Source organism: Lactuca virosa, chromosome 2 (genome assembly GCF_052849685.1).
Source record: "Lactuca virosa cultivar CGN04683 chromosome 2, Lactuca_virosa_CGN04683_v6, whole genome shotgun sequence".
Classification (NCBI taxonomy): domain Eukaryota; kingdom Viridiplantae; phylum Streptophyta; class Magnoliopsida; order Asterales; family Asteraceae; genus Lactuca; species Lactuca virosa.
In genome coordinates, this window is record NC_136427.1 from 114,661,768 (window position 1) to 114,733,856 (window position 72,089).

General features: G+C 36.9%; 2 protein-coding genes across 3 annotated transcripts; one reads left to right on the plus strand and one right to left on the minus strand.

Annotated features, from left to right (window-relative positions):
- The first annotated feature begins 25,069 nt into the window (after nt 1-25,069).
- On the plus strand, nt 25,070-27,859 carry LOC145157688 (uncharacterized). Its single transcript, XM_079076692.1, has 3 exons — nt 25,070-25,472; nt 25,672-26,078; nt 27,800-27,859. The coding sequence occupies exons 1-3, from the start codon at nt 25,070-25,072 to the stop codon at nt 27,857-27,859; spliced, it is 870 nt and encodes a 289-aa protein (XP_078932818.1).
- Nucleotides 27,860-49,398: 21,539 nt separating this feature from the next.
- UBP8 (ubiquitin-specific protease 8) lies at nt 49,399-56,221 on the minus strand. 2 transcript variants are annotated; one of them, XM_079078338.1, is made up of 13 exons: nt 55,910-56,221; nt 55,546-55,833; nt 54,819-54,942; nt 54,156-54,215; nt 53,985-54,080; nt 53,452-53,739; nt 53,005-53,145; nt 52,728-52,898; nt 52,324-52,581; nt 52,110-52,258; nt 50,618-51,097; nt 50,142-50,415; nt 49,399-49,861 (listed from the first exon to the last, which is right to left on the minus strand). In XM_079078338.1, the coding sequence occupies exons 1-13, from the start codon at nt 56,011-56,013 to the stop codon at nt 49,841-49,843; spliced, it is 2,454 nt and encodes an 817-aa protein (XP_078934464.1). In that variant the 5' UTR covers nt 56,014-56,221; the 3' UTR covers nt 49,399-49,840. The 2 variants fall into 2 exon arrangements, with proteins under 2 accessions (XP_078934464.1, XP_078934463.1); XM_079078337.1 differs by having other exon boundaries at nt 49,399-49,896; nt 55,910-56,219.
- Between the last annotated feature and the right edge of the window lie 15,868 nt (nt 56,222-72,089).

Here is a 72,089-nt window from a genome sequence, read left to right on the forward strand (position 1 = left end):
ACTAGCTTAGTGAGTCATTAGGCCCCGCGCGAAACAGATCTGTCAGTTATCAGGCCCCGCCTGGCATCCCCCCCCCCCCGGTATACATACAAACATATAAACACATGCAAAAATCACAAAGATAAATAAAATACGATATAATTATCATGCCCTGCCCAGTATAAATATAAACACATAACACATGCAAGAGTCACGCAGATAATTAGCATCCTAAACATAATAAACCATGGGCCGGCATTTGTGCCTTCGACCCGATAAACACAGTGAGAAAACTCACCTGAATCACAAAGCTGACCCCAACTAACTGCTCTCCTACAAAAACACGGGTGCTCGACACCTCCTATCAATCCACACAAGGTAAACCCTAAGTCTACCTTCTAAAATAGACTTTTGAACAAAAGTCAAACTAAACCAAAAGTCAACAGTAAAATTCAAAGTCAACGGTCAACATACCAACAGTTGACCTTTACGTCGTGACCAGTCCTTGGTCACGTCGTGAGAATGCACTCACACAGATTCCAGCTCGAACTCACACCAACTCAGAAACTCGGGCGAATCGACTCAAAAGCATTCCTCGTGACATCAGCCTTCCTTGGTCACATCGTGAGCATAATCTGATGCCATATCCTAATGTTTTGAGTCCTTAATCTGTTAAGTCTTCAACCCCAACTCTTTCAGAAGCTAAAGGGGACTCCAAAGGTCAATAAAAATGATTACTTGATGGACATGGATTCCCCGTGCATGTCCTAAACCCGCCTTAGATCAAAATGACAAGAAATGGCCCCAAACTCTTGCAAGATTCATAAATCACAACTAAACTTCAGATCCATAAGATATGATGCTCAAGGGACCTATAGAGGCCATAAAGTTGCCAACTTTATGGATCTCCTCCATGCAAACTTCCACAATCATGAAGGAAAAGGGACAAGGACCTAGATCTAGTAACTTAAACTCATAAAGGTTGAATCTTGGACACTTAGAAAGGTCCCGAATGTGCACAAGATGATGATGATGAAGCCTCCTTGCTGGATCAACACTCTAGAACATCTTCTTCTTCTAGCCACTAAAACACCAAAATGGGTCCAAAACCACCAAGAGGGATTAGGGTTAGGTTTTTCTGAGTTGGAGGGAGGTGGAGGCTGAGAAATGAACCCTAAAACCAAGTTAAGGGGGCTTAATTACATGGGAAACTCTAAAAGTTTGTGGGCTTGCGCTGCAGCGCTCCTCACATCGTCGGCTCCTATTTCTTACATCGTGAGCTTAGCATATATACAACTTCTTCATTTAATCACTCCTCACGTCATGACCCTTCTATGGTTCACGTCGTGAGCCTTGTTTTTACCCAAAACATGTCTTTGACTCCTTGAAACCCATATTCGACTCTTCTAAGAAAACGTGTGTTACATATTAGTAGCCTAGGATGTGATTATTATGGCAAGCTAGTGGAAATTTTAGTAGTTGAGTACCCTGGTTACCCAAGGAAAACCATAGTTTTGTTTAAATGTCATTGGTACGATCCAACACCTAACATAGGAGTTAAGGTTCATAAACAATATAACTTCGTCGCAATAAACGTCAAAAGAAAATACAACAAGTTCGAGTCGTTTGTTTTAGCCATGTAAGCTACTCAGGTGTGTTTTAGCCATGTAAACAACTCGGACCTTTTCTTATATATATATATATATATATATATATATATATATATATATATATATATATATATATATATATATATATATATATATATATATATATATATATATATATATATATATATATATATATATATATATATGGGTGTATTTTAAACTTTTAAAATACTAGGGTTCTAAAATTTAGAATTTCCAAAATTAAACTATTAAATTTAAATTTTAAATTTCAAAACCGAGGGTGTATTTTTAAAACTTTTCAAAAATACTAGGTTAAAATTTTTTAATAGATAAATTAACAAATTAATTTTATCTTTATCTAAAATTTAACCCAATCATGAATTCATGATAAGGATACAAGATTAATGATTAAATTTTCCAATTTTAAACCATTAAAACGAATTTAAGGTAATTATCATAATCAATCCATGAAAGATATGTCAAAACCGAAAATATGGGATCTGACAGCCCAACTCGTCGAGTCTGGGCAATGCACTCGTCGAGTTGTGGCCAACTCGTCGAGTTCCAGTATGAACTCGTCGAGTTCTATGAACATAATGACGATTTTGTTTCCTTCTCCTTTGAACAATTCACAATTGCATCATATTCAACTGAAAAACATCCTAGTCTCTGATACCACTGACGGGTTTTGAGCATAACTACAAATCATATGTGTTCATGCAACCCTAATTCTTTGGATCTAGGTTTTCACTAGTTGAACATGAAAACTTGAATACAAAAGAGAAACCCTAGAAAGCTAATATAAATTTCAAAATTAACCTAATTAGGGTTTAGATGCATACCTTTATTGTGATGTAGTAATAACAATGAAACCTTGAAGATCTTGAACTCTTGAGAGCAAGTGCCTCAAATGTGACACTTCTAATGGCTTACAAACACTCTTTGCAAAAGGATGAGAGGAGAGAGGAGGGAATTGCACTAGAATTTTGGCTCTACTAGGGTTAGGAAGCATGGGGCCGAAATCCTAAGGGGTTGGGTCTTTATATAGTTGTTAGTTGCTTAGTCCCAAAGCTAGGGTTTGCTGGAGGAAACCCTAATTTCCAGCTTAAGGCCTAAGCAGCCCGTTGGACCCCCATTCTCAAGGCCATGGACGAAAACTTATAAGGCCACCCTATAATTTTTGTCCACTCCTTCCATGGAGTCCGTTATCCCAATTTCACAACTATCAATAAATTATAAAACAACCCCTGCACTTTCAATCAGTTCCTTTAATCCCAAAATTAATTCCAAATTAATTTATGATTAAATATTAATTAATATTATGATTTCTAATTAATATATTATTCTTATAATATATTAATAAATCATTTTATGCATCAATTTATTATTCCAAATAATAAATTAACCTCTCTCTTTAAAAGTCATCATGTCAAGTTGCTAGAGTGAAGGCAACCCAAAAGGTTTGTGCTATTTTCAATTCAAGTATATACCAATTATATTTATGGGCTTAGACACCTAATCCAAAAATAAAAAGACCATTTTACCCCTCACATAGTTTGGTCCAAGACTAAGGCCCAAACTCCCAATCATAAAGGCCCACAAACCAATAACCATTCAAAGCCCACTTATGGCCTAATTTTACAAATTGGGCCCAAACCCTTACATGGGCTTACCCTAAAGCCCATTAACTTTTCCCTAATCCAAACACTTGTTCACAGATGGCCCAACAAATCCCCAAGCAATCCAAGTCCAAAAGATAGCCCAACAGACCGAGTACGCGGTGCGTACTCAGCACGTACTCGCTTGGAGGCTTGTACGCTAAGCGTACCTGCTTGTACGCCTAGTGTACTCACCCTATTCAGCCCAAAACTTGATTTTTCACTTAATCCATTAAGACAAAGCTCCCAAACATAGATCTGATTTCCTTGAGCTGGAACACCACGTAAAGTTGCCAACTTTACATTCATACATGGCTAAAAGAAGCTCTTAAGCTTAAAAGGGACTTAATGGTTGACTTAATGCATGCATGACACCAAAATAAACATAAAGCTTGCACCTTTATGCTCAAGGATACAAAAACAAACTCAGATCTGAAAGAACAACCCCTTAAACGACCTAACTCATTCATAAACCCAAAAAGGAGACTAAAATCATAATAAGCTAGCCATGAAGAGATCTAATCATACACAATCCAAGATGCAAACTTGATACCTCAGAAAGCTTTCCCACAAGATTATGCTTTTGGATACAAAGCCTTTTCACCAAGCAAAGCAACCTCAAGCTTCTCTACTTCCTCCTCCAAGGTAGAATAAGCACCAAAGTCTTCTTAATAGCTCAAGAACACCACCAAGAGGCTAAAGGGGTCGATTTAGGGTTTTAAGGGTATGGAGGTTGGCTTAGAATGAACAAAAGAGGCTAACATAAATCTTATATAGGGTACATCACGAAAAATTAGGGTTTCTTACTCACCCTCGTATGCCCAGCGTACGAGGTCTCGCACCCCGATCCAATCATTGCAGTATGCTAAGCGTACACCCCATTACGCACAGTGTAACACCCTTCGCATTAGTTCGCCCCGTGTACTACCTTGGTACGCCCCGCGTACTAGGGTTCCTTCTCAAACCCTAAAATACTCTGAAGGCCATAACTTCTTCATTACAAATCCGATTCCGACGATCCTTATATCCATGAAAAGGTAACGAGAAGATCTACACTTTTATCAACTCATATTTACCATAAAGTTCCCCGAACGAAAATCCAATTTATATAAATGCCTGTTGCCATATTACCAAAATACCCATTGGCTCTAAAACCAAATCTGAATGCCCGAATTTTCCACATTTCATCACCCACACCCAAATAGGTAACGATTCGGAATAGAGTGTTATAGTAAACAAGTATTAGTTCCGACTATGTAGAGGACAATTGGAACGACGGTCGGTTAATGATAAGTAATAACAATATTATATAATACTATAGTACAAAGAATATTTTTCATTAGATGTCATGTTTTTAATAATACTATACAAATTTATAATTAAAATTTTTGGAATAATACTATCTACATATTTGTAACTACTAAAATTTTTTTATTCAAAATTAGAATTGAAAAATTGTTAATAAAGTAGAGATTTATTAAAAAAAACATTTTTAAACTTGTTTACGCTTATACCTTATGAATATAGTTGAGGTAGTGGTGGGGTGGGGGTTGGGAGCATAGCGGTTGTGTATGGTACAGGGGTGGGGACCATAGCTATGAATTTAAACTCCTTAGCAAATTTTCTATGAAATTTAATTTCGTAGAGAAATTCCTAACAACGTAGGTAGGCCTTTTTCCATAGCAAACATGCAACGGAAATAAAATTTCGTAGCATAATTTCGTAGGTAAATAGCTATGAATGCTACTTTTATAGCAAATTAACTATGGAATTTCATTCCGTGAGAAAATTTTGTTGCAGATTAGCCACGATATTTAATTTTGTAGCAGAATTACAACGGAACTTATTTTCATAAAAAAAATTTGTTGCCAATTTGTTATGAATGTTTTTTTCTATAGAACCATCGGTAGCAATATACCAACAGCTTTCGATTTGGTAACAATTTTAATAGAAATTCCCATGTTTGCTACGGAAAACTCATTCTGTAGAAAATATGGTGATAAATTAGCTATGGAACAACATTCTATAACACGATCTGTTGCAAAATACCAACAGAAAGACGTTCCATAGTGTTGAAACATAAAAGTGACCCTCTTAAACTTGAAGAGATCCGAAGCTATCAACTAGATCCGCAGTCAAGCTCCACACCACAATCAAGAACTGTATCCGCAGTCGAAGTCATCAAGCTTAGCTTTAGTTTTATCTGTTTTATGTCTTTACATTCTTTTGTCCAGTGTGCCTTGCATGGCCACCTTAGACAGATTTAAGTTTGTAATCTTCGAGACTCTATAAATAGAGTTCTCTTATTCTGAATGAACACACATCTCTCTATTATCTCTATCTTGAATATTGTATTCTATTTACTCTCTCGCTCTCCCATCTCAAAAGATCTTCAGATTCTAATATTAAGATCGTTATCTCTTTGGAGCAAGTCATCTAGACTTAATCACTAAGTTTGATCTCATTTACTAACCTGGATTGTTTGCAATCCTTGTTAAGAATCATCTTATAGTGTCTTCTTGATATAATACTTGTTGTCATTTATATTTCCTTATATTTCTGCACCTAATTATCTAACTATCTAACTTTAACTTATTATTATTGTTGATCTTTATGATCCAATGAGTTAAACTTCATTCCTCATTGTTACTTAAGTTTTTCTCTCAACAATTGGTATCAGAGCCAAAGTGGTTGCTTTTTAAACAAGAACTCTGATTTTAAAAGGCCTTCTATACCACTGGAGCTCATTTCTTAAAAAAAACAAAAAAAAAACAAATCTTCTCAAAAACAAGGAAATATGGCACAAGCATTTATCTCTAAATGTTTCTAACAGTGTTTGAGGTTCGAATAGAGCTCCAATACTGGTGGCAAACGAATATCATCACTGGTCTCAAAGAATGGAGAGGTATCTACAAAGACTTGGAAGAGATGTATGGAGATCTGTAGAAGAAGGACCTCATGTCCCTGTTCTTACTCCAGTTCAGAATGATGGCACACAAACTAGACTGGGAGGAGGTCAACCAGCCATGAATCGTCCCACCAAAGATGATCTTGATAAGATGGAAAACGATGATGTTTCCTTTTATGAGATATCCTGTGGAGTTGCACCTAACAACTTTGACATCATCATAAATTGCAAATCAACTAAAGAAATCTGGGATGTTCTCAAAAACCTATATGAAGGCACAGAACAAGCTCAAGATAAGAAGCTTACAACTGCACTCAACGAATTCAACAACTTCAAAGCTCATGCTAATGAAAGTCTGGAAGACTCCTTCAAGAGGTTCAACTTAATTGTCACAAAGTTATCTAATGTGGGCACCATCCGAAGTAACCATGAGACCAATCTTCAGTTTCTCAATGGATTAGGTAGACACTGGACCACAGCTAAGATGATCGTCCAAGGAGATAGAAAAATTCATTCTCTATCTCTCTACAAGCTCTATGGTGAACTGCAAGCACAAGAATCAATCGTACTCAAAGACTGTGTTGACTTCGGGGGACCACTCGCTCTTGTAGCACAAGCACCTCACACTCAATCTTATTCACCCTCGTATGACAATCCTCCGCAGTCATACGAAGCCGACTCAGAATACGATGATGAAGAGGAATTTCAAAACGTCATTGCTCTAGTTAGCCAACAATTCAACAGGCTACCACCCTCATCTTTTCGCAAAAATCAGCAGCTTACTAAACCTCCATTCAACCGCAACTTCAATTCTCAGAACACTCTCTCACGATATCCCAAAAATCCTCACCCAGCACCGCAATCTCAAAACACTCAACCCAAAGAGGCACCGCAACCAATTAATACAACTGACTCCGGTACCTCAGCAGAAGAAAATTTTGATGTTGTAATTTGTCACAAGTGCAACAAGGAAAACCAATTTTCTAGAGATTGTAAAGCAAACATAGTGAAAGACAGAGCATTCTACCTCAGAATGGCTCAATAAATGGAAGAAAAAGAGAAAGCAAGGGTATACGTAGCCCAAGTCAAGAGAGACTATCAAGTGTGGTCATCTGGAGATGAGGATGAAGATATCAACAACATCAAGGGTAAAGGCAAAATCTGTATGATGGCTACTGCGGACGAGGATAAAAAAACCAATCTGGAAAAGAATTACTGCTACATGGCAAAGGATGGAACTCTAAGCATCGTTGAGCAGGTAAAACTTATGATCCAAACTCTTAACTATAGTATGGATGATTGTCAACCTTTTCTCGATAATCTTAATGACACATGTATTGTCGTCCTTTCAGACTATAACAAAGCCTTAGATGAGAAGAACATTGTGTCCTAGGAAATGTTTCATGTGAGAGGACGATTAGAAGACAAAAGACTCAAAGTTTCTATGCTTGAAAAGGACTTAGAATTAGAAAAGGATGCGAGAATGTTATGTGAAACGCAATTAGGCATAGCATTAAATCAGAGAGATTTAGCCCAAACCGAAATTGTATGTTTAAATCTTTTAATAGAAAAATTGTTCCATGAAAGTGAAGCTATTGAAAATCTCGTGAACAATGGAACCATAGACAACACCTATAACTAGGGTTGGTCCAATGGGTATCCTACCGCAAGGGATTCCTCACCCCGGTTTATCAAAGACCGAAATTATGTCCCTCCTGACCTAGAGTTCCAATTTCCAGTCAATGACAAAACCTTTCCCGAGGACATTAAAACTCATTTTGGTCGACTTCATAGTTTGAGTAATAATTGTGTTATTGAGGAAAATCTTCCTAAATTTTCGGGTCACTCAGGTGATCACAGTCCTGTTTTTGGCACAACTTATCCCAACTCTCCGACCTCATCAGTTGTTGATGAAGAAATTCTTATGGACAAACCCGAAGTTCTTATGAACTTCTCGGCTCTACCTTCGGACCACGGTGTATCTCATTGCAGTCCTGAACCACGGTCTGACCATCTACCTCTTATCAAATGTCCCACAAAGAAATTAACTCAGACCTACTATGTGGTAGTCCAATCTTCCCTACCGCAGACCGCAGTTAAAAGTTCAGTGACAATTCAGCCAATTCATCATGATTTGCCCATAGAAAATTTCGAGTATGGTCAATGCTCCCAGAATCTTGAACCTTCTAGTTCAGATGAATCCAGTCCTCATGTTCAAAAGCAATCTAATGGATCTAAGAAACTGCAGTTGAATCTCAATGATTGCGGTTCTCCAAAAACTCAGGCAAAAATGGCTTTCAAAGAGGAATTTCAATCTCGTGGTAAAAAGCGGGAAATTTTTTCAAAAAACAAGAGTCACATCAAAGTTTCAAAACCCAAGAGTCCAGAAAAACTTGTTTTCTCAATTTACTTTTCCAAAACTCTGCAGTCAAGAAAACCAACAAAAAGGGATGTACAGTTCCTAAAACCTTTTCAAACTATTCTGACACAATCCAAAAGAAAGTAAAGTCTTTTCGAAGCAATGGTTTTCAGATTTATTCCTCAGATGATCCAAAATGGAAGGGGATTTTACCAACTCCAACACTTTTAAAGTCACCTCAAACTTTTAAGAAATCACATCCTAGGAAATCTACACGTGCTCACACACTCTCAAATCGTACTTTTTCAAATTCCAAGAGCACCGCTGTCAAATCTCACACTTCTCGTACTAGTCACAAAACTATTCCCACACCCTTCAGACCGCTGACCAAGCAGAATGTCAGGGTAAATGACAAAAAATTTTCATGTAAATGTCATTGTCAAAAGGGATCATCTCTAGTCAAATCTCGCACTTTTCAAAAACCTCGTAACTTTTCTAAATCTCACAACACTTCAAAAGTTCACAAACACCAAGGTTTAGGTCTCAAGATTGACATAAAACCTGTCCATGCAACCTCGGTTCTTGCATCTTTGAAAAACCCACCAGTCGCCTCGGGCTCCAAACTTGTTTGGGTGCCCACACTAACCGTGTAATTTTCAGGCAATGTGCAAGGAGGATCAAGAAGAGGAGTGGTTAATAGATAGTGCCTGCTCCTTGCACATGACTGGAAGGTTAGAGTACCTTCGATATTTCAGGCCTATTTGCAATGGTGGAAACGTCACATTCGGCAACAATGCGAATGGAATAATCTGAGGTTACGGTGTACTTACTACAGGAAACTTCTCTATTCAAAGGGTTGCTTATGTAGAAAGCCTTAAACGCAATCTCATCAGTGTAGGCCAACTATGTAAAGCAGGCCACAGGGTTGAATTTGACAACGAATACTTCTACGTAATGACAAGCGATAGAAGCACCTGTTTGATCAAATCCAAGTCCGAAGGGACCATGTATCCATTGGACATTTCTCTGATCATTGGGAAACCGCAGCTATGCTTCCTATCCAAAGCAGTATCTGAAGTCAGTTGGCTATGGCACCGTAAGCTAGCCCATCTTAACTTCAGGTATATCAACAATTTGGTTACCGGAGAACTCGTCCGAGGTCTTCCCATTCTCAAATTCAACAATGAAACTCTCTGCTCAGCCTGTGAATGTGGCAAACAATCAAAAGCAAGTCATCATGTGGTAATTGATTCTTCAATTTCTGAACCACTGGAACTCTTACATATTGATTTCTGTGGTCCATCTACTGTAGCCAGTCTCCACCACAAAAAATACATACTGGTTATAGTTGATGACGTCACTCGTTTCACTTGGGTCTTCTTCCCGAGACTCAAATCCGAAACTCCGCAGATGCTAATCAATTTTATCAAATAAATTGAAGTTCAAATCAAATTACCAGTGCGCCGCATCCGAAGTGATAATGGAACCGAGTTCACTAATCATCTTCTAAACAGTTTCTTGGTTTCAAAAGGCATCAGTCACAATTTATCAGCTCCCTACACACCACAGCATAATGGAATAGTAGAGCGAAGAAACCAAACTCTGGTAGAAGCAGCCAGATCTATGCTCAACTTCGCACACCTTCCTCTCTACTTCTGGGCCGAAGCAGTGGCCACATCATGCTTTGTTCAAAACCGAAGCATTTTCTGCAAGCGTCTCAACAAAACTCCATATGAGGCCTTAACAACCGCAAGCCAAATGTCAGATTCTTTCACATCTTTGGGTGTAGATGTTTTGTGATCAACAACAAGGATCATCTAAACAAATTTGCACCAAAGTCGAATGAAGGCATTTTCCTTGGCTACTCAACAAACAAAGTAGCCTATAGGGTTCTCATCAGACGCACGAGACTAATAGTGGAAAGCTTCGACGTCAAATTCGATGACTATTACGTCCGCAACACTGCTCCTTCAGATGAAACCAAAACAATCCTGGAAAGTGATATCCCAGCCTCCTGGGGTCCTCTAAACATAGTTGAAGTAAACTATGATGATGTTTTCGACCCCGTAGAGACTGCTCAACTCTCCGAAGTTCTTGTGTCTCCGGAAGCTCAACAGCAGCATGCCGAAGTTTCTGGACCGACTTTATCCGATGATGTGTCACTCAATACTTCCACCTCGCCGGTTGAGGGTGTAAGCTCCACTCCGGATCAAGTGACAACCATCGAGGTTCCAGTACCTGAGGAAACAGCTCCGGTCCCTATCTACAGAATTACTCTTCCATCAAATGTCTCCTCAGATTCAGACGACGAAGATATAGAAAACATTGACACAGAAACCGATCCAAGGGTTATCACTCTCTCAACAATCCAGGGGGAACCTTCTCAGGTTCAAGGGGAACTCCCATCCACAATCTAGGGGGAACCTCTCTCACTTACTCAAGAAAACTCTATTCCCACTTTCCCAAACAAAGACAATTCAGCAGGCTGCTCACAAATCCAGGGGGAACTGTCGTCTTCTGCCGCAGAGTCTTCAGATATTGAAGACGTTCCATCCACCGCAGCTGCTGATCATCTTCAACCGCGTCTACATGTATGGACAAAGGACCACCCACCAGGACAAATCATCGGCAACACGTCCGCAGGTATTCAAACTCGGTCCTCAAAAGATTTTATCTGATCATTGTCACTATGCAGCATTTATGTCTTCGGTCGAGCCCAGAACCATCAAAGAAGCATTAATGGAGGTCGACTGGATAACTGCAATGCAAGAGGAACTAGAAGAGTTTAAAAGAAACAAAGTGTGGCAACTCGTTCCTAAGCCAAAAGGTCACACTGTTGTTGCTACCAGATGGGTATACAAGAATAAATTGGATGAATCCGGTGCGGTCGTCCGAAACAAAGCGAGAGTAGTCGCTAAGGGGTATAGTCAACTTGAAGGTGTTGATTATGATGAAACATACGCCCCAGTAGCCAGGATGGAGGCCATACGCATCTTCTTAGCGTATGCTGCTCACAAGAATATCAATGTACATCAAATGGATGTAAAGAGTGCCTTCCTAAATGGTGAATTGAAAGAGGAGGTTTATCTCCAGCAACCTCCGGGCTTCGAATGTCTTGAATTCCCAGATCACTGTTACAAGCTTGAAAAAGCAGTTTATGGTCTAAAGCAAGCACTTGTCTCGTCCGGGTACAAAAGAGGAATGATTGATCCTACTTTATTTAGAAAGGCAAACGGTAATCACCTTACGCTTGTACAAATATATGTGGATGATATCATCTTCGGATCAACTGATCAGGGGATGGTGGATGAATTAGAAAAGCTCATGACCAACAAGTTCCAAATGAGCATGAATAGAGAGATTAATTTCTTTCTAGGACTTCAAGTGAAACAAGTCCCTCAAGGGATATTCATCCATCAAGAGAAATATACGTCTAAACTACTGAAGAAATAATCAATGGACAACTGTTCCTCTGTCAAGGTCCCTATGGCCTTCGGATATAAGATTTCTACTGATCCTTCCGGAGAATCAGTAGATCACAAAACTTATAGGGGAATAATTGGCTCTCTGATTTACCTCACTGCAAGCCGACCATACATTGTCTTTGCAACAGGTGTATGCGCAAGATACCAAGCCGATCCGAAAGTATCTCACATGACTGCAGCCAAGCAGATTCTCAGATACTTAAAGGGCAGCAAGACTCTAGGCCTCTGGTATCCCGCAGGGAATAACTTCAGTCTACAAGCTTTCACCGATCCGGATCATGCTGGATGTAGATTGGACAGAAAAAGCACATCCAGTGGCTGTCAATTTCTTGGTGGAAAACTCGTGAGCTGGTCATCAAGGAAACAAAATTGTGTCTCACTGTCTACCGCGGAAGCTGAATATGTGGTCGCAGCCAACTGTTGTTCACAAGTTTTGTGGATGAAAACACAACTTATGGACTACGGATACAAGATGCTACGGATACCGATTTACTGTGACTCAGAGAGTGCGATAGCAATTTCCCACAATCCAACTCATCACTCTAAGACGAAGCATATTGAATTACGGTATCATTTCATCAAAGACCACATTCTGAAAGGTAACATTGAACTGATTTTTGTTAATACTAATGAAGAGATTGCTGATGTATTCACAAAAGCACTTGACTATACAAAGCTCAATAGTTTCTTACAAATGTTAGGAATGATGAATCTGGACCCACAGTTCTTTTTGAATTGATAGGTACCGCAGACCATCTCTGGTCTCCAATGCGGTCCTAACAAAATATATCTATCATACATGGTTTCAGTATACTTTGTGTACCGCAACCATATATCTTACCTATATTTCTACGGTCCTTATGGTTTGTTATTTCTGATCTTGTTCAAAGTGTTTATCACAGTTCATTCTATTGCAATCAGAGAACCATCCACCGCAATGAAAAACCTCTCGGCATTGATGCATTGATGTATCAATCCGCAATGACTGACCTATCCGCAGTCACATTGAATGAACTCTCAACTACCTCATAAATTCCAAAGGACAGTGTGTGCTATTTAATGATCCATCATTAAATTAGAAAAACATTCTTTGTATAGCACATCACCGTTTCAGTTCTCCTTTTTCAAATGATCCTTTTGTCAGACCTATTTTGGGTTTGAAATCAAATAAAACAGTTTCCCAATAAAAGAAATCTTTTTCATTAAACTATCTTATCCACCTTGCCCCAAGCTGTCAAATCCGTTCCAATTCCACCTTTATTCAACGGACTTAAGCCCCTCACCACACGATCCTCAAACGTGTGATAATGAGCCTGACATTTCATTAAATGCTACATTTTTGGAAAATCAAAAACATTTAATCTTTTCTGTTTTTCAATCGTTTTTGTGGCTGACAATTAACCTTTTCGTTAAAAATAAAAACTCAAGGGTTTTTATCTTTAACCGCCACATATAGGGTAAAACCAATAAACTTTTGAAATTCGCCCCTATAAAACCATTTTTCTCTCATCCAAGAAAGTTTTACGCTTTCTAAACCCTCTTAGACGATCTTCATCTTCTTCACCCTCTTGCACTCAAGTTTTCTGCAAGTTCTACAAAATCTTTTTCAAAATGGTGAAGTCTGGCATCTCAAAGAAGTAATCCAAAGCTTCTGGTTCTGTTCAACCCACTAGTTCTGATTCCGCCACAAGGAACCAATCGCCATCCATTGCCTCAAGCAACTTTAGGGCAATCTTTGAAGATCATTCCTCCTACAATGAGTCTATTTGACTCATGATCAAGTTCATCACCAATCACCCACTGTTTGGACCCTTTGATTCCTTCACTGATGTGGTTCCAATTTCAACACTCTTCAAATGTGTGTTCTCGGCGTACCGTCCCCTCAACAATCTGCAAGAAGTTCATCTGAACTTAATGGATGATTCCTTGGTCATCTTGACCAAAGACAAGTTTCTGAATGCAATAAATCTACTGGTTCATCCCTCTACCAAGTTCATCTCTCCCAGTGTGACGAACATCATCTCCTCACTCTACCAAACGGGTTACCAGAAGAATATAAAGGGGATTGGGGAGGTCAAGAAAAACCAACTCTCTATGGTCTGGCAGTTCGTCTGTCACTATGTGATCCGTAGTCTTTCTGGAAGAACCGGAGGCACTGATAACATGGGCCTCAAACTGCTGGAGCTCGTCTGGAGTATCTTCACAGGCCACAACGTCAACTACGATCAGATCTTATGGTATGACTTCCTTCAGTACATGCCTAAGGAGAATCCAAGGGCACATCCCACCGAGCTCACTTTTGCAAGGTTTTGGTCCTTATGCATCTCAGACCTTCACCGCGATGCGAAGATCATCATGGGCAGTGACATCAATTTCTTCGTCACTCGTGATCTCAAAAGGTACCCTCCTTCCAAAGATCAATTTGTTTTTGGACCTCTAAGACATTAACCCATTCATATCTTGACTACTGTTAGCCTTGAGACAAAAATAGTCACTGATCACATTGAGGCTACGGAAGGTATTGACCCATACCTTTCTACCCCGCCTCTACCCAACCAGAATATACTTGCCTCTATCGCACCCCATGATCCTGAACATACTACAGCTCCATCTTCCACTACTCTCTCTAACCTTCCTTTAGCCCAAAGACTCAAGAAGCTTTCTTCAAGAAAAAACTCTCGAGGGAAGTCCAAGCGAAACACTCCATCCAAAGAAGTCGAACCATCCAAGAAACGTAAACTCAGACATGTTGTCTCTTCAGATGAAGACTCTGATCCAGTTCAGACCCCCGCAGTCAATGTTGAAGATGAGTATGATGATGACTCGGTCCCCATCCTTGTTCTCAAGAAACGCAAAACCAACCAAAGCTCTAGCCAAATGCGTGACCGGACTAATACTGAAGTCTCTCAAAAGACTCCAGTAATCCTTGGGGTCCCCGCATGCCCATTTGCTTCAACCCTTCCTATCCACTCAGACACAGTAAGTGTGTCTGCTTCATCTAAACGTGGAGACTCTCCCCCAGCTAAATCCCAAGAGGATTTAATTGTTTCTTCTCGCCCTAAGGTCTCTAGGGCTTCCAAACTTCATTTCTTTCAGGAACAGGAGTTGTGCTCCATACTTGACCTTGTACTCAAAACACTTGATACACCTTCCCAACCGCAGGACAATTCTTCAGTCCTTGCCAGAACTGAGCCGAGGCCAAACTTGACTACGGGTCAAGGAGACCGAGGAAGCTCAGGAAATCCTACTCTGCTTACCTCACGTACAGGTGGTTTAGGCACGGTGAGCACAAATGTGCAAGGATCCGTGAACCCGAGGGACACCTCGGTGCGAAATCAAGGTTTTGACGGTTATGAATCTGATGATACCTTTTCTCGGGATCGTCTCACTACCGAGTATGGTATCAAGAAATATGAATCTTTTCGCAGGGCTTTTCAGGCTCGAAAAGATAGGCAAACGCAGCAGCTTCAGCAAAAAGAAAATGAAATTCAAATGGTGGCTAAGTACTGGGCAGATGCAATCAACAACGCCAACACTGTATCCAACATTCTCAAAGTTCAAGAATGGATGACTGCAATGGCTGAGACCATCCGCAAAGCTCAGTCCATTCCAGATGGTGCAGGTTCATCCAGCCCCCCTCTAATAAATGATGCTCATGACTCTCAATATGACGGAACCGCAATCGAAGTCAGTTTCGGGCCTACATTTGGTTTTGATGACATTGATATGAATGAAGTCAACCAACCGGAACAATCAGATGATGTGATGATGATCTTTGACGAAGCAGAAGAATCAAGTGGATCCCAGCATTCTACTTCAAAACCCAAGGAAAAGAAGAAGAATAAGAAAATGGTTGTTTCCAGGAAAGAATTTCTAAATCTGCAAAACAAGATCGATCACATCTTAGCCACAGTAAAATCCAGCCAACCGCAACCTGAAGATATGCCTGGACCGCAATCCCTGATCGACAGAATAGAACGTCTAGAAGCAAGAGAATGACTTGCTACTGAGAGAATCTATCCCAAGGTTGAAATGGGTATCCGAGCCCTGGATACAAGTCGGAAGGCAGATCATCAACAATTTATCACTACTGTTGAGCGACTCATCACAGAAGTGACCGCAATCAAAACTGAGCTTCAATCTGTTATTGTGGGTCATGATGCTCATTCAAAGAAGCTTGTTGAGGAAACTCACAATGCTTATGAGTCCGCTATTTCTGTCTTTCAATCAACCATCAACAACCTCAGACGCTCCTTATCCTCCAACTTCCATGGCCAGGAGATTCTTTGATTTACAAAGGAGATTCACAAATAGTTTTTCGACAACGCAATCCCCACCAATCAACAACTCAGTGAGGCTATCAAATCTCAGTTTACTGAAGTTTGTGCCAAAATTGATGGTCTTAAGCAATGGCTTGAGGAGGACCCCGGTGTTCCTTCCTCAAGAGGGGGAAGTGAAGACCATGGCTCAGACCACATTTCACCTCAACAATCACATCCGCATCAACATTTACAAACTCCCATCCACTTCGGTCAACATCCAATTCTTTCAACACTTATCACTCAACATAAGGTTCCTACCCCGCAACCTTCCCCGCAATCATCTCCACAAAAGAAAACTCATGTGCCCTCTCCTCAGAAAAGACCAATTCAATCTCCTCATCAGTCTCCAGTGCAAGATGCTCAACATCTTTCTTCACAGCATCCGGAGACTCCCCCTCATCTCAGAAACTTAGTCCCAGGTATGTCATCCGAAAACTCCTACGACTCTCCCAAAACCAAACAAAAGAAAGCTGACTGGAGAGCAGCTAAATTTGCAGAATTAATTTGGAGAGATCACGGATTCGACATCACTCTGGATGAATCCCTTGTCAATTCCTGGGTTAATCCCATTTGAAGATTACTCGATGATGACTATAAGCCCTATCTCACCTTTGCGGAACCTCCAGCAGACGGTTATTGGGATATTCCCATCACTCCCAACGCAAAGTTCTTTACCGTTTTTGAGTCTTTTGACCGCAACCTCCCAGATGATCAAAGGTTGCCACTAGAATTTGAAAGACTTAACAGATTCCATGCCAAGCATGGATCTGCAATCGAGAAAATATGGTCAAATGATAGACCCACTGCAGTCAAGAACTACAAGCCCATAAAATTCATGAAAGCAGAATTCATTCAATATACCCTCACCAAAAGAAATTCATACTACATCCGAACCCAAGCTGATTTCCCTTGCATGAACCCGGAGGAAATCTTCCTGATTGCAAAGGTATTTCAGAACAAGTCTAAGAAGCACCCAAAGATGAAGACTGTATATGAAAGGGCTTGTACCTTTCTAAAAGATATTGTGTGTGACTTTGCAAGAATTGACGCGGACATTCACCCAGTACTTGCTCAGAAGTTCAACCTCCCTCCTATTGAACCAGCTCCGGTCCTGACTGGAGGATTTCAAGAAAGATGCCTTGGAGCAACTAACTTCCCAGATCTTGGAGTAATTTTCAAACGTCTAAATGATGATACAAAATACTTCATTCCAATGACTGCCATGAACCGCATGACCCGGAAGCAATTAGAGATCACTCAAACTACAGTCAACAGATCAAAACACACAACTGATGAAGTAAATTTTGAAATCTCAAGGAGAATTACATGGCACAAGGAAGTCAGGAAGTTCTGGTGGATTCTCATCAAATTTCTGAAGCTCGAAAAATGAAAAGAAAGTTGAAGAGGTCACTTAGGGGGAAATTGTTGAAACATAAAAGTGACCCTCTTAAACTTGAAGAGATCTGAAGCTATCAACTAGATCCGCAGTCAAGCTCCACATCACAATCAAGAACTGCATCCACAGTCGAAGTTATCAAGCTTAGCTTTAGTTTTATCTGTTTTATGTCTTTACATTCTTTTGTCCAGTGTGCCTTGCATGGCTACCTTAGACAAATTTAACTTTGTAATCTCGAGACTCTATAAATAGAGTTCTCTTATTATGAATGAATACACATCTCTCTATTATCTCTATCTTGAATATTGTATTCTATTTACTCTCTCACTCTCCCATCTCAAAAGATCTTCAGATTCTAATATTAAGATCGTTATCTCTTCGGAGCAAGTCAGCTAGACTTAATCACTAAGTTTGATCTCATTTACTAACCTGGATTGTTTGCAATCCTTGTTAAGAATCAGCTTATAGTGTCTTCTTGATATAATACTCGTTGTCATTTATATTTCCTTATATTTCCGCACCTAATTATCTAACTATCTAACTTTAACTTATTATTATTGTTGAGCTTTATGATCCACTGAGTTAAACTTCATTCCGCATTGTTACTTGTTCTAACGTTTTTTCAAGTGTGTTACTCAAGTTTTTCTCTCAACATATAGCAACCTAATGTAGCTATTATGGCTTTTTCTTATAGTGCTTCCATACTCTTATTTATGACAAAAGATTGTCTTTTGTTCTTAAAGGCTTAATAGCTTTATTTACAAGAGGACTAGCATCCATGTCAAGTTGAGCTATTGTTGGTGTTTCTACTTAGGTAGAGTTCTACATCTACATTCTTCATCAACTTCCAACCTCCCGAGAGGATTCAAAGTCTTCAAATATTGTAGTTCTTTTTCCTCCTATGGTGGTTTTAATATTTCGATGTTTTGCAAAATGATCATTGGTGAGTTAAATGGTTTTAAGTTTATTCCTTTTAAAATCCTTCTGTTTCTAAAATCGTAGTTTATTATAGACTATTTTTGAATAAAATCCAACATTTCTTCCATTTGTTGCATGTCCTTCAGGCTCGAAGGACAAGTAGCTGGCATCTAGTTTAGCGATTCTATGTTACGTTTTAGTTTTCAAAACAAGACTTAGCTTCCATATTTTTACTATGATTATGTTGACGTGACATGAACGGATTGTTTTATGATTTAAATTATTTTGTATAAATCTTTTAAGTAAATCCTCCACTCTGGTTTTAAAAGCTTTATGTTGGAATGTGGGATGTTACAACTTTGTATAAGAACAATGGTTTGAGAGATTTAAACATAGTTTGTTTAGACTAAATCCATAACTCATTTGATTTGCAAAATTATTTGTACGGATTTAATTAAATTAAATTACTTTGGAACAAGTTTTGAAAAAGGGGAATTTTGAAAGAAATGTCAAATGCCTTGAAAAAGAGAATACAACTCATCCAGTCATCCGAGCTCCACGGTTAGTTAGTTGTGATTATGAAAAGAATATGATGACTTATGTTATAAAACTGAATTATATACCTTGTTTGATAAATATGTGAAAAATAATACATGTTTATATGTTACGATCAATTAGTTCCACTTAGGCAGCTTGATGCATATGACAAGCTAGTTATTGGGAGTGAGTCGTTAATTTTCTTAACTTTAGTGCATAACCGAAAACTACATCTCATAAGTGGATATTTGATGCAAATAAGGATTATGATAGAGTTGTTAATGATTGTGATAATTGTTTGAAAATACATTGTTTTCATCTTGTGTATGGTTATGCCTTGGAATCATTGTTATGGTTGTATGCATGTTATGTGTTAGTTGTAACTGCATGCCGTTATGAGGTTTAAAGAATTGGTGTAGGGGTTAAATTTAGTTGTGAGGTGTCAAATATTTTAGATAGCTTCGTTAGTTTGTAAACTTATTACCAAGGCATCTTAATGTTCGAAGTCTAGTGATTTAGCCCCTTGTATTTTTTGTTCGCGTTCATCTTCCTATAAATAGGGAAGTATACAAGAGTAGATAAATACTTCGCTTTTTGCTCATTCTTGTAACTTTGTCTAAACTCTCTGTATTCGTTGAAAGCTAATTTGAGCCAAACAGATTATATTTACTTCTTGTGTTCATCAATCATACTTTACTCTGATCTAGATTTTCAATCTCGATTTAATTGCAACTACATTTGGTATTAGAGCAGGATTCATACAGATTTGATCTGTTTTTCTGAATTTTTGCAAAAGTTTTGAGTCTAGTTCTAGATTTCAGTTTTCCACTCTTTTGCATCAGAAATTCATTCTAGATCTACTGTTGTGAGTCGATTCTGCATTCTAGTTGCTAATTCGAGTGTTCAATTGGTGATAATCAAGAGTTTTATCTGTTTAATTTTGTTGAAATTCAAGGTTTTCTCAAATTATGTCCGTACATTAATGGCGAACTTCAACACGAACACGATGACGTTCTATTCTCATCTCCTTGGTTCATTGACCAAATTTTCGATGCTGATAACCGAGTATTATGATCAGTGGTCTGATCGAATGGAAGACTACTTGAATGGAATCGATGAAGAGTTATGGAAGTGTATTACTGGTGACGTTCATCCACCTCCTGTTGTTCATAATATTGGAACTTCTTCCAGTAATCAAAATGTTCAAGAGATTGCTGATAAAATGGTGAAGAATGAGAAGAAATGCATGAGAGAACTTAGAGGTGCTCTACATCCTGTTGTTTACAATTACGTTCATAGTTGTAAAACTGCAAAAGACATGTGGAACACTTTGAAGGAAAGGTTTCAAGGGAATGAAAAGACTAAAATCAGTTCAGTGAAAAATTGTCTGGTTGAATTAAGAGAATTCAAACGAAAAGATGGTGAATCTATCGAACTGTATTACGATCGTCTGAATGAGCTAATTTACAAATGCAATTGATATGGAATCACCATGTCAACTATGGAGTTCAATCTGACGTTTGTTATGGGACTTCGCAAGGAATGGCGAAACGTGAGCTTAATGGTAAAGACTCAACAAAGTTTTGATAACTTTTCGTTGAATGACTTGTACAATCTGTTGAAAACTCATGAATCCGAAGTTCATGAAATTGCTGAAGAAACGAAGCTTAGTCTGGGAGGTCCACTAGCTTTAGTTTCGAAAGTAACTGCAAGGGAAGCTGAGAGAGAAGCTACTGAGAAGGAAGATTCGGATGATGAGGGACTAATTGTAAGTTCCGATAATGAAGTTGTTGCATTTTACTATAACAACCGAGTAAAGAAATTCTTTAAGAAGCCATTCAATGCAAGGATGAAAAATAGTGAGATGAAAGGAAGTGTTGTTGGAAAAACTGGAAGTGATGAGAAAAAGGAAGAAAATAAAGAAGTTTGTGAGAAAGAGGAAAAGAAAGAGAAAAAGCTTAAAGGCGATGCTGGATTTGAATGTCATTTTTGTAATGGCGCAAATCATATGGCCTCTGATTGCATGCTTCGTAAGCGTGATGAGAAGAAGAAAAAAGTAAAAGATGAAGCACACTACGTGGAAAGGATGGAAGAAGTCCGTGCAAAAGCAAAGGGTTTATCATTGGTGGCCAAGGGAGTAGATGAAGAAGATGGTACATATCAAATTTGGTCGTCAGGTTCGGATGATGAAGAGATGCTAAACCCTACACACGGGGCGATGTTTGTTGTGCATGAGGAAGGAGAGGAAGAAAAGATAACCGAGAAGTGCTTTGTGACCACATCTTCGCATAAATCTCCAATGACTTCTCAGGTACGTTCTCTCTTACAATCTTTTAATATTCCATCAAGTGCATATGATTCGATTTTGTCTGAGTTTGATGCAGCCATTACTTACGTTAATAATTTACTTAATTCTGCTAGTAATGAGGCTAAGAAGTCAAGTACTCAACTTTTAGAAACCCAGAAGGTGCTAGATTCGAAGAAAATAAAAATCGAATACTTAGATATGCAAATAACAAACTTGATGTGTGATAGGGACAGTCTTAATGCAGATATTAAGCTTCTGTTAAAACAACGAAATATCTATTGTAACTCTGCAAAAAGATTGTATGAAAAATTGACAGCTTTGCACCATTCTTCGGACATTAGCAAAGAACAACATAGGAAACTCTTGCCCTTTTAGCATACCAAAGGGATAGAATTGATTATATTTCCTATGATTGTGAACAAACAATTGCTGATTTTGATAAAGTTCCAGATAATAGATACGCGTATGGAATAGTAAAAATAGATGAATGTTTGAATTCTAATGAATTGGTTGATATTGTAAATGACACCTTGACCAAAGATGAACAAATTAAGATTTTGAAAAGAACTGAGAATACAAAAACTGATCTTCAAAACAATTTCGCTGATATTGAAAATGATTCTGACAATATAAGTAAAATTGAAGAGGAGGAAGTTATTGATTGTTCACAGTTTTCTATCATTAATGTCACTATAATGGCTAAAGGAAAAGAAAAATGTAAGGATTCTGAGGTTAAAATTGACAATGATCAACCTTCAACTTCGAAAGTTATTGATCATGACCATGTAACTGTCGAAAATAGCCAAACCGATAGTGATGATGATAAAGAAATGTCAACAGAGACGAATGCTCCCAAAATTTTGAAAGAAAATATCATACCTCGCATAGTTGAAGATCAAGTGTATAAAGTAACAAAGGAATTCGACAAAGTCGTGAAAGAAAAAGGTTCTCACTGTCTTGAACCTAATTCTGTGATTTATCCAAACTCCAAATGTTCGGATGATGTCGTTTTTCCAAACCAAGTTTTTGTTACAAAGGGTAATGGAGAAAGTGTCAAACCAGAAATAAACAAACTAGTTGAAGAGGATAACAAGAAAGCTTCAAAGGAAGGATTCTTTTCGAATCAAAGTACCGTTGAAAAAAACCTTACCAAAAACTCTTACACCTTTCAACGTCAAAAACCAAGTCGAAACTGGACTGTTAAAACTGACAAAACTCAAGTTGAAAAACCAACAAATGTCAAAGTTACTGAAAAATCAAAACAAGTTTGGGTTGAAAAATCTGAAAAATCAAACGAAGTTTCAAAGCAGGATAAAGATGTTTCTCAAAATGTCAAAATCAATTCTCAAGGTTTTAAAGATCAAGTTGACAAGGTTTCGAAAGAAAGCAACATTTCAAAAAGACAAGCACGAAAGAAATTTTTTGGCATAACATTGAGTCACGAAAGAAACAAAATGTTTTGCTTAACAAATCTACTGAAAAGAACGTGTCTAAATGTGTTCAGACTTCTTTTAAAAAGACACAAGTAAATAAGCCAAATTCCACAAAATCCTTAAATAATTTGTCTTCTCCAACTTCTCAAAAAGATTCTTTCATAAACAAGGAACATGATTCAAAATTAACTTCAAACTCTAATGTTCAACCATCTTTTCATGAGAATTATGTGCAAACTAAAAATTCAAAGAGTTTTTATGAGAATTCATCAAATCAAAGGTTTTCAACACACAATTTTCAACGAAATGATTTTCATTCAAATGCACAAAAGAATTATCATCAAGTGTCACATCCAAATCAAATCTTGAACTCTCAAAAGGTTTTTCAAAGAAATAATGTTGGTTATCAAAATTGTTTTCAAAATAGTTATACTCCTCATGTTTCAACACGAAAACCAACAAGAAACTATGAGAAGTTACATGTTCATGGACGAAAATTCGAATCTTACAAACCTGACCAAAATACTTTTCCAAATCCACTCTCAAAACAATCAGTAAATTATTCATTTGTTAAAGGGAGAACAAATATGAAGAATATTAATCTTTGGTTGGAAGGTAAAGGAAAGAAATTTCAATCTTCGAAATTTTCTCAAGAAATGATCAAGGAGGAGTACGAGAATTATTTGAATGAATCATCAAAAGGAAGTTCATCTTCACAGGAGTTGAATGTTTCTGTCAAACAATGGAAAGCTCTTCCAAAAGCAAAGGTTTTTGAGAAACAAACTGAGAAGAAAAAGGCAAAATTCAATGAAGATTTTTTACCTACGAATAATTATTTTTCTGTGACTTTAACTAACGAAGTTGACCTAGTTGATAGTCTCAAGTCTAAAGTTCGTAAATGGATCAAAGGATCTTCGTTTCACAGTATCTTTCAAACTAATCACCAAGGACCCAAACAGCCTTGGGGACCTAAATTCTTTCATTAATTGCAGGTCATGAGTGATGAGCAATATGATGAAAAATGGTACATTGATAGTGGTTGCTCACGTCACGTGACTAGACGAAAGGAGAATCTTCGTGATTATAGGACTTTGGAAAATGTTGGAGTAGTCAAATTTGGCAACAACAACAAATGCCATGTACGAGGATATGGAAAGGTCACAAACGGGAATTTCACGGTCAACAGAGTTTCATATGTTGAAGGTCTTCAACATAACTTGATAAGTGTTTCACAACTAGTTGTGGGAACTGGCAATCAAGTGGTGTTTAACGAAGAAGGGAGTGTAATTTCGAACATTGAAACAAAGGAAGTCTTACTCAAGTCCAAACAAAAAGGAGACATGTTTACTCTTGACATAAATCCAATTATTGGGAAACCCTCACTTTGCTTACTTTCAAAAGCTTCGTGTGACATTAGTTGGCTTTGGCATAGACGTTTGTCACATTTGAATTTTCGAAATTTAAATAAATTGTAGCTACAAGATCTGGTAAGTGGTTTACCTGTGTTAAAATTTGATAATGATACTTTGTGTGCAGCTTGCGAACAAGGGAAGCAGCACAGACAAGGTCATCCTATTGTGATTGATTCGAAGATTGTTGAGCCTCTTGAATTACTTCACATTGATTTGTGTGGACCCTCAATTGTTGAGACTCTCAACAAAAACAGATACATATTAGTCATTGTTGATGATTTTTCAAGATTTAAATGGGTATATTTTCTAAGACTCAAGTCCGAAACTGCTCAAACAATGATCGACTTCATCAAACACATTGAACTAAGCTTGAAGAAAAAGGTTCAAAAGATAAAGAGTGTCAATGGCTATGAATTTAAGAACTCAGTTCTTGATTCATTTTTAACGGACAAAGGAATTTCGCATAATTTCTCTTCACCTTAGACTCCTCAACAGAATGGTGTTGTAGAAAGACGAATTCGTTCACTTTATGAATCTGCACGAACAATGCTCACATGTGCGAATCTTCTTCAATATCTATGGGTTGAAGCAGTGTCTACTGCATGTTTTACTAAAAATTGATCCTTTATTCATCGTCGTTTTAACATCACCCCTTATGAAATTATCAACAAACGTAAACCAAATGTTAAATTTTTCCATGTTTTTGGTTGCAGGTGCTTTATCATGAATCTCAAGGATCCTCTTTCGAAGTTTCAGCCAAAAGTTGACGAAGGAATATTTTTGGGATATTCACACAATTCGGTTGCTTACACGGTGTTAAACAAACAAACAAGAAAAATCGAAGAAACATTTAATCTTACTTTTGATGATTATTATGTTAAACAAGTTGATAAAATCTTTGAGCAACAACCAATAATAAATGAATCAAATAATGAATCTCAATCTTTGAATTTGTTCGATTTTGATTATGATTTGATTTTTGGTGTTCCAGATCGTGCCATTGATGCCGAAGTTCATGCAGATGATAATCGTGTGCCTGAAGCATCGAAACATTCTGATGATTCTACTCTTACACAAGATAACAACGATTTTTTGTCGTCAACCAATTCTTTCACAAATAACGAAAGTCTGCCAGATAAGACGAATGATCAAGTTGAGGGGTAGCATACTTTCAAGGGGGAGAGAGAAAGAATGGATGTTAATGTTGAGGGGGCGTCAAAATATTAATCCAATTGTTGAGGGGGAGCAAGTTGGAAATAATACAAATGTTTCGAATGATCAAACTGATGTTTTTCATGATATTAATGATAATCTTTCGAATACAGGTGAAGGATCTGAAACTGAAGAAATGTTCGAAGATGCACCACTAGACTTTGATCCTTCATATCCTCCAATGTATAAATGTACTAAAAGTCATCCTAAAGAACAAGTTTTAGGAGATCCACATGAAGGAGTCCTAACAAGAGCTCAGCTACGTGCAAAGAATGAGGTACTTAACGTAAATCAAGAATTCTGCATGTTCAATGTGTTTATATCAAAAATTGAACCAAAGTCAGTCAAGGCTGCTATGGAACATCCTATTTGGGTTGTTTCCATGCAATCTGAACTTGTTGAGTTTGAACGAAACAAAGTTTGGCGTTTAATCCCTAAACCAAAAGATGTTTCGATTGTGGGTTTAAAATGGATCTTTAAAAATAAAAGTGATGAAGATGGCAATGTTGTTCGAAACAAAGTTAGGCTTGTAGTTAAAGGTTATTCGCAACAAGAAGGTATAGACTACGAGGAAACCTCCGCCCCTGTCGCAAGACTCAAGGCTGTTCGAATATTTTTGGCCTATGCAGCACACAAGGATTTTGATGTCTATCAGATGGATGTCAAATGTGCTTTTCTCAATGGAGAACTAGAAGAAACAATGTACGTTGAACAACCCCCAGGTTTTATTAATGAAGAATTCCCTAATCATTTTTATAACTTAGATAAAGTTGTATATGGGTTAAAACAAGCTCCAAGAGCATGGTATGCAACTATTACCACTTTCTTAAAGCAATCGAAATTTAAACAAGGATCAGTTGATCCCACACTATTTCGAAAGAAAGTTGGTGATCATCTAATGCTTGTTCAAATTTATGTCGATGACATTATATTTGGATGTACTGACCCTGCTTTGTCAAGAGATTTCGAAAATTTAATGAAAAGCCAGTTTGAGATGAGTATGATGGGGAAGATAAACAATTTCCTTTGATTGAATATTCGTCAGAGCAGAGAAGGAATTTTCATCAATCAAGAAAAATATATAAAGAATTTGCTGGAAAAATTTGGACTGACGAATAGCACAAAGCTAAGAGTTCTGATGGCTGTTGGAACAAGGCTAAATCCATCAGTTGACCAACCTGTTGTTGATATCACATTGTATCGAAGCATGATAGGTCCGTTACTTTACCTTACGGCAAGTAGACCTGATATCATGTTTTCTGTATGCAATTGTGCCAGTTACCAATCAAATCCCAGGGAACCACATCTCACTGTTGTCAAAAATATATTTCATTATCTCAAAGGAACAACTTCGTTAGGATTGTGGTAACCTTCGAAGACAGGGTTCTTTATACAAGCTTTCTCAGATGTTGACTTAGGGGGGATGTCAATTACTGGATAGGAAGTTAGTAAGCTAGCAATCGAAAAAGCAAACATGTGTTTCAATTTCCACAGCAGAAGCAGAGTATGTTGTTGTTGCAGCTTGCACTTTGCAAATCATCTGGATACAAAGTCAACTGTGTGATTATGCAATCAACATGAAGAAAATTATGTTGTATTGTGATTCACAAAGTGTCATTCGCATCTACCATAACCCTGTGCAACATTTGAAAACTAAACACATTGCTCTTCGCTATCATTTTATAAAAGATCATGTTGAAGATGTGAACATAGAAGTTCATTTTGTAAAGACCACTGATCAGCTTGCTGATATCTTTACAAAACCTTTGGACAAAAAGTCGTTTGTGAGAATTCTAAATGGACTAGGAATGATGAATGCAAGTTCCGTTCCTGGACAACCTTCGTTAGAATGACAAGTCAAAAAGTGTCGAAAAACTGACGATTCAGCGGTTACTGTTCATTATTCAGAGGTTACTGTTCATAGTCAACGCTTCGACACGCTTCGTTTTCGTAAATTGAGCACATTGGCTTGACAAAAATTTTTGTTAGTTTTTTCATTTCTTAAATTTTCGTTAGTAATGTTTTTCATTTCCAATATCAAAAATACAAAAAGATTTTTCGTTACTTTGCATTTTCTTTACAAAACAAAACTACCAAAAATATTTTTCATTTTTGTATTTTGTTATTAAAAATTCAAAAATACCAAAAAGATTTTTTGTTAGTATTGTAATTCTCATTCAAATATTCCAAAATCCAAAAATATTTTCTTTGTCTTGTTTTTGTTTTTCTTTTTTTGTGTAGGTATTCACGAAGATTTTTGATGGTTCATGCTTGCTGCTTAAGGGAAAGGTAAAATTTTGAAATTATGTCCTAGTTAGGATGTCCCTAGAAGCATGTTGCAGCATGTCGACCCAAGCCTCCACGACTCAATGGGTTTCGAAGCCTTCATGAATTTCTCATTCTAAGGATTCTTCCCAATAATGCTATATTCTAATTAGTCACTGAGCTACCTTACTCTTCTCATATGAGTCAAGAGTTTACTGCTTGGTCCAAACGTAGCAGAGGTACTTATGTTTCTTTAACCAAATCTTTTTCATCCTAAAATTCTTTCACGATCACACACAATGACATATGTCCAAGAGATTTCTGGTATAAACCAATCAGGATCTAGACATATCAAAATTTTGTATTTATGATCTAACATCATGAGACCGTGATGAAAGTGAAACCCAAACATTCGAAACTTAAGGAATTGATGGGGAACTTTGTTCCAGATATTAACGAAAGTTTTGTTTCAGTACTCATTTTTTATACTCAAAATCATATTCTTTCTTTCATAGAAATCTTGATCAAATGTTCATAACCCACGACATTTGTTACCCAATAAGATTTAGTACTATTTTGGTTTGAAAAATATGATTTCCGTTTGAGTGTCATTTTTAAACCTCCGTTACTTTATATATTTTCAAAGCGTACTTGTCACTGACTACACTGGTCAAACATGTAATTTTGTTTACAACTTGTCACTCTTATGTTTAGATGTGCTTTGTAACGAAATCTTAAACCACCTTCGAAACTTCTTAAAAGAAGCCCTTCGTTACTTCTCTACAAGTATTCGATTTTATTTCACGGGAAACCACACAAGCTACTAATTATCTCTCTTGATAATTCGTGAAGCGATATTTTCCTGGGATCCAACTGCCTTTATGTCGAAATTTTGATTTTCGACATCACAGATCCAATTTTTTTTATCTTTGATTCTTATCATTTTCTTGGCACACATGCACTCACGAAATCCTTGAGGTTCTGAGTATTACCAACTCAGGCTGATGATTTCGAAAGTGTGGCATATGACTTCACTTTTAAACCCAGAAGTGGAAGAGCCTAACCCTAATCCGAAGGTTAATGACGGTTCATATCCACTCAGTGTTTTCGAAACGACGTGTGATGTGATGTTTGGTGTTCCAACCTGGTTTTCAAGGATAAAGTGTTGATCTATTGTACACGCATGCCTACTTTCTGGTAACTGGTGCAGATTTCAAGGAGCCACGTCAGCCACATTTAATGCAGAAACCGCTTCCAATTCAAAGTTCAAATCAACTATAAAAAGGGTTTCAGAGGATCAATTCCAATTTTACGCACACTTCAAATCCACAAGAAATTGATCTCCTTATTCTCTATGATTTCTTCAAGAACTCAAAACCCTAACAATGGCGGCCAATCAATCCCAAACCACAGAAGATATTACCTCTCATCCAATCATGAAGATACAGAGCATAAATTATCAAGTTCTTGGTGATCTTACTTCTTATCCAGAGGAATTAAGAATGCTCAGTGTTGCTCTTCGGCATTCTGTCTTATCAACTGCCATGTTCCGATCCTTTGCAGTTCCACTTTCATGGTTGTCTCTTGCTGGTTCAACTGCAACTTACAGCAAGACGATGCAGATTGTTACGTTTCAACTTACAAATGACAAGAAATTCAGGTTATCCAAGAAACTCTTTGCTCAAATTCTAAATATCCACAATGGTGAACCTTTTTACAAGGTCAACAATGCCCAAATCATTCATATGTTTAATGAGATGGGTCATCAACCAGTAATGACCAAGATGAGTGCTTTCAAGAAATCGGGGCTTCCTTGTCTGTGGAATTTTATGTTTGGTATCTATCTTCGATGTTTAACTGGACGAACTGTTGGATTAGACAAGGGTAGATTGGAAGTTTATACCATGGTTGCTGGAATCTATTACGACTTACAAGTAGACTACGCAACTCAACTATGGAAGGAATTTCTCAAGAGTATTGAGAACACGAATGTTGTTGATGGAATTTTGTGTGCTCGCTACCGGAGCTTGATCATGGATTTTGTTTACGCGAAGGAAGGGATTCAAGTTTCTGATACTGATGAATTGGATGAGTTTGCTACATACCATTATCCAAAGTCTGTGGAAGACGATGCATAAGTTTTTCCGAATATAGCTTGTATTCCTGATGTGATGCTTCAAAAAGTTGATCCAGTCCATCCTATTTTGGTCGAATATTTGACCAAAACTAATCCTTCAATTGAAACTGGAATGTTGTTGGATGTCTCGGTTGAAGGTTCGTCGAATAAGAAGAGAGGATCAAAGAAGAAAGTTCAGGATAGTTCTCCTCCTTTTAGTTCTGTAAAAATTTGGAAGAAGAGTTCCAAAGGGGTTAAAGCTTCGAAGAAACAGGATCCACTGGTTGTTGGAACAAAGTCGGTTGTTACTGAAGAAGTTGATCCTTCGAAGGATGTTGTACCTTCGAAGACAGGAGTTCTCAGACGACTTAAGAAGATGTCTCATCGTTCTCGTCGTTCACCTGAAATATCATCTAGTTTTTCTCCTTCATTCATTCGCAAGGCACAACTGAATAACAAAGGAATGGTAATTCGCAGAATTCCTACCCTAGTGTCTCCAGCTTCGAAGAAAATGAGAGTAGAAGATGTGGCGAAGCATATCTCAAAGAAACAACAGCAACCAAAGAAACAACAAAAGTGTCGCACCCCTAAACCGAGATGGTAAAAACATTCGGGGGTGGAGGACGACATGTACAGTATCATAACAATGCACAATAGTGAAACAAGAAACAACATCCATTGAATTAATAGAATAGTTAATACATGTGTGTTCTTTGTATAGTTGTAAGACACCAAGTATGTAACATCAAATTATAAAGATGAGTTTTGAACATGCTCTGTCTTCTCAAAACCTGATCCAGTGTACCTGTCTACTGGTTCCCTGAGAATACAAGTTATTTTGAAAGAGAGTATCAACATTTAAGTTGGTGAGTTCATAAGTATTTAATGTCAATTGTTTGTAGTTGTTTCATGAAAATGTTTGTATTTGTTTAGTAAAATGTTTGTATACTTTCCAGAAAATCCTATATTTTCTTCTAAAAATGAAAAGTAGTCTTCTACCCAAGACCCTACTGTTTTGCATTTTTGTTCTCTTGTAATAGTATAAAATGTATGTTTGTACTTGAAATAGTATAAAAAGTATGTTTGTAGTTGAAATAATATAAATTGTAAGTTTTCCATATTTGTAAACCATCGTTACAAGAAAAATAGTATGTATATCTCAGGTGAGAATATCATTGTATGAATGTAATGGAAAATGAAGGTTTACAGTAGAATTGTGTATAATAAACTACTGATGCATTAACTGCCTTGTAACCAAACTGGTTAATTAAGGTTAAAATGTGATTAGGTTATAACCATGCTCAATTGACTAGTATAAAACACGACGTTCTTCAGGCGTCGAAAATGGTATGACATTTGTCACTCGTAGACCTACAGGTCCTACTGTAGCTAGCAGCAAGGTGTGGGATGGTCAATCCCGTATAGATCTATACACAAACTCACGCTCCCCCTCCAGGAGACTCTGGTTACAAAACATGACATAACAAGAATATTGCTATGCCATGAAATAGTATCTCACACTTTAGTTATCTTGTTTACGTATTGTATGTAAGTTCCTTTTTGTTCTTGTAAATGAATAGTATACTTCGTACTGAATAGTAGTAGTATGTATGTATTGATTCATGTATTGTTCCTCTGTTCTAGAAAATAGTATGTATTGATCCTCTAAACTATACCTATTATAGTTTACTAGTATGTTTGTTTGAACTGAAAATGATTTGGAGAAAAGACTCAATTGCATAACTTCTGCAACTGAGTTAAGTATGTTCTTTAAAAATGGGGGTTTAATATTCATCCATATATTTAGCAAGTATAACTTTGATTTAACCGACAGTCGGACTAATGATCCTACCCTAAGCCCACAACCAAACAAGGAACAGGAGTTACGGTATTTAGCAGTAGTCCTAAGTCCGTTAAAGCATACTTATACATAAATATGTACACAAATATGATTTTGATATAAACAAAAATCTAAAAATAGTTTAAAAGAGTTTTAAGACAACACAAGTCCTAAAATGCATTTCACACGATATACTGGCATGAAATTAGTGAATATAACATCAAAGGTGTTAAGGAAACAACCTAGGATGTAAGAATTACTTACAAAAGAAGTGTTAGAAGCGAAATCTAGTGATTGCTTGGAGTTCACGACTGGGCTTCGGTGTTTACGGTCGTAAACAGTTCACGACCACTTGAAGATTCAAGTGTTTTCGGCTGAGTGTTCTTGATGAAAAGAATGAGATTCAAGGGTTTACGGCCCAAGTATCTTGATGAATGAAGAACAATTGAAGATCCTAAGAAGATTCAAAGGATTGAAGGATGATAGTTGAGGGAGAACAGGTGTTTACGGTTGGGTGTTCTTGAGAGAGAAGGGGTATGTTTTCGGCTGGAAGAGAAGAAGTGAGGAAGAGTTCACGGCTCAGCCCATATAGGGTCAAAAAGTTGATGGTACACATTCGTTGGATACCACACCGAAGGGATAAGACCGGAGTTTGCATCCGAGGAGTACACGGCCGAGGTTTGCGGCTGCGAACCGTTTTCGGCTCATGCGAGGGTTTGCGGCTCGGATAAAGGGTTCTCGGTTCCTATTATTTTCCCTCCAAAACACACAACACTTTTGAATAAAAGGTTTATAAACCTATAACTCATTAATCTAACCATGTTAAGACAATTAGAGAAATAAGTTTGACCTTTATTTGATATGTTTGACTTTCGTCGACCAAGATTGACTTTTACAAGATTTGAAATTACGGGTTGTCACATCATCCCCCCGTTAACGGGAATTTCGTCCCGAAATTAAGTCTAAGAGATACACAAGGACTAAGGGAAAAGATGCGGATACTTATGTTTCATTTTTATCCTCCTGCTCCCAAGTGAATTCAGGTCCCCGCTTTGCATTCCAGCGAACCTTCACTATCGGGATACGGCTTTGTTTGGTTTGCTTGACTTCCCTATCCATGATTTCTATTGGTTCTTCCACGAATTTGAGGCTCTCATTGATCTCGCTTTCATCGAGTGGGATAACAAGAGTCTCATCATATAGACATTTCTGTAGGTTCGATACGTGGAAAGTAGGGTTTACGTTACTAAGTTCCTGAGGTAGTTGGAGTTTGTAAGCTACTGGGCCGATTCGAGCGAGAATCTCAAAAGTCCCAATGTACCTTGGAATTAGTTTTCCACGCTTTCCGAAGCGTATCATGCCCTTCCAGGGTGAGACCTTCAATAGAACAAGGTCACCAACCTGAAATTCCAAGGGTTTCTGTCTTTTGTCAGCGTAGCTTTTCTGTCGGTCTCTAGAGGCTTTCAATCGTTCACGAATTTGGACAATCTTTTCAGTTGTCTCCCTGATGATTTCCGGACCAGTGAGGGTGCTGTCAGGAACTTGCCCTTTAGCTAGTAGTGTGTCACCCACCTCAGCCCATCACAGAGGTGATCTGCACTTACGGCCATAGAGGGCTTCAAATGGAGCAACTTTGATACTAGTATGGTAGTTGTTGTTGTATGAAAACGCAACCAATGGTAAATGGATATCCCACGCTTTACCAAAGTCGATCACACAAGCTCTCAGCATGTCTTCCAATGTTTGTATCGTCCTCTCACTCTGTCCATCAGTTTGTGGGTGGTAGGTTGTACTTATATCCAGCCTAGTTCCCAGGGATTTTTGTAGCGACTGCCAAAATCTTGAGGTGAATCTACTGTCTCTATCGGAGATAATAGATATGGGCACACCATGCAGTCGTACTATCTCTCTAATGTATGTTCTTGTCAGTTTCTCCATCTTGTCGGTTTCTTTGATTGGCAGGAAGTGTGTGGACTTAGTTAACCTGTCAACGATCACCCAAATGGTATCGAGACCACCCGTTGTCTTGGGCAATTTGGTTATGAAGTCCATTGTAATCCGCTCCCACTTCCACTCAGGTATCTCCGGCTGTTGTAGTAAACCTGAGGGCTTTTGTTATTCTACTTTAACTTTGGCGCAAGTAAGACACTTGCCTACAAAGGTAGCAATATATGCTTTCATGTTAGGCCACCAATATAACTTTTTGAGATCCAGATACATCTTGTATGAACCTGGATGAACAGAGTATCGAGTATTGTGTGCTTCATTCATGACAACGTCTCTGAAACCACTGAGTTTCGGGGTCCAGAGCCGATCCATGAGGTATAAGACTCCGTCACCCTTGACTTCTAAGTTCTTGTCCATCCCTCTCAGGGTTTCACCTGCCACATTTTCAGGTTTCAAGGCTTCCTGTTGAGCCTCCTTAATTTGTGTGGACAGATGTGAATGGATTGCCATAGTCAATGCCTTGACTCTACGACCTGAGTATTCTTTCCGACTTAGGGCGTCAGCTACTACATTGGCTTTACCGGGATGATAACGAATTTCGCATTCATAGTCATTTAGTAGCTCGACCCACCGTCGTTGTCTCATGTTGAGCTCCTTCTGTTCAAATATATGTTGAAGGCTTTTGTGGTCTGTAAAGATAGTGCTTTTTGTACCATACAAGTAGTGTCTCCAGATCTTCAGAGCAAATACTACTGCTCCTAACTCAAGATCATGAGTAGTGTAGTTCACTTCGTGCGTCTTAAGTTGTCTTGAGGCATAGGCGATAACCTTTCCCCGTTGCATAAGAACACATCCAATCCCTTGGTTGGATGCATTGCAGTATACTACAAAATCTTCAATCCCTTCTGGGAGGGATAATATCGGTGCGCTGCATAAGGCTTGCTTAAACGTTTGGAACGCCTTTTCTTGTTTCTCTTCCCAGTCAAAGGTCACACCTTTTTGGGTCAATGTGGTAAGTGGTTTCGCAATGCTTGAAAAGTTTTGAATGAATCTGCGATAGTAGCTAGCGAGGCCTAGAAATTGACGAATTTATGTAGGCGTCTTTGGTGCTGACCAGTTCTCAATGGCCTTGATTTTGGAAGGATCCACGTGAATTCCTTCTTTGCTAACCACGTGACCCAAGAATTCGACTCTTCGAATCCAAAATTCCCATTTAGAGAACTTCTCATAAAGCTTCTCTGCTCGTAGTGTTTCTAAGATCTGTCGTAAGTGTTGACTATGTTCCTCCTTACTGCGTGAGTAGATAAGTATATCATCAATGAATACTATCACGAACTTATCTAAGTAAGGACGGCACACCCGGTTCATCAAGTCCATGAACACTGCGGGTGCATTGGTTAATCCGAATGGCATCACTACAAACTCGTAGTGACCATAACGAGTTCGGAAGGCTGTTTTGGGAACATCTTCCTCTAAAACTCGTAACTGGTGATACCCGGATCTTAAGTCAATCTTTGAAAAGTAGCTCGCTCCTTGAAGTTGGTCGAACAAGTCGTCTATCTGTGGTAGAGGGTATCGGTTCTTAACGGTAAGTTTGTTTAGCTCGCGATAGTCGATGCACATACGGAACGATCCATCCTTCTTCTTCACGAACAAGACTAATGTTCCCCAGGGTGAGAAGCTTGGTCTAATGAATCCCTTGCATAAACAGTTCGTTCAGTTGACTGGATAGTTGTTGCATCTCAGCTGGTGCTAGTCGGTAAGGCGATTTGGCTACAGGGGTAGCTCCTGGAATTAAGTCGATTCTGAACTCGACTTGACGTTGTGGTGGTGATCCTGGAAGATCTTCGGGAAAAATGTCGGGAAAGTCGCGTACTTCTGGGATGTTCTTTATGTCTTTCACCGCTTGGCTCACATCGACCACGTGAATAAGGAACGCATGATATTCCTTTCGTAAGTACTTTTGGGCTTGAATAATCGAGATGATTCGAAGGTTCGTACCTGGTTTGTCGCCATAGATAACTAGGTTTTCGCTATTCAGTAGATTAAGACGAACGGCTTTCTCGAAACACAGAATGTCAGCACGAAGAAGACTCAACCAATCCATGCCGATAATGACGTCGAAACTTTTAATTGAGACGGGCATGAGGTCGATTTGAAATGAATAGCTATCTAGCGTGAGGGTACATCCTATGTATATATTGTTAGTTCTCTCAGTGTTCCCGTTAGCCATTTCTACGGTGAACGTTTCTTTTAGTGTTCGTGGTGGTTGTTTAAGTAAGTGTGCAAATTTTTGGTTCATGAAACTACTCTCCGCTCCACTATCAAATAGTATGCATGCATAAGAGTTATCGAGGAGAAACGTACCCGTGACTACCATAGGGTCTGCCATAGCTTCCTCATGGCCTATCGCCAAAAATCTCCCTACTCCACCAGTATTCCCTGCTTTCGGGCAGTTCCTCTTGTAGTGTCTAACCCCACCACACCCGTAGCAGGCCTGGCCTGCTCCAGTACCAAGGACCTGTGTGATTGGTCTTGCCGGAGCCTTATAGAAATGGGCTGTGTGCCCTTTCTTGTTGCAGTTAGAACACTGCATCTCCCGGCAGGGTCCGTTGTGGTGGAAGTTGCACTTATTGCACTTCGGAAAACTCCCAACGTACTGTTTTGCTGGTGTAGCGACCGTAAGGGTTGTTGTGGCATGAGCAGCCACAATCTGCTGTTTCTTGGCGGAATTCTGTGCCGGTTGATTCTTCTTTCTGTCCCAAAACTTCCTATTGTTGTCGTTTGCTTTGGCCGGTTCTAGGACAGCAGGTGTTTTTACTGGTGTGCGGACTCCATGGTCAATGAGTCGATGTGCCAATCGTTTGGCACTGTCGAATGTAGAGGGGTTCGAAGACAAGACGTTCCCCTGAAATGGAGGTGCCAATCCCCGAATGTACCTCTCGATCTTTTTGCTCTCCGTGGGGACCATCCCTGGACATAGAGCCACTATATCAGTGAACCTAGCCGTGTAGGCTACTATGTTAGAGCCTTTCATCGTTAGGCTCTGCCACACCCCCAAACCAGAACGGCGGAAACGTTCGGGGGCGGAGGACGTCATGCTCAGTATCATAACCATAGTGAAGAAAGTAAACACAACCATCATAGATATAATTTAAAAGGTTAAATTGTTTCAAAATACATGTTTCCAAATAAATTACATATGATGAGAAAATGTAGCAAAGGAATCTACGCCTTAGCATCTTGACTTCAGGAATCTTGTAGTTACCTGTATTACTGATTACCTGAGAATACAAGTTGTTTTGAAAAGAGAGTATCAGCATAAATCTGGTGAGTTCATACCCCTACATTTTCTAGTTTTCTTCAGTTTTCAGGGGGGGAATACAAGTTAAAACACCAAAACATATTCAAAACTTAACTTGAGAGCTTACAACAGAAAAGTTGTGACCTGTTCATGAACTGTGTTACCCAACTTAAACTTAATATTTTTCAAAACTGTTTAATATGCAAGTAGCTCAGGTTTATACCTTTAAAATGACTACTTGCACATCCCCATACGACTTTTCTACAATTTATGGTGATTTTTACAAAACTGTCTATCACTTCAGCAACAAAATCGGACCAGTTTGTGAAGATGAACATTTTCACACTAGTTTGAGATCACCAAAAATTATGGGAAAATTTATGAACACAGTAGACTCTTTTTCCAAACTCTCCGAGTTTACGGAAGCAGTTTTCGACTTACAATGATTTTTTAATAAATACTCTAAAATAGTGACAGTTAAGGGTAAAACTGTCAAAACAAACAAAAATGAATTATTCACATCTTGTAACATGTTGAGCAAGGTGTGTAAGATTTACACTTAGTATTTTCAATGTCATTTTATTGAAATACATAGACATGCATAATAAGGTTTCATTCCATCATACAACACTTTTGATAAACTATAATAGGTATAGTTTTGAACACTTCATTTAACAAAGAAAACGGTAACGCTATCGATTTACAAAACGAATATTTCACTACACGCTATGTGAACTTGTTAATGAATATTTGTGAGACATTCTCCTTCGGGGTACTCTAAGTGCCACAGAAAAGTCCTTTAGTTATAATCAGAATCTCCTGGAGGGAGAACGTGATAGTTGTGTATAGATCTATATTGGGTTCGACAAACCCGCACCTAAGCTGCTTGCAACAGCTAGACCGGCAGGTCTGGGGTGACAAGTGTCATAACATTCCGACACCTGAAGAACTTCACATACAAGTCCTTCTAGTCTTTAGTATGGTTATAACATCTCACATGGAATATTAACAAAACATACAGTTCACGGAAATTCTAAGGCTTTATACAAAGGAGTTTTATTTAAATGTAAAACACACACATAAGTATGACGATTTACTTACACATTCTAAAGCCTTGTTTCAGTCAAGACTACAGCAAACCTTTTAGAAAATATTGGATTTTCTGGAAACAAACTTGTAACAAACGTTAAGGAAACAACATTTATTTTTCATAAAATACTTATGAACTCACCAGCTTTATGCTGATACTCTCTTTTCAAAACAACTTGTATTCTCAGGTAATCAGTAATACAGGTAACTACAAGATTTCTGAAGTCAAGACGCTAAGGCGTAGATTCTTTTGCTACATTTTATCTGTTGGGTTTTGAGCATTCTAACACTCCTAAGTGTACATGCAACCCTAAATACCTTGGATCTATGTTTTTCTCTATTATACATGCAAATATGAATATCCAAGGTATTATACTAACTAGCATACACAACCTTTGATTCATATGAAATATAACAAGTTAGAATACATACCTCTTTGATGTAGAATGACTGTATGAAGCTTGAGTACCTAGTGCCCCAAGTGTGACACCTCAAATGGTTCATACAACACCAAATACACTTGGAATAACTTGAGAGAACATACACACTTCATGAAAATCGGCTAGCCCTTTTTTATCACTCTCGTGGCCGATTTTGTCAACAATAAGATGCTTATATAGTTAGTGACAATTAGGGTAAACCCTAATTGTCATGGCTTTCCATTTCCTTGGATCCATGGGTTCAAACATACCATGGAGCATCTAATGGGTTTTAGCCCAACTTGACAATCCATGGAGCATTAGCCCACTATACAAGTATGGGTGATTTACACAATCAACCCATATATTTAATTAGTCTTCTTTTGATCACTTAATTAATTCTAGATTAATTCTTGATCAATACTAATTAATAATCTTATTAATATATTATAACTTATAATATATTAACAAACCTTAAGTGTTATTTCTCTCATTATAGTCTATCCAAATGCATGATGCCATGCAACCCAAATGGACCATGCCGGGTCGGGTCAAGTCTTACCAATTATAGTTATGGACTTAGACATTAATCCAACATTATCATCATATGTAATTTATTTGGAAACATGTATTTTGAAACAATGTAACCTTTTAAATTATATTTATGATGGTTGTGTTTACTTTCTTCACTATGGTTATGATACTGAGCATGACGTCCTCCGCCCCCAAACGTTTCCGTCGTTCTGGTTTGGGGGTGTGACAGGCTCCAAAGTTCCTGCTCGAGTTTCTGAACTTCGCCCCTCGGGCAGTATTCTCCCCTCATCAGATCTTTCAGTGTTTCCCAACCCATCGAGTTAGCCACTATAAGAGTAAGTGACTTAACATGGCCATTCCATCATGTGAGGGCCCTGTATGAGAAGGTGCAGACAGCAAATTTTACTTTGCTTCCTTCCAGGCAGGAGCAAATCTCAAAGATAGACTCCGTTTTCTCTATCCATTGCGATAGAGCGATGATTCCACAGCTACTGTTAAAGGCTTTGGGTTTGCAGTTGGTGAAGTATTTGTATGAACACTCCCTAGGATGCCCGTGACTATCACCTTGGGTAGAGTTAACACCCGTTCCACCTCCTCTAGTACCGCTAGTGTTGATCTGAGTTAAGGCTGTCGTTACAGTCGCGGTCACTGCAGTTTGAAAAACTACAGGATCAAATTGTGGAGGAGGTGGTGGTTGAGTTGGAGTTATTGGGGTATTGCGTCTGTTTGATCTATGAGGAGGCATCTTTCAACTATAAGTTTATAAAGATGAAGATAATTGTAAGTATTCAATAGTGAGGATAATGAGAGTGTTCCTTGAACTAATTCACCATAGTTCAACATGTAATTGATGAAGTGTTTGCAATTGAGGTCTACCACTCGAAAGATGAAAGAATTTGGATAAAGATTTTCCAAGAGGATTGGATGCCTGTCAATATCATTGGTATTTAAGATGTATGGAGTTCAGGAAAAATTGACCTTGTAATAGGTCTACAACATACCAATACAGAGAAAACTTGACAGCACAACGACCTAATGAACTAAAAGTTCAAGGCCTAGATATAAACAGGAAAAATAATACTAAAGTCTAAAAGTAGACCTAATCTATATCCAAAAGAGAGAGTAGAGTATGCTCTACTCGCGAGGAGTGTTGTTCTGGTTGGTACTAGATTCTGCCCTGTCGAAGTTCTCTAACTTCGGATCGACTGGCATTCAGTTCCATCTGTAGTGCGTCAGTGTGAGTCCTTGTTAACTCTTGGTCATCGGTCAGATGGTGGAAACGAACTGTGTTGAGTCCCGATTTAGCCCTAATTTCCATGACTTGGTCGATGGTTGTTCTTCCTTGTTTAGCATTGCGAGCAACACGACGAACCAAGATAGGAAGGACTTTGTCTGCTGAGCCTCCCTCGTTCAAGTTATAGAAGCTTCGGTCTCCATTATAAGGAGGTGGTTGTCCCTGTTCGTGGCTCCACCTTCCCAAGTTCACTGCCCATAAAGGCGTCGAGCCTTAAAAATCCTGTCGAGGGTTAGGATTTTGGGCAACTTGAGGTGGATTATAGACCCCGGGTGCTGAGTCAGAGTCTTCTTGAACTTCCTCTTCGTTCTCTTCCTCAGAACTCTCCTCGGGGTCTTCTTCTACTGGGACCACCGGGTTCTCTTCTTCTTGTTCAGCTTCAAGCTATCCGTCGTTCCCTTGATCGGGTAAGTACGGGTCACCAGGTAGATGGAATCCAGCCATGTTATCTAAGCGAGAAAAGGGGTGTAAGAGACATATAATAGACGTATTCCTAAAGATATTTCTAGGATGATCCTTACCAGTTACTCCAATACTTGCGTAGTGCATACCAGCTATATATAACCAAGATAGAATAGACCTTCGAATAAGTGATCCAACTCTAAGACCACAACCAAACAAGGAACATGAAGTAAAGCGAAGATCACAGATTTCTAAGTCTATAACATCTTAGTCACATATAACCTTAGCGCATCCACTCAACAACTATTGACCTACTAGTAAGGGTCTTTTTAGTTTTCACATAAGTAATTATAGTACAACAAAATACTCCTATAGTATTTTAAGTTTATGTTATGTTCTATTGTTTCATTGTAGTAGAGTTGGTAAGTTTTTAGACTTGTTGCAACACCAAAAATATTCCTAGGCACATGCTAATCACTTCTCGGATAGATATAGTTGATCTGGCTATATCAATCCCAGACCTAATTATTTGTCCCCAAGCCTACTTGTGTTGTTCAACAAACGCAATACTTTTGTTTTGTTCTAGTATGACACTGTTCTTAGTATGAATGCATGTATGTATACTTTTAGTAAAATATTTTATTATTTAAAAAGGATAACTCTTGGTCAGAGTGTTTTAATCCCGTTGTGTTTATAGTTGTATATCTTTTAAGGGTTGATATACTTAGTTCACTATAAACAATGCTTTGATACCAATCTGTCGCACCCCCAAACCGAGATGGTGGAAACATTCGGGAATGGAGGACGTCATGTACAGTATCATAACAATGCACAATAGTTAAACAAGCAACAACACCCATTGCATTAATAGAATAGTTAATACATGTGTGTTCTTTGTATAGCTGTAAGAAACCAAAGATGTAACATCAAAATATAAAGATGAGTCTTGAACATGCTTTGTCTTCTCAAAACCTGATCCAGTGTACCTGTCTACTGGTTCCCTGAGAATACAAGTTATTTTGAAAGAGAGTATCAACATTTAATTTGGTGAGTTCATAAGTATTTAGTGTCAACTGTTTGTAGTTGTTTCATGAAAATGTTTGTATTTGTTTAGTAAAATGTTTGTATACTTTCCAGAAAATCCTATATTTTCTTCTAAAAATGAAAAGTAGTCTTCTACCCAAGACCCTACTGTTTTGCATGTTTTTTCTCTTGTAATAGTATAAAATGTATGTTTGTATTTGAAATAGTATAAAAAGTATGTTTGTACTTGAAATAATATAAACTGTAAGTTTTCCATATTTGTAAACGATCTTTACTAGAAAAATAGTATGTATATCTCAGGTGAGAATATCATTGTATGAATGCAATGGAAAATGAAGGTTTACAGTAGAATTGTGTATAATAAACTACTGATGCATTAACTGCCTTGTAACCAAACTGGTTAATCAAGGTTAAAATCTGATTAGGTTATAACCATGCTCAATTGACTAGTATAAAACACGACGTTCTTCAGGCGTCGAAAATAGTATGACATTTGTCACCCATAGACCTACAGGTCCAACTGTAGCTAGCAGCAAGGTGTGAGATGGTCAATCCTGTATAGATCTATACACAAACTCACGCTCTCCCTCCAGGAGACTCTGGTGACAAAACGTGACATAACAAGAATATTGCTATGCCATGAAATAGTATCTCACACTTTAGTTATCTTGTTTACGTATTGTATGTAAGTTCCTTTTTGTTCTTGTAAATGAATAGTATACTTCGTACTGAATAGTAGTAGTATGTATGTATTGATTCATGTATTGTTCCTCTGTTCTAGAAAATAGTATGTATTGATCCTCTAAACTATACCTATTATAGTTTACTAGTATGTTTGTTTGAACTGAAAATGATTTGGAGAAAAGACTCAATTGCATAACTTCTGCAACTGAGTTAAGTATGTTCTTTAAAAATGGGGGTTTAATATTCATCCATATATTTAGCAAGTATAACTATGATTTAACCGACAGTCGGACTAATGATCCTACCCTAAGCCCACAACCAAACAAGGAACAGGAGTTACGGTATTTAGCAGTAGTCCTAAGTCCGTTAAAGCATACTTATACATAAATATGTACACAAATATGATTTTGATATAAACAAAAATCTAAAAATAGTTTAAAAGAGTTTTAAAATGATTTTAACAACGTTTAAGCATAAGAAATCCTTTTGTTTGTTTGTTTCCACATGTAAATGATTAACACAATTATATTGTGTTCAACTTGTATTCCCCCCCCCCCTAAAAAGCATTTAAAAAGGTAAATTGTAGTGGTATGAACTCACCTTAAGTGAGTGATTCATTTGGATGTTCGATATAGGATGATTGTTTCCACAAGTTAGATCCCGAGACAACACAAGTCCTAAAATGCATTTCACGCGATATACTGGCGTGAAATTAGTGAATATAACCTCAAAGGTGTTAAGGAAACAACCTTGGATCAAAGAATTACTTACAAAAGAAGTGTTAGAAGCAAAATCTAGTGACTCCTTGGAGTTCACAGCTGGGCTTCGTTGTTTACGGCAGTAAATAGTTCACGGCCACTTAAAGATTCAAGTGTTTTCGGCTGAGTGTTCTTGATGAAAAGAAGGAGATTCAAGGGTTTACGGCCCAAGGATCTTGATGAATGAAGAACACTTGAAGATCCTAAGCAAGATCCTAAGAAGATTCAAAGGATTGAAGGATGATAGTTGAGAGAGAACAGGTGTTTACGGTTGGGTGTTCTTGAGAGAGAGAAGGGGTATGTTTTCGGCTGGAAGAGAAGAAGTGAGGAATAGTTCACGGCTCAGCCCTCATATAGGGTCAAAAAGCTGATGGGACACCTTCGTTGGATACCACACCGAAGGGATAAGACCGGAGTTTGCATCCGAGGAGTTCACGGCCGAGGTTTACGGCTGCGAACCTCGTTTGTGGCTACGAACCGTTTTCGGCTCATGCGAGGGTTTGCGGCTCGGATGAAGGGTTCTTGGTTCCTATTGTTTTCCCTCCAAAACACACAACACTTTTTAATACAAGGTTTATACACCTATAACTCATTAATCTAACCATGTTAAGACAATTAGAGAAATAAGTTTGACCTTTATTTGATATGTTTGACTTTTGTCGACCAAGATTGACTTTTACAAGATTTGAAATTACGGGTTGTCACAGAAAGTTAGTTAGTCATGAAGAATTAAGTGATGACGAAGTGGTTCCTGACACACCACCTACGAAGTGGTTCCTGACCACTCAAATTCCAACATCTTTACCAACAACAACAATGATTTCGACATATACCACCACTACAACAAGACCAATAGCAAAAGGTATAGTTATTGGGTCAGCTGGTGGTGAATCAGATTCGTCAAAGCCTAAGCCAACTGAAGTTGATAAAGGCAAAGGCAAAGGTATCATTGTTGAACCTTCGAAAGAAGAGATCAAAGCTGGTCAAGAAGCTGAATTAGAAAGAAAAAAAAAACAAAAAAACAAAAAAAGGCATGTTCAAAGTATTCTAAGACAACGTGCAAATGATCCTCCTAGTTTGAACAAAGGTGATCCAACGAAGTTATATCATTATGAGTATATTAAGGCTTTGACAGTGACTGGAGCAATGCATGAGTTTGAAAAGATTCCCAAAAGAAGTTATGACATTGTGAACTCGAATCAAAATCAACTAGATTTTCCAGTGAATAGAATGATGTTCCTGGATGAGCAGTTTGAACTTGCTGACATGTACAAGGATAAGTCTGAATTCAAACGTCTTAAGTTTCGCTTTCATGTTGTACTTGGAAAGGAGGATGATGTATGGTCTTTAGTCAAAATAGTTCGAGTTCTTGGCATATCCAAAGACGTTTTGTTCGAGGGTATGTTACAGAATTATCGCTATTATGCAGTCCGAGCAAACAATGTTCAATTCGACTTATCGGTTGCAGACTTTCCCATTATGAATCTTCATGATTTAATAGTGGTGGCCATGATTATGAAGAATGTTGATGTTTCGAAGCTTCAAGTTACGAGCAAAGAAGACTTCATGAATGGTTATGCTCATTTGAAAACTTTTATTGATGGGTATTATGGAGCTTTGTCTTTAACAGATATTGAATTGGCCAAGGCTGTGGACAGAGAAATATCTGTTCCTCAAACTATTCATGTGAAAAAGGCTAATCTAAACAAATTTGAAGATGGAGAAATTTGTTTAAAGCCACTGGGAATTGTGTTTGTTGGGAAGAATACAAAGGGAAATAATTCGAAGTTTTTGTTCCCTGTGTGTGATGTTGAAAGGTTTACAACACCTCATTACACAAATCTTCTGATTCAAATGAATAAATGTACCAAGAATAATGAGAAGGACAAGGTCGAGATTCGAAAGATTGTTAATTGCTATGCTGAGATCAGAAGAGTTATTCATCAAACTGCGAAGATATTGATTACTTGATTCGTCACTGCTCACAAAGGGGGAGAATGTAGAGGTTAAATTTAGTTGTGAGGTGTCGAATCTTTTAGATAACTTCGTTAGTTTGTAAACTTATTACAAGGGCATCTTAATGTTCGAAGTCTAGTGATTTAGCCCCTTGTATTTTTTGTTCGCTTTCATCTTTCCTATAAATAGGGAAGTATACTAGAGTAGATAAGTACTTCGCTTTTTGCTCATTCGTGTAATCTTGTCTAAACTCTCTGTATTCGTTGAAAGCTAATTTGAGCCAAACTAATTATATTTACTTCTTGTGTTCATCAATCATACTTTACTCTGATCTAGATTTTCAATCTCGATTTAATTGCAACTACAATTGGTAGGCACATGCTATAACATGTTGATAATATGCTGAATTATTTACATGCTTTATTGTTCATTAAGGTTGTATGAGTAACATGTTTATGTTGAACAATGGTTGTTTTTATGGGGTATAGTGGTGTAATGGGTAGAACCTTGCAAGTCTAATAGGTTAAAAGAGTTTAAGCCATATTGGTTGTGAGTTGCACGGTCTTTCTAGATGGTCGTGTGACACGTGGTTTGCATGCACCCCGGTGTACGAGAACTGGAGTGGTGTTGGCTTTATGTTGTGGTCGGATCAAGCATCACGTGGGAATCGGGAGGTGTATTTGTAGAATTGACACCGTTTGTACCGATCTTGAACGACACCGCGAGGTACTTGTACTTTGCAAAGTCGAAGTAGCAAAAGTAGAGTCTCGGGGTTGGTGTTTCGGGTCGAAGTCATGAGCCACTTAGAGCATTTGACTGGTCGTGCACATAAGTAATTAACGGGGTGTTTCTCTTGGGTTAGGTAGCGTTAAGGGACATGTGTCTATCATACGGTTGGATCTATAATAAAAGGTTGAATATATATATATATATATATATATATATATATATATATATATATATATATATATATATATATATATATATATATATATATATATATATATATATATAACAAAAGGTTGGTTATATAAAAAATGGTTGAATTTATAACAAAAATGTTGGTTATATAATAAGAGGTTGAATTTATAAAAAAATGTTGGTTATATAACAAATGGTTAATGTCATTAAAACTCAACAAAGTTTTGCCTTTGGTTTTAAAAGGTCCCTAAACTATTTTGTGTGCATTCTAAGCCATTGAAGTTAAGAAATATATGTTACCCAGATCCTTTTGTAAAACTTGAAGGAGTCATCCGGTAATCCAGGATGATGTGGACTTTTACCCTGAAAAGGTCAAAGTTTATGTTGACATGTACATTGCCACGTGTATACTAGCTTTCCAAAAAAATTGTAAAAAATCAACATCTATACATTTTAGTCGCAACTCCTGGATGTTTACTGGCAAGATCGAAAGATCAAGAGTTTCACTCAAAAAGATCTAGCTTATAGAGTAAGGTGAAGCGGTCTGAATGTTGGATATGGTATTTGAACCCCAAATCAGAAAGATTTTCGATCGTCTGTACATATGATTTTTTGGTCCGAGGCTTGCATCTTCTTTTCTCTCAATCTACATATTTCTTCCCAAACTGGTAACATTGAACGAGAAAGCAAACTGATTTTCTCCAATTTTCACCATGTGACATAGAAGATCAACATATATATATATATATATATATATATACACAACCAAATTGGAGAAAGAATGAAAATTCATTTTTCATCTCATGCGATACAAAATTCATCAACGTGGTTGGTAGATGAAAATCATCGTCTGACATCTCTCTTTGTTAGACCTCATAAGTTACTTTCGACCACTAAGAAATTGAGTATGAATCACAGTATCAGTAGCTAACCTTGGACATGACATCACAATAAAACATCTGTATGAATGTATGATCGTATCCTAATTCCTAACCCTAATTCCTAGTTGAATTTGTAAACAACATGCGACTGGTATTAGATTGGGCAACAATCCTCTCTTCAACCCATCGATTCCAGCGACATACAAGAGGCAAACCTTATTACAACTTTTGAATCCAGAATTCATCAGCATCTGAGATGATTTAAATGAAGAAGGCTTGATAATAATGTAAATCAGATCACTTCCGGTGCACAATCGAACAGTCCGTTATTGTTGTTGACGATGGTGGTGTTGGGCCCTGTTATCGAAGCTACTGTGTTTATAGTGAAATGTGAACCCTCTTGTGGTAGAGCGATGGTTGATGGTGGAAAGAGGAGTGAAATGACGCAGGGGTGGTGGTGTAAATGGCTTTAATTAGGGATTTTTTTGGTGTGGCAGCGACGGAAGCATCTCTCATACGACTGCCAAAGTTCCAAAATTTGTGACCGGTGAGTGAGGGAGGAGGTGATATGGATGATTTTTGTCAACATGAAGTCACGTCACTTTTATAACAGGTGAAACCGGGAATAAAAGTGACGCTTCCTTTTATAACAGGTGAAACCGGGAATAAAAGTGACGCTTCCTTTTATAACAGGTAAATTCATAATTTAGTGACCTACAATGCATAAAAAAAAACTTTAGTGACTATTCAGAATCTAAAGCAAAACTTTGTTAGGTTTTAATTACATTAACCCTATAACAAAAGGTTGGTTAGTTAGTAAAAGGATGAATAAATAATGAAAGGTTGGTTGTATATGAAATTTGATTGTTTATATGTTATGTGGTAGTTTATATGTTATACGATTGTTTGTATATGTTATACAGTAAAATTGTGGTTTTCAAAACTCCACTCTGATTTGAAAAAAAAAAATTATGTTGGAATTTTGGATGTTACACCACTAGAGATGTAGGCGATCGTTAACCGATGGTGAGAAGATCCAGATACCTTTTTTTTTTAATTATTTTGCTTCATGCTTTGTAAAATCTTATTTTATATTATTGGTTCACCTTAATTTTTTAGGTACAAATTAAAAAAGAGGTTCTCAGCGCAACAACTGAAAGTCAAATTTAGGCCTTCCAAAATTCATATATGAAAATTAAATATCATATTTACTAAGGATATATTTTGTGTGACTTCATTGGTAACTTCAATGTTTAATATTTGAAAATTTATATCTAGAACTTTAGAAGTTTTTATGTAATATAAATAATATAATACAAAGTTTATTTAATTAATATTATTTATCAATAGCTAATTCAAAACAACTTTTTTTATCTTAAAAATATTATCGTATAATAGAAAACAAATATTAAAAAACATTTCAATTATATTAATGTTATAAAAAACTGATAATGTTAATTTAATAATATAAAACTAAAAACAATGTTTTGAAAAGTTTGGACTATAGTAAATAATATAAATATACCGGTTAATGGATTTTTTTTATTGTTTGTTAATTCAGTTAATACCCAAAAACATAATTAAAAACGTAAATTCCAACATATACTTAATTTTTACTTACAATTATTTTACCAACATTACTGCATTCTTGTCCAACAAGCAAGGTTACGCCTAATATATATATATATATATATATATATATATATATATATATATATATATATATATATATACGAACCAAAAAAACGTGAGAACTTACGAACTATCCATGAGGAGTTCAAAACTACGCATCAACAGTCATATGGACTGCGGACGCATGCATCAACAGTCATATTGACCGCGGACGCATGTAGCATCAGTGTTTTGAATTTTGAAAAGTTTGGACTATAGTAAATAATATAAATATACCGGTTAATGGATTTTTTTTATTGTTTGTTAATTCGGTTAATACCCAAAAACATAATTAAAAACGTAAATTCCAACATATATTTAATTTTTACTTACAATTATTTTACCAACATAACTGCATTCTTGTCCAACAAGCAAGGTTAGGCCTAATATATATATATATATATATATATATATATATATATATACACACACACACACACACACACACACACACACACACACGAACCAAAAAAAACGTGAGAACTTACGAACTATCCATCAGCAGTTCAAAACTACGCATCAACAGTGATATGGACTGCGGACGCATGCATCACCAGTCATATTGACTGCGGATACATGCGTCAGTGCATGTATATGAACATTTTTCAATAAAGAAAAAAAATCCGTCAAAGCTTTTTTTTTAGCCTAGATAGAAATATGAACATTTTTCAAAAAAGAAAAAAAAAATCCGTCAAAGCTTTTTTTTGAGCCAAGATAGAAAAATGATGTTGGATAGTATAAAATTTAGCGAATCCGTCACATTGCAGCTAGCCAGCTAACATGTAACAACAAAAAATTAAAAATGTTGTAATTTACACAAGGTTACAAAAGATGTAGCCTATGATATATAAATAAAAATTTTGATCTTTACCTCTTGGACTGTAAACTAAATTGAGTATGCTAATGTTGGCTGTTAAAACTCAGATGAAAGTGTTGAGATTTGCAGGCAGGCTTCCTCTGTATGTTAAGTTGTTTCTGAATTCCAAATGATTCAGTTGAATGAAAAAAGGCTACCTATACTATATAGTCTATAGTTGAAGAATGGGAAAAAAAGAATGAAGAAATTTGATCCAGGGCCAGGCTGGGCACTAGTGGTTGGTCATTCTTCTAATCTTCTGTAGAAAAGAACATAAGCAGCAGAAGTCTTGATTCTATCCTCATCGATTGGGGAGACATGGCTATCATCAAAGTCATACCATCTATCACCATCATGCTACATTAAGATAAATGAAAAATAAAATAACTATATATGAGGACGAATCTTTTTCTTTTTAAACACGTAAAATTAAATGCATTCCCTTCCTTATCCTCATCATCAAAAATAGCCTATAGCAAATCCATAACTGGATGGGATTGGGATGGTTTTATGAAGATGATGGATGATAAGGAGGGGCATTCAAGAGATGTTGACTAAGAAATTGCAATTTTTGTTTTTTGTGAAAATAGGGATCTGCTTACACGGATGAAGGCGGTATAATGGCCACCTCCCATGCTTCCATAGTGATTACTAATTGCATAAAGCATATAACGATGAGTTGATCGTCCATTACTGTATGCAACAAATGTTGATAAATCAAGATCGTGGATAGGGAAATCAACGTATGTTTCCAACTTATTCTTCAAGAATCTGCTGTATGAGAATCTCTTCAAATGAATTACTAGGATCTCAGGCAGTCTCCATAGGTCTAGCTTCTTACTAGCTTGTCGGTGTTTTTTGCACCCAGGACAGTACCTATAACAACACATCATTAGATTTATCACTTAACAAACTTTTTTTTTTCCCACCCAAAAAGGACTCATTTGTGCAAAAACATATTCTCATCATCCAAAACAGTCTTAACCCGTGTAACAAAACACAGCCTAAGTAGGCTGCACAAGACTGAACGAGCTTTCTAGGACTGGCTATTTTTTTATAATTAGTATAAAAAACTTACCACATGTCTTCGGGTCCAAGTGGCTCTTCCTTAAGGAATGCTTCTAAACATTTATACAAAGAAATAGACTCTTGAGGCCGCTTGCTAAACAAAGCAGGCTTATAGATTTCAGCAGGTGATCTAAGAAGCCGTTGATCATATTCTTCAACCATCTTATTCTTATCAGACCAACACACAACAATGTTTACTCGACCGGTCAACTCACTTGAATTTAACAACTCATCCATAACAATCTCACAGCCTTTCACATTTCCATTATCATCACTCAAATAAAACTTTATTTCATAATCAGAGCACGACTCATTCTTTGTTTCTTCATCTTCATCTTCGGTTGGCATGGTGACAGTGTTGCCATTATTCTCTGTGGAAGAATTCTTGGCCCTTATTGTGAAAGCTTTGAGTACTTTGAAATATAAATCACGGATATCGTGTCCTTTTACAATTTCACCACAAGCTACAAGAGGAAGCCCAAAAGCCTGTCTGTATGTATATACAAGTCAAAAAATGAAGATATGACCAAAGACAAACGGGCAGTTTCGTGAATTTTAGGACTAAATGCAAGGAAAAAATAATAACAGCTTTCATTTCTATTTTTATTTTGTTGGTTGCAGCATCGTACTTTCATTTCTTTCTACTACAGCATTATACTTTCACCTTTTCTCTTATTATAGCATTGTACATTGAAAAAACTATAGCATCAAACAAAAACGGGTGTTATCACAAAGTTTAGGGTAAATTCCAGAAATAGCAACGTACTTTTGTTTGTTTCGTATATTTAGCATCCGACTTTCTATTACAGCATTGTACTTTCAGATTTTCTTTTTCTTACTAAAAAGCATTGTACTTTTAGAAAGCTACCCAACTATAGCTTCAAAAAAACTGGGAATTCAACTTTCAAGTTTTATGGCTAATTGCAAAAAATAGCAACATACTTTCATATAATTGTGTGTTACAGCATCCAACTTTCAATTTTTACTATTACAGTATAGTGCTTTCCCTTTCTTTTTCATTTTTCTTATTATTAGCATTTTGCTTTCAACCTTTTCTTATTGAGACATCGTACTTTGCAAAATATGCCCAACTATATAGAGCATTCAAACTGTTTTGTATTTGGATGCCAATGCCATTACTACTATTGGGTACATTTTTCAGAGTACAATGTTCTTCTAATAAGAAGAAACGAGTGTATGATACTATAATAAACATATCAATGAAAGTATGTTGTTATTTCTTGCATTTAACCCTAAATTTTTCAGCTTCATCCGGCACAAGGTTTTCCATAAGCAGTTTTATTAAAAATGCTAATGATAATGCAAAATAACTTGCAGTGGGAAAAATTCTTTGTAATTCAAAGGATCCCAACCAAATTGAACAAAGGCAAAGAAACATAGAACAATGTTGTAATAAAGTTAAAAGTTTAATAAGCGATTATATCAAAAACAGAAGAAGAAGAAGAAGAAGAAGAAAGGAAAGAAAGACAGACTGAACTTACTTTTCTATTTGCTGATGAACGAAAACAATCTGAGAAAATTTGTGAAAATCTTTTTGTAACTTATAAGCAACAAGTCGGTCATCATCCCTAATTAAGGATAATGAATCAGTGGGGTCCCCTAGAAACCGTATAATATGATTGTTGTATACCTGTATGTAGATGATGTTAAAATGTATGTTAGAAACAGTAGGAAGGAAGGGAATGTAGAAGATACCTCAGCCACCATGAGGGTTTGATGATTCCCTAAAGAACACTTGTTTCTCAAATCATTAACAAGATCTTCAAACTTTCCCTGCTTGGGAACAGTAACAGTGACGGGATTTGGGTGGGCACTACCATCGGTGGACACAAGTGTCAAAGTCATTGTCCTCAGTGATGTTGACGGTAAGGGTAATGACAGATACATGAACGGATCAAATGTGACCGACACCTTTCTGCAAATTGGGCATACCAGTGTTGACCGATATTGACCCTGCCATGCCCATTATTATTATTATTATAAACAAAATTCAACTCACTTGGTTTCTTATTAAGAAGGGCAAGGGAAGGAAAGGAAAGGTTACTTTGAAAAAATCTACATTTGAAAGTGGTTTGGGAACAAAAAGGAGAGGTACTTACTTGGCATACATCAACGATGATAGAGTCGTTGCGAGAGAGATGATTCTGCCAGTATTCATCCGCTATATCTTCGTCTGCTCTACCATCACCATCCTTAGCTTCAACATAAGGTTTGCATTTAACACGATTTAGATCTTCGTGAAGTCCATCTAATAGAAAAGCAAGGAGTTCCTGCATACAGACTTTAATCATATGAATTCATATAACCTCTGCTGGAATGGAATGGAAGTTGTTATTACTTATTACAGCTGGACTAGAGGGATTGAGGAGTACAAACTTGAGAATCGTGCTGATTGAAGCCACAAAATTGAGGAGCAAAATGAGCAAGCTTAGACTTGAATGTCCGTGGTGGTACAGCTGTTGCCCCAGGAGCCCATAATGTCTTTAGTAAATCTCCAAACGCCATTGCAATCTCACCCTGTCATGTCATCATACCCATACCCGTACCCATACCCATAAAAAAAATCAATAATCTTCTACTGCCTTGTTTGCGAAATGAAGAAAACCAATCATGTAGGCTGCGTGTGTTTTTATACTTTGGTTAATCATGTCTTTTGCAGTTGCTCCACTTTTTTGGCTTGGGTGGGAAAAAAATTGCGATTTTACTCCCATTCATCTGTTATGTCTTGACAGAGAACCAACTGATGTTTGCATCATCATCAAAAAATAGGCCTAGAAAGAAAAAAAAGACTGATAGTAGTAGTAAGTGGTAACATAAACATACATTCATGCCCAATGGATTATCGTGGTTTATTTCTTTCCTGTGATCTCCAAGGAAGTAATCAACAAGCTTTGGGGTATGAGCAAGACACTGGAGAGAACTATTCATAAAACAAGTGTTTCCCAAGTTCTGTAAACCGGTTAACCCCAACGATCCCTTCTCACTACGCATGCTATTGCTCATACAACCGTTCATCTTTAATGAACCTTTAATCACATTCACATCATCTTTTTTCATATCTTTGTTTTTAATCAAATCTGACAACCCATAAACTTGCAGCTCCAACAGAATCTGCGTGGGGTGGGGTGGGGTTATTACATATCATGTTATTAGTAGCATATCAAATACGGAAATGTCAATAAAAAAATTCCATTCAATTTTTGGAGATTGTATTTTACACAATGCTACTGTATATGATGGATTGATTATACAGCATTTGAATGCATATATTGCAATGTACGAAACTTTGACATTGACTGGTTTCATGTTTTATAAAGTTCAAAAAGAGCTGTGATAAGCATTCAAATACAACTTACATCTTGCTCTGCCTGTCTTGGAAAGTCTTTGGTGTTCTTGCTGTTGTCGTTTAGAAGAAAATTAGCTGTTTGTCCAGAAAAATCCCAAATGTATAACTGCACAAAAGGTTCCAAATTTCTCATAATTGCTACAAACTCCTGCTGAACAAAAAAAAAGATACAGTCACTTACTACTTCAGACTCTATGCTAAAAATCTTGCAGGCTCTTCGAAAACACTCGACAGCGTTATCCTGGAAATAACACCAATAAAGAAAAGTGGATTCCTTGAATTTGATGAGAATTCAAAATATTCAAACACTCAGCAGATGATACATGGAGCAAGTAATTGACATGTTCTTATTCAAAGATTTCAGGTTATTTTTATGCAATGATCAATAATGTCTTCACATAGTTATTAAGCTTACTTTCAGCTAATAGTGTGTGTGGGTACTAGAAACTTCTAAGCAAGAACACACTATAAACTCAACTTCAAGTACATAAAGTTAAAAAAAACACGAAACTGTTTGTGGTGATCCTTTTGATTTACGCTCTGTTTTTGTATAGATTAATCACGTACAAATAGTGGTTGTTTCTTATTTTCCCCATTGTCCTATGGGTAATGTGTAATAATGTTTGTATGGATAAAGTGTTGTATACATAAATTCTGTTTCTTTTCTACACTTAATAAATCGTCTTAATGAAACTAAATGACCATTTAACACTTGCAATCCAACAATTTTTTTTAACATTATTAATCAACTTTAACATGAGAGGAGTTTGGATGAAAAAAAAAAAAAAGGGGGGGGGGGGGGGGGGAGGGGGGGGCAAATACATAAAGGATTGATGATATGCACCTTTTTGCTTATTCTTACTCCCAATGTGTTGGTGTCTTGCAAAATAGAAAGCTTGAGTTGTAAAGGGTATACATCAGTCATATCATCTTCCGACGCCTTCACTGTGCCTTTGGACTCACTATGCCTACAATGCCACTACTAACAGATCAACAAATTCATTTTGTTCCTAAATTTCTCAATCATACCTTACACCTTGCATACACACACGAAAACAACACAACTTACAAACCTTGACATATATACAAAGCAACTACCTTGAGCTACTGTTTCTTTTATACTGGTACTTAATATGGATGTTTCTTTTTGCAATAATGCAGAGAGATTCACTTAATTTTCTCTTAAATATCCTTTATCCAGACAGCAGTTTATCCAATCAGTACTTAGTGAGGAAAAGAAGAAGCATGGTTATAGACTTACTGAAACAAAATTCTGAATCAAAACAAGGATTAAATCATGTATGATGTTTAAGTAAAGTGATTGTGAATTCGCTTAAAAAAGCATGTTAAACTAGGTCTAACCGTTAACTCTGATTACTTTCCAACTAGTTATCTACTATTAACTAAAACTAGCAAATATAATATACAATCACCCAGATTGACATTCATAAGCAAAACCACAACACAAGCCGGGTCAAAATGACAAATTATTGATTGTAGTGACGCTCTCACACTCAAATGAAAATATGATGATCCGTGATATTTCTGTAAAGTTAGTAGAAAACACATACCATTTAAGTGCCTCAAGCCACATATCCGCAGAAACCAATGCATAATTTCGTCCAGATACTCCATTTATGTCTCTATCTTCCCCTCCGTTATTCTCAGAAACATAATTATCATCATCTTCTTCTTTTTTCATAAGGTTAAATGCAAGATCTGATTTAAAAATGCTATTGAGTATCTTCATTGGACCAGCATACAAAGACGATGCCGGCAACGCATCGTACAAAACCCCTCTTTTCTTCTTCGTTCCCCCATCTGGATCACCACACCCTCCTTCAGCTTCTTTCCACCACCTACAGCAGATAAAATAAAATCGTTATCGGGCTGTTTTTATTATCACATTTTGGTTCGATTTAGAAATGAATAGACCTAAAAGGGACCAAGTATAGACGATAGTTGTCGGGGATGGAGAAGGAGCATTGTTGTTGAGAAGTGTCGGATGTATCTTCGGATGAAGAGGGGGAAACTTCCATTTTTAGAGAGGGAGAGAGAGTTTGTTCAGATTCAAAAATGGCGGAGGATGAGATTTTGCATGAGATTGAATTGAAAATTGTCAGAGAGAGAATGACGGAGTTGCAGAGAAAAATGAGTCCCTTCTCGTTGTTGCAGACACCAGACAGGAAGAGACCACAGATGCGAACCGATGCAATCGGGTCTCAATGTTTCTTTTTTTATTCTAAAAACAATCTTTTCACAATTAAAAAAAAAAAAGAAAAAAAATCTAACTTATTCCAAACATAGGTCACGATATATTTGATATGGGTTATTGTTAAAATAGCCCTTACCTTTAGACTTTTCTAAAAGTCGTTTGTCTTTTTTTGTAAAGAAAAACCAAAGATATAAGAAATATTTTAGTGTAAGGATTTATGTAGATGAAGAAAATTAAAGTTTTCTTAAAACAATTTGAGAATTTTTAAAAATAATTATTTTAGATAATGATTATTTTATTTATAAATTGTAAAGCAAACTATTTTTATTAAAACAAATTTGCATAATAATTTAATTCAACTCCTTGATTGCTTAGTCAAAGTATTAGACACTAGTTGTTGCACGTTTCCACAGTAGGTTTTAGTATGTTCTTTCCTTTCGGAATTGTTTCACGTTCACATGTATATGCCTTGAACAATACATATGTTCAACACATGGAATATCTTTGCTATTGGTGGTAAAGTAAAACTCATCTTATGCACCATGATTAGAACACGACAAATGTCTTTGCTATTGATGGTATAATAAGCACGATGATTAGATTACTACAACACCAAACATACATCATAAAGATGTGGTGTTATTTGTTACCTTCAATATTTGGTGTGTATAGGTATCATATAGGATTTTTTTCATTTTTGTTTTTTCTTTTACCTATGAACAGGTGACATTTATTTTATTTATAATAAAGAACATGAATATTAATTTAAAAAAAAAAAAAAAAAAAAAAAACCCAACTTTTTTTTAAGGGAAATCTCCAGAAAAGTCCTAAAATTTTAGTCTGATTTATGAAAAAATCGCCAACTAATTTTTGTTTACAGAAAAGCACATAATACCGGCTAAAACTTCGAAAAAACCCTTTTTGGCCGGTTTCGTAGATTTAGCCGGTATTCTGTCATTTTTTGTTAGTTTGCTCAAAATATTAGGATTTTTCTGAAAATTACCCGATAACCAAAATATTGGGACTTTTTTGAAAATTACTATGAAATTAATGGATAATATTATTAACAAATCATTTATAAACATAAAAAATATTTTTTATTATAAACAAAGGAAATACATTTGTTGTTAATTTTTAGGAATAGAATGGTCGACTATGTATTTCTCTATTGTTTGTTGACCACTTCAAAGTCTCTTTGTTCTTCCTATGTATCGTTTAGGGTGTGATGGTGAGAAGTACTCTGTTAGGCGTGACCAATACAAGAGTTGATAAGATTTATTAATACACAATCAATAAGTGTCTACTTGGTATTAGGCATGATGCTATATGATCACATGTTATTAGAAAATATCATTACCCGAACATATAGATCTTTCATTATGTACTTTAACCTAACTACCACCTAACCTCCAAACATTACCCGGTAACAACCTTAAAATAACAAACATTTATCGAGAGTGAAAAGTAAACTTTGAACGACAATTTAAATAGATAATCACCCTTCACTTGTTTTCATATAAATTATCATTCACGGTTCACTTTTTAAATTTTATAAATGTGTGTTAGCCGATGGTTGTTAACATGTGAGGTATGTATGTTGGTTGGTAGTCAGGTTAAACAACATAAAAGGAACACCAACATTAGAGGAATGCTAACTAAGTACATCTCACGATCATACCCACAACAATGCATAGGAAGAACGTAGAGAGTTTGAGTGGTCAGGAAGCAATAGAGAAGTACTTAGACCACCAATTTATTCCTAGAAATTAGCAACAAATGTATTTCCTTTTTTTATAATAAAAATATTTTTTTATGTTTATAAATGATTTGTTAATAATAATATCCTTTAATTTCATGGTAATTTTCAAAAAAGTCCCAATATTTTGGTTTTTATGTAATTTTTGGAAAAGTCCCAATATTTTGAGCAAACTAACGAAAAATGACAGAATACCGGCAAAATCTGTGAAACCGGCCGAAAAAGGTTTTTTCGAAGTTTTAACCGGTATTCTGTGCTTTTCTGTAAACAAAATTTAGTTTGGGACTTTTTCATAAATTGGACTAAAATTTTAGGACTTTTTTGAAGATTTCCATTTCTTTAACCATAAGATTAAAAATTAAATAAATAAAAACTAAAACTAGAAGACAACATGATAGATCATATCCGAAATTTGGGTTGTGAATAGGGATGCAAACGAGCTAAGCTACTCGGGATTGGCTCGTTAAAAGCTCGACTCGAAACCGATTTTAAACGAGCTCGAGCTCAATACTAAGTTTATTTATTAAACGAGCTCGAGCTCGAGCCTATGTCACTAAGCTTGATTAGGCTCGCGAGCCTAAACGAGCATATATATATATATATATATATATATATATATATATATATATATATATATATATATATATATATATATATATAATTTAATATTATTTTTTATATATTAAAATAAAAACATTTTTGGAAATTAGGGATTTAGGGATTTAGTAAACGAGCTTTTTAACGAGCTCGAGCCGAGCTTAAGCTTATTTATACACGTTAGACAAAAAACGAGCTGAGCTCGAGCCCGAGTCGAGCTTGTATAATTCTTTACGAGCTCGATCCGAGCTCGGTGCACTAAAGCTCGAATCGAGCCGAGCTTGAGCTCGAGCCCCGTATAACTTAAACGGGCCCGAGTCGAGCCTGGCCAGGCTTGAGCTCGGCTCGGCTCGTTTGCACCCCTAGTTGTGAAACATTTTGGATGGAAGAATTGAGAGCATTTAAGTTGTATCTTGAGTGGTGGGAAGACATTTGAATTTGAGAACTGATTAGAAGAAGTAAATATTGGTATTTTGTAGTTGTAAAAATAATGGAATGTTGGTGTGTATATATAGGGGTATACTAGTCAATATTGAATAAGTCATATCTAGAGAGTAGTCAACTGGAACTTTATGTTATATATATATATATATATATATATATATATATATATATATAGGGTTAGGTTCAAATGTTTCTAACATGTATTGTGTACTCGTAAGCACATATTTGGACCAACGGATGGAATAGAATCAATGGTCATGATCTGAAGGTCTATGTTATCACAATAGGATAACATGTACCATATAATCACATAAATTTCAGCATAAGGGCATTTTGGTCAATTAAACTATATTAAAAAAAGAAAATTTTCAGATTTTAAGGGATAATTAATTCCCTTAATTTTAAATTTTTGAATATTTTAAATTAATTCAAATTAAATTCTAATATAATTTTTAATAATAACCGATTTTATTCTATAAGAATCACCAAAAGTCAAGCATAAACTAGTAAATATATTTTCGATTTTATTCATGAAGAATATGTTTTCATTCAAGATATTTATTATAATAAACATGCTTAAAGAATTATACTATATGATATCAAGAATAGCATTTTCTAAATGATGCGTGTATGGGGGCTATTTTCGGATGGAAAGGAGTGGGAGGGGTAGAACACGAGATTGTGAGGGTAGAGAAGAGGATAGGGTTAGTTCTTACCTCAAGACCTATTGAAGCAAGAACTAGGTTGAATGCCAAGACCTATTGACACACAACACAACACGATAAGAGACCTATTTTATGTGATAAAGAGGGCAAGTTGCAATAAGTTTCAAGTGATGTTTTATTCATAGATTCGGCCCTATATATAGTTGATAGGAGTCATGAGTTACAATAATGAAAAGGCTTATCATTAAGACCTTTTATTTAGCTAGCTTCATTAACTACTTTAATAATTACTAGAAACTCCCAAGCCTCTTCAAATTTCGGGCATGCTACACAAAATACTAGAAAATGATGAGTGATCACCAACAAGTCCAAAAAACTTGGCCATACCTTCCATGTAGCCAAAAACAAATCGGCCCACCCCATTTCAAGTCCAAATCCACAAAACCAAGCACACTCCAAAGCCCAAATTATTAAATCCTACCTCTTTGGCAAGTAATCCATTTTTAATTGGGCTATCCAGGTCCAAAAATATATCATCTCCTCCCCCTTTGAAAGGAATTGAACTCAATTTTGCAAGGCCATCATCATTAAGATAAGGGGAGAGATCTCCGACGTTGAAAGTTGTGTGCACTCTGTATTCTCCCGGGAGTACCACCTTGTAGGCATTGTCGTTCACACGTGTGACTATCTTGTAAGGACCGTCTGCTAGGGGCATTAACTTGTTCTTGCGCTTTTCGGGGAACCGCTCTTTCCTTAGATGAACCCATACCAAATCGCCTTCCGAAAATATCCGAGCCTTTCTGTTCTTATTGGACTTCTACTTGTACGAGGCATTAATGGCTTCAATACGATCACGAACCTGAGCGTGTAGCTTCATCATGGACTTCAACTTCGCATCTGCGTCTTTCTGGACTAACTCATCCTTGGGCAAAGGGATTAGGTCCAACGGTAAATAGGGATTCACGCCGTAAACAACCTCGAAGAGGGAATGAACTGTTGCGTAGGTAGGTGAACGGTTGTAAGCAAACTCGGCGTACGCTAATTTCACATCCCAATCTTTCTGTGTCTTGCTCACCAACCCTCGTAGTAAGGTGCCCAAGGTTCAGTTTATGACCTCGGTCTGGCCATCCGTCTGTGGGTGGTGTGATGTGTTGAATAAAAGCTTTGTCCCGACTTTCCGCCACAATGTGTTCCAAAAGTAACTCAAGAATTTGGAGTCACAATCAGAAACTATTGTTTTAGGAACGATCTCCCGGTGGTATAAATCAACAACCATACTTGCATCATTGGTTTCGTGACAAGCAATAAAATGGGCCATTTTCGAGAACCGGTCCACAACTACTATAATTGCATCTTTACCCCTTTGAGTTCAGGGCAGGGCCACAATAAAGTCCATGGATACGTCCTCACAGGGGCGAACTGGGACGGGTAAGGGAGTATATAAGCCCAGTTTGAAGGAGCTCTTTGCCAAGTGGCATGTCACACACTTGTTCACAATGTTAGTTACATCCCCCAACATCTTGGGCCAAAAGAAGTGTTCTTTTAGCACCTCTAAAGTCTTGATCACTCCAAAGTGTCCTGCTAACCCACCCCCGTGAGCCTCACGAATTAATAACTCCCTGATGGGGTGTTTCGGGATGCAAAGACGGTTCCCTTTAAATAGGAATCCATCCTGCACCAAGTATTCTCCCTGTGTGCCACTATTACATTTTACAAATACATCACCAAAATCTACATCATTTACATAATAGTCTTTCAACGCCTCTAAGCCTAGCAAGCGAACATCGAGTGTAGCCAATAAAGCGTAACGCCTAGATAGTGCATCCGCCACCACATTACTTGTTTCGTTTTTGTACTTCGAGGAAAAGTGGAAGGACTGTAAGAACTCCACCCACTTGGCATGTCTCGGGCTCAACTTCTGCTGACCATTGATGTATTTCAGTGACTCGTGATCTGAATGCAAAACAAAATGGTTAGCACGTAAATAATGGCTCCAATGTTCCAGAGCCCGCACAATGGCATAAAACTCCTTGTCGTAGGTGCAATAGTTCAAACGAGCCCCCCCCCCCCCAATTTCTCCGAGAAGTAAACAATGGGTCGCTTGGCCTGGATCAGCACGCCACCAATACCCACCCCGCTTGCATCACACTCTACTTCAAAAGGTTGGGAAAAATCGGGTAGGGCCAAAACAGGAGCAGAACACAATCGCTCTTTAATCGCCTCGAATGCTTTTTGAGCATCCGCTCCCCACACGAAGGCACCTTTCTTCAAACAGTTGGTAATCGGACTCGTCACCGTACTAAAGTCACGAATGAAACGCCGGTAAAAGGACGCTAAGCCATGGAATGATCGAACATCGCTAATGTTTTTGGGGGCCAACCACGTCTTGATGGCGTCGATCTTGGCTTGATCCACTGATACGCCAGCTTTAGACACCACATACCCCTAGAACTTCACCTCGTCCACGAAAAATGAGCATTTCTCCATTTTGTCGTAGAGTTTTTGGGCTATTAGGGTCTCGAACACTTGTTTCAAATGGCTTACATGCTCCTCACGACTCTTGCTATACACCAAGATTTCGTCTAGATAAACCACCACAAACCTGCCAAGAAAACATTTAAAAACTTTGTTAATTAGTCACATAAACGTGCTCGGGGCGTTCGTAAGGCCAAAAGGAATCACGGTCCATTCGTAAAGGCCATGCTTTGTTTTGAACGCCGTCTTCCATTCACCTCCTTCACGTACTCGAATTTGATGGTACCCACTTCGCAAGTCGATTTTCGAAAATACAACCGACCCGTGAAGTTCATCTAACATGTCGTCAAGCCGGGGAATCGGGAAACGATATTTGATGGTAATATTGTTGACCGCCCTGCTGTCGATGCACATCCTCCACGTTCCATCTTTCTTGGGTACGAGCAATACCAGTACGGCACACGGGCTTAGACTTTCACGAACATATCCCCGCTCCACGAGCTCATCAACTTGCCTTTGCAACTCCTTCGTCTCAACGGGATTGCACCGATAGGCCGCCTTGTTTGGTAATAGAGCCCCTGGAATGAGATTGATCTGGTGTTCGATGTCACGAATCGGAGGCAAGCCCGGTGGTAAATCGTCAAGGAACACGTCTTTAAACCCTTGTAAGAATTCTGCCACGTCATCATAGAGAGGAGTTTCCGCCTCAACATCTTTGGCTACCATTAGTTACACCATGCCACCATCGTCAATTGCCTTTTCAACCTCCCGTTCAGTGGCGAAAATCGCAAGATTCGGTTTCTTTTCTTTAGTCTTTACCGAGCGGATGTCTTGCGAAGACATTGGTTTTAGTATGATTTTTTTGTTGTTATGTTTCAATTCATATTCATTGCTCCTCACTCTATGAGTCACGTCTCGATCATATTGCCAAGGACGACCCAAAAGTACGTGGCAAGCATCCATGGGGACCACGTCACAAAGGATATCATCTTTGTACGAGCCCATCGTCAAGCCTACCATTACCTGCTTTGTTACTTTTATATTTTTATTGTCATCTAGCCAATGGAGAGCATAAGGTTTAGGATGGTTCATTGTGACCAATCCCAGTTTTGCCACGGTTTCGCTAGATGCTACATTAGTACAACTACCACCATCCACTATTACACTACACCATTTATTATTTACAAGACATTTAGTATGAAACAATTGACTTCTTTGGTCGGCCTCTTCGTGTGTCACATTTGCTTGTAATGCCCGAAGGATCAACAACGTGTCATAGACGGGAGCTTCGTAGCTTTCATACTCCTCTTCTTCTTCTTCATGTTCGACCTCTTCCTCAAAGATGGAACTTTGTCTTTTTTTCTTCTTCAATCAACTCGTCCCGGAATTCCATCGCTTCCCGTAACATTACGACTCGTTTATTTGGGCACGAACTTTGGAAATGCCCGAAACCTTGGCACTTGTAGCACCGCACTTTGGACAAACTAGTCTCCTTGGAACTTTAGAAGGAGTCGCGGTTTTGGGAACTCCGGAAGAACTACCCGTGGCAAAAGGATTGACGGTTGCATTCTCGGGTTTACCCCAAGACTTAGATTTCCCGAACTCGGATTGAGGGGTCGTCGGTTTTCCTGTATTTTTCTTGATTTTCCAATTTTAAACACAAGCCACAAAGAGTGTCAAAATCAGAATATGGATACAAATCAACAATTTTAGCAATATTCAAGTTCAACCCGTCTATATATTCAGCCACGTTCATTTTGCCTTGTTTCAACTCGGCTATTTTTATATAGGTTTCCATGCGGTGATTAATTGGTACATATCTTTTTCTTAACATTCTTTTTAATGATTCCCACGATGCAATTTTATCTTTACCCTCTCGTGTTCTATTGGCCTTATGCCCTTCGAACCACAAAGAGGCACCACTACAAAGTTTCAAGATGGCAAACTTACAGGCCTTTTCGTCATCTACATCTTTGAACTCGAACATGAGTTCAATTTTTCTTTCCCACTCCAAGTATTTTTCTGGGTCCGTACCACCCGCAAATTCTGGCAACTTGTTGACTTTGAATTCTTCACTTGACCTAAGTTCACGCCTTGCTTGCCTTCGGGGTTGGCCATCTTGGATGTTCCTTGGTGCTTCTTGAAGATTGTAGAGAAAGTTGGGATCATTAAAATTTGTAGTAACTGCAAGATTGTTTCGGCTCTGATACCACTATGATGCGTGTATGGGGGCTATTTTAGGATGGAAGGGAGAGGGAGGGTAGAACACGAGCTTGTGAGGGTAGAGAAGAGGATAGGGTTAGTTCTTACCTCAAGACCTATTGAAGCAAGAACTAGGTTGAATGCCAAAACTTATTGACACACAACACAACACGATAAGAGACCTATCTTATGTGATAAAGAGAGCAAGTTGCAACAAGTTTCAAGTGATGTTTTATTCATAGAAATCGGCCCTATATATAGTTGATAGGAACCATGAGTTACAATAATGAAAAGGCTCATCATTAAGAGCTTTTATTTAACTAGCTTCATTAACTACTTTAATAACTACTAGAAACTCCCAAGCCTCTTCAAATTTCGACCATGCTACACAAAATACTAGAAAATGATGGTGATCACCAACAAGTCAATCGGCCCACCCCATTTCAAATCCAAATCCACGAAACGAAGCACACTCCAAAGCCCAAATTATTAAAGCCCACCTCCTTGGCAAGTAATCCTTTTTTAATTGGGTTATCTAGGTCCAAAAATATATCACTAAAGAATACAGATTTCATTCTTTAAAAATCACTAATTACACTAATTCATAAAGAATAAGACTATAATTAATTATTACGTTCATTCTAAAAAAATACTCCTGATTCATAATGGTTTAATAATTACATTTATTCTTAAAGATTAAAACTAAAAATGGTTAAAAAGGAAAAAACATCAAAATCTAACAAAAAAACTAATCTATTCTGAAACAATATTATTGTTAAGAAACACTTTATACATTCTGGCATAATACATTCTGCAAGAATAAATTCTCGTTCTTCATGTTTTTTTTTTCCTTTTTCACATCAATGGTAGCCTCTTCATAACCTAAATCCACAAAGAAAACATAATCAACTTTGAAATATTAAAAAATTCAGAGCATTCTAAGAGAATAAAAACTATAAATTCTGATAGAATGTAGTAGACATTAAATAATTATAATTTATTCTAATAACATTCATTACTTGTTATTCGGCTAGAATATACTATCGTTCGCCATGATTTCTTTCTTTTCCATATCAGAATGGAAAAAGTTGTTTATTTTATAAAAATATAAATATTACATAAAATTCATGTAAAGCAATTATCATTACATTTTACTCTACCCAAAATGCTATTGATTTCTAAAAAACAAAAAACAAAGAAATGGTGTTGATTTCTAAATAGTGAAAAACAGAAAAACAAAGAAATTGATTTACCTGTTGCTGATGTGAGAGCCGAAGTTGAAGTCGTAGCCGGAGTTGGAGTCGGGAATGTAGTATGCTTTGATTTGGTTGCGATTTGGATGAACGAGAGATTAGGAATCTTAAACGGTAGCCCTCATTTGGTTTAAATGTTGTGAGTAAGCTTCCTGAAGATCGATAAAAGCTTCCAGATGAGAATTTAAGAAACCAATCGAATATATTGCTACTGATGAAACATGATGGATTCAAAAAAAAACTTGGTGATTAACAAATCGTATTTTGATGAAGGGGAGGGAAGAGGTGAAGAAGCCCTAATTTACACAGAGGTGGATAGATGATGATACATTCGTTCATATATTTGATGACCGATTTTGGTGAAGAGGGGCGGTGATGTTTTTTGGCCAACGATTAAACGGAGAAGATGTTGTGGCTGACGGGTTTTAGAGAAATAGAGGGAATGGATTATATGTTTATATGGTTTGTGAAATAATATCCTAATATAACAGAATATTAATTGACTTAATTTTTACCATAAATAATTATGCCTAGATTATTATTAAACCCTTTTATGATTTATTATTGAATTTATTTTTGCTTAATTCTGATTGGTTGTTAGAGGCACACAATACTTATTGAAAACATATAAACCTAATTCTCTCTCTCTCTCTCTCTCTCTCTTTCTATATATATATATATATATATATATATATATATATATATATATAGAGAGAGAGAGAGAGAGAGAAAAAAAAATGGGGGTAGGTTCAAATGTTTCTCAAATCTATTGCGTGCTAGAATGCACCACTAAGAATTTAGTAAAAATTATATGTATATTAAATGATATCCATACTTATAATTCATTTTTATGGAAATTATTTAAATTCGTTATTAATGTCAACAATAATATTTTTTTCAGAATTAATTTGTATCTAGAAGAATGAGAGTGTATTCTAGCAAAATGAGAATGTATTCTATTAGAATACACTCTCGTTCTGCATATTTCATGCAACTTTACTATATTTTAAGTGAGTGAGTCACGAAACAAAAAATGAACTCATACATAAAATTGTAGATGTGAATTCATTCTGAAAGAATGTTATTGCTGACATTAATGACGAATTTAATTAGTTTCCATAAAAAGAGAATTATAATTTTAGATATCATTTAATATACATACATTTATGAAAATTATTTAATATCTATCTTTATTTAATTAAATAATTATTTAATTTACTAAATTCCTATTGGTGCATTCTAGCACACAATAAATGTAAGAAACACATTAACCTAGCCCTATATATATATATATATATATATATATATATATATATATATATATATATATATATATATATATATATATATATATATATATATATATATAACCCGTGGGAACCACGGATTATAAAATTAATTAAACTTTCATAATAAAAATTTATAATTATTAATCAATCATTCTAAATAAATCATTTTAATTAAATTATTAATTAAGAGATATATCAAATTTTTAGAGTTATTATAACTTCAAATTTAATACTTCCTCCGTCTCAATATTATTGTCCACACACAAAAAACACACATATTAAGAAAAACATTAATTACCACTAACTTTATTTAATAAAATGACAGTTTTGTCCTTACTTTGCATTTAATGTTCCATTAAATGTTTATTTGGTTAAGTAATAATGAGGGGGTATTTTGGTAAAAATGTTATTTATTTTTAGAAGTGGACTATTATTTTGGGACAAACCAAAAAGGAAAGATGGACTATAATTTTGGGACGGTGGGAGTATATAATTAGAAAATATAAATTTGAATTTTGAAATGAGTTGTCTAATATATTTACATGACACATGACATAATATTAATGAGGAGTTGTATTAGAGTGACACTTGGTAAAAGGAGATTAAAACTATTCATTTATTAGAATAGGGATATATATATATATATATTGTATCACAATAATCAAGATATATAATCTTTCAATTATCACGTCTCTATATGGTATGAGAGCGTAGAAATCGCTCATCCTTCTAACCCTAATTATTGATGTCTTCACATTCATCTCCTTCTCGTTCATGTCCTCCTTTTAACCCTAATTACCATGGCAACCATTCAATCTTTTTCCTACACTGATAAAACAACTCACAATTCTCACACGGTTTTTCTTTGTCACCTACAAACTATGGGTATTGGAAAGCTATGATCAAACATTTCCTAATAACCAACAATCTGTTTGATTACATTGATAGGAAAATTCTATGTCCTAGTCATAATATAATAACAGAGAATGCTACCATTCAAAACCCTAACTACTCTCGATGGGTCTCCAATAATGCCTACATTCGGATGCTTATTATCTCCACAGTATAACATCGTTTCAACTGTTGGATAAGGTGTCTAAGTCCATAACTATATCTGGTATGTACTTGACCCGACCCGACATGGTCCATTTGGGTTGCATGACATCATGCATTTGGATAGACTAAATGAGAGAAATAACACTTGTGGTTTATTAATATATTATAAGTTCTAATATATTAATAGTATTATTTAATTAGTATTGATCAAGAATTAATCTAGGATTAATCTAGGATTAATTAAGTGATCAAAAGATGACTAATTAAATATATGGGTTGATTATGTAAATCATCCATAACTTGTATAGTGGGCTAAAAGGCTCCATGGATTATCAAGTTGGGTTAAACCCATTGGATGCTCCATGGAGGCTCCATGGGAGTTACAAACCCATGGGTCATGGAAATGAAGAGTCATGCCACATTAGGGTTTACATGGTGTAACCCTAGATGTGACACACTATATAAAGAACATATCATACACCAAAATCGGCTACACACACAAAGGAATATAGAGGGCTTGGCCGATTGTTGCAAGTGTTACACTTCTCTCAAGTTTACTGTAAAGCATTTGGTGTTGTGTGAAGCATTTGAGGCATCACACTTGGGGTGCTAGGCTCTCAAGGTTTCAAGGAACCATAACAACTACAAGGTATGTATTTCTAGCTATCTTTTATATTTTAAAGTTCCCCATGTATGCTAGATAGGTTTATGAACCTTGGAAAAAGTATTTTGCATGTATTCTAGACAAACATAGATCCAAGGTTTTCTAGGGTTGCATGTACACTTAGGAGTGTTAGAATTGCTCAAAACCCTTCAGTGGTATCAGAGCCAAGGCTTGCTTGTCAATACTTGATGCAAAATAGTGTTAAAAAAATAGATTTTTGAGCTCTCTGCACAGGGGACTCGCCGAGTCCATGGGGGGACTCGACGAGTCCAAGAGAAAATTGAACCAACTCGGCGAGTCAGTTCATGCACTCGACAAGTTAGTCATGCACAGTGCTATTTTTCGTTTTTTGCTGCTGGAAATGGACTAGAAACATTACCCTAAACTGTTTTGGTGTTTTAAAACTTGTTTTAGTTGGTGTAATGGTTGTTCTAATCCATTTACAATGGCTAAATATCAAAAATTCATGATTTTTTGTGTTCTTGAATTTTTTTTATGTTTATATTCATGTTCTTATGAGTTTAGATGATCATAGGAATTATGTGTAACTTCTTGCTAGTTTTAATTCTTGATCATCATGTGTGTTAATGGAATCCATAATTTGTCCTCAAGTTATGGATTACCAAAAGTTTTATCTTTTAATGACCATTAAAGAAACACATAGGTTACATAAAATGAAGAGTCACTCATTTTAATGAACCAATTAATCTCATAAGTTATGAATTGAAGAGTTTTGTAAAGTTATAAAACTTGCCCTCAAGTTTTGGAACTTGTAAAGTCATCTAGTTAACTTTAGTTCCAACCCCTAGAATTTTAAAAGTTAAAATTCAACCCTTATACTTTATAATATTATAAGTTTAATAATATATATATATATATATATATATATATATATATATATATATATGTATAAGATCAAGTCGTTTTACTGTTAGTAGGTCTCATTCACGAAGCCGGTCTATAAGGGGGGTATAAGGTTGTTGCCTATAAAATGGCAGCTTAATGGGTGTCCACTCTCACCCACTCCTTCCTTGACTGGTGGAGGGTCGTTAGCCGAACGGGTAGGACAGTGACTTAAAATTCTCATTAAAAAGTATAATGATTATTATAAAGTAACTAAATGTTTTATAAATTCCCAATCTTAGTTACTTTAGGAAAATGTGAATAAGGTGCTAGCCCATGAAATTACACTTTGCACTTTGATTAAGTCGTTGGTGGAACATGTGTGGTTAACCGGCACACTAACATGGACTTAATAGGCAAAGGGTGACTTAAGGTTTTCATAGGTCGGTGGAGCGCGTGTGGTTAACCGGCACATCGATTAAGTGAAAAACATTAAGGGCACCAAGTAATTTGCATGGTTACTTCACACCTTGTTTTGTGATCCTCGGTATCCCAGTCACAAAACATGAAGGGCACACTCGAGATTGAAACATGCCATTGAAAAGTTCAATGAATCTCAAAAGAATCTAGGAATTTCTAAAAAAACCAAATAAAACCTAATAATTTATATTTCGTTTTCATGGTGGAAATTGGTGAATCGTCATTCACCTACCTTTCAAATATGTTATAGCTTGGATTACGGCATCCCTCTTCTAAGTTATAATATATTGTGATTGGATCCTAGCCTTAATATTACATTTGGGTGTTTTATTAAGGACTATCCTTACATCTAAACTAAACTTGTCTTTCTTCTTAAACTAAACTTGTCTTTCTTCTTTTCAGATGTCTTCTAACAATGCTACTCCTGGCTCAAACCCTACTGACTCCTTCTCTCTCATGAACCTTTGTGGGAGAGTCATCTTTGATGGATCCAACTTTACTGACTGGATCAGAAACATCAGGATGCTCACTCGATACGAGAACAAGGAATATGTTCTCGACAAGGAGCTTAAGGTACCTGAGCCAACTGCTACTCCTGAGGAGTTTGCTGAATATGAGGCACATGAAAGAGATGCTACAAAAGTGGCATGCATCATGATGGCCACTATGACAGCCGAGCTCCAAAAGTCCTATGAGGACTACTATACTTTTGAGATGCACCAGGATTTGATGGACCGCTACCATCAGAGTGCTCGTCAAGAGCGATATGAAATCATCTCCTCTATGATCACAACCCGAATGAAAGATGGTGAACCCATCACGGGCCACATGCAGAAAATGCAAAGGTTTGTGGACCGATTGATGAAGTTGAATGTGAAATTCCCAGAGGAGTTAGCAATAGATATTATTTTGCACTCCTTACCTTCGTGTTATGATTAATTCCGCATGACATACCACATGAACAAGGAGGAAGTTACACTTAGCAAACTTCAAGGACTCCTAAAGACCGCAGAATCAGGTCTTAAAGGTAAGTCGGTTGTGACCACTTCTACTACTACTCCAAACTCAGCACCTGTCCTAACAATCGGGAAAGGTAGAGGGAAGAAGAGGAAGAACCCTTCGAAGGGTACCAAGGGTAAGACTCTTGATGGCTCCTCTTATAGCGGAACCAAGAAAGGTTTCGTTACACCTTCTTCTGATCCCAAAGAGGCTGAATGCTTCTATTGCCACGAAAAGGCGCACTGGAAGCGGAACTGCCCAAAGTACCAGCAAGATTTGAAGGATGGGAAAGTTAAACCCAACCATGCATGTATTTACACTATCTTATCTAATAACTCACCCTATTCTAACTCTTGGGTCCTTGATACCGGTTGCGGTATTCATATTTGTTCTGATTTGCAGGGACTAAGAAGAAGTGAGAATGTGGAGCATGAAAAGATAAACTTGAGCATGGGGAATAGGAAAGTTTCACCTGTCACCAAGATTGGAGTTTATTCTTTGTTGCTAAGTAGTGGGTTTACTTTAGATTTGAATAAATGTTGTTATTCGCCAGAAATGGCAAGAAATGTTATTTCCTTTCATGCTTTGTACAAACAAGGTTTTACCTTTTCCTTTGATAATGAAATTGGTGGAATAAATGCTTTCTTTAATAATGTGTTTTATTTTAAAGCATTACCTTGTGATGGTGTGTATGAAGTTGTGTCTGTTGTAGATAATTTAGGAAATAATGTGTTGTGTATTGATTCTACTAATGATAATAACCTGGATAAGGCATCATTATGGCATTGTCGTCTTGGACATGTAAGCAAGAAACGCATAGGCCAACTCCAAAAGGATGGAGTTTTGGAATCATTTGACCTAAAGTCAGATGATAGTTGTGAATCATGCTTACTTGGAAAAATGACAAAGTCACCCTTCACATGTTCTTGTGCTAGGGGTGAAGGTTTGTTGGATCTAGTACACACGGATGTGTGTGGACCCTTCAAAACTGCCACAAGGGATGCTAATCGTTATTATGTGACTTTTACAGATGATTATAGTAGATATGGATATGTCTACTTAATCAAGCATAAGTCAGAGACTTTTGAAATGTTTAAAGAGTTTAAACGGGAAGTCGAGAATCAATTGGGCAGGAACATTAAGATGCTTCGATCCGATCGCGGTGGTGAGTATCTTA

Coding starts and splice junctions, on each gene's coding strand:
- LOC145157688 (XM_079076692.1), top strand. CDS start 25,070: ATGAATCTCAAGGATCCTCTTTCGAAGTTTCAGCCAAAAGTTGACGAA. Junction 25,473..25,671: donor TTCTTTCACAAATAACGAAA/GTCTGCCAGATA, acceptor TTTCGAATACAG/GTGAAGGATCTGAAACTGAA. Junction 26,079..27,799: donor GCAATGTTGTTCGAAACAAA/GTTAGGCTTGTA, acceptor TTTTTTGTGTAG/GTATTCACGAAGATTTTTGA.
- UBP8 (XM_079078337.1), bottom strand. CDS start 56,013: ATGGAAGTTTCCCCCTCTTCATCCGAAGATACATCCGACACTTCTCAA. Junction 54,943..55,545: donor TGGCTTGAGGCACTTAAATG/GTATGTGTTTTC, acceptor GTGGCATTGTAG/GCATAGTGAGTCCAAAGGCA. Junction 49,897..50,141: donor ATTATACCGCCTTCATCCGT/GTAAGCAGATCC, acceptor ATCTTAATGTAG/CATGATGGTGATAGATGGTA.